The 72,089-nt window shown below is 34.9% G+C and overlaps 2 protein-coding genes across 4 annotated transcripts; both read left to right on the top strand.

Moving 5' to 3' along the window:
• Positions 1 to 18,885: 18,885 nt before the first annotated feature.
• LOC124371686 (zinc finger protein 431-like) lies at positions 18,886 to 47,925 on the top strand. Of its 3 annotated transcripts, none has more exons than XM_046830023.1 (3): positions 18,886 to 18,949; positions 24,022 to 24,149; positions 44,944 to 47,925. In XM_046830023.1, the coding sequence occupies exon 3, from the start codon at positions 45,756 to 45,758 to the stop codon at positions 46,791 to 46,793; it is 1,038 nt and encodes a 345-aa protein (XP_046685979.1). In that variant the 5' UTR covers positions 18,886 to 18,949; positions 24,022 to 24,149; positions 44,944 to 45,755; the 3' UTR covers positions 46,794 to 47,925. The 3 variants fall into 3 exon arrangements, with proteins under 3 accessions (XP_046685979.1, XP_046685980.1, XP_046685978.1); XM_046830022.1 differs by lacking the exon at positions 18,886 to 18,949 and adding an exon at positions 18,965 to 19,113; XM_046830024.1 differs by lacking the exon at positions 24,022 to 24,149 and having other exon boundaries at positions 18,901 to 18,949.
• LOC124371685 (zinc finger protein 501-like) lies at positions 24,780 to 25,401 on the top strand. The gene has a single exon (XM_046830021.1). The coding sequence runs from the start codon at positions 24,868 to 24,870 to the stop codon at positions 25,399 to 25,401; it is 534 nt and encodes a 177-aa protein (XP_046685977.1). The 5' UTR covers positions 24,780 to 24,867.
• Positions 47,926 to 72,089: the final 24,164 nt, after the last annotated feature.

Below are 72,089 nucleotides of genomic sequence, written 5' to 3'. Positions count from 1 at the left end.
CTCAAAAAAAAAAACCCAGAAGAAACCATGTCCAAAATGCAGTAAGGAAATAACGGTTTCCAACATGGCTCGGCACCAAAAATCTCAGAAATGTGCCAGCAACCAGCGTGGTATGACATATAACGAACGTCTGAAAAAGATGGAAATCAAACCAGCTCCTAAAAGTAAAATGTGTTGGATTTGTGAAACACCAATAGAGTCATCCAACTGGAACCGTCACAAACAATCGAAACGCCATATCCGTTTGTCAGCACTTCATGAAGGTCCTCGATACAGGAGTGAAATATTACCCATTACGAGACTGTCACCAAGACTGCCGGCACCCACTCCAGACATCAACATGCTGGTAAAGAAATACCCAAAAACGACCAAGGGAAGTCAAACAAGTACCGAAGGTCAATACAAACGACATAGCTCTTGAAGCGATGATCCGAAAAACCGACTAGACCACAAAAGATTCCTACAGGTGTGAAAAAAGATTATTAGTGAGACACCGACTAGTACAATTAATAGTGAGAATTCGATTAGTCCTGCCATGGAAGAGAGACAGCTTCTGTCTGAAACAGAATCACCTTCAACACCTCATCTGGTTCCGGTACGTACTCCAGAGGAGTCACAGACAATACTTGATGAAATATCAGAAGTCCAGTCGGCATTCACGGGAAGATTGAAAACGCATGTGATTATGAACAAACGTGGGATCAAAGATCCAAAAATGTTTCTTGAGATATGCAAACCACTCGTTGTTGAAAAACTTCAGGAAACTGTAAAAGAAAAAAATCTTAAGGTAAACATGGTTTTATCATGCTGAATTCAAGAAAATAATAAACGATGTGGAGGTGACTCGTCATGAACTTTAAAACAAAAAATGAAATTCTTTACTCGACAACGTCTCTGTCTGACTATTATAACTCAGCAAAACTTAAGATGTTGGTTGAGATGGAGGAGTTTTGAGGCAAACGGTTCTCAATGGTCACTAAAAAGTGTGAAAGACTTGGAGATCAGAGTCAACCGATACGTTCCTTTTCACGGATCCAGCTATGTGGTTCTACCAAAACAGATTCAATCCAAAAGGCTGTTATTAATGTAAAAATCGAAGATCAGAAATGTTTTATGTGGTCTATTCTGGCAGCTTTACATCCAGTTAAGGTTCATCCAGAAAGAATCAGCAATTACGAACCTTTCAAACGAGAGCTGCTTCATGCACTAGCAACTTGCGAATGCCCCATGAAACTTGATGATATAGCAAAGTTTGAAAGACGTAGTGGAATTTCTGTTAATGTCTATGCTTATGATGACAAGTTTCGATATATTCCCGCTGAGAATAACTGATAACGAGATGGAAAACCATGTTAATCTACTTTTTATCAGAGAAAAAACAAACACTCACTACTGCTGGATCAAAGATATGTCCCGTTTGGTTAGTTCACAGATCTCACGAAATGGACATAAGATGTGGATATGCAATAGGTGTTTGCAACACTTTACGAGAGAGGATTTACTCATCAAGCATAGAGAAGACTGTAACACACACGATGCTGTGAAATTGGAACTACCAGAGCCAGGAACTGTAATTAGATTTAAAGATTTCAATTGCTCAATGAGAGTGCCCTTTGTGTATTACGCAGACTTTGAATGCTGTCTAGCACCTATTTCAACATGTCAACCGTGTAATGTGGATTGTAATGGTAATCACCAGTCGTTCACTATTAAATATCAGAAACATAATACAGAAACATCCTTCTGTATGTATGGAATGTCAGAGGACGGCTTTTCCAAACCACCGATTAAATACTTTGGAGACGATGCTGCACATGTATTTGTAAAATCATTGATTGAGGAGTCGATAAGGATTAATGAACTTTACAAGAGTGAAGCAATAGTCCCCATGCAGTTGATGACAAAAGAGCAACAGGAAATGTTTGAATCTACTACTACGTGTCATATCTGTGGAAATTTTCTTGGTGATGATCATGTTAGAGACCATAACCATTTGACGGGGTTGTTTAGAGGAAGCAGCTCACAACAAGTGTAACATCAATTTCAAAAAACCTAGGTTCATTCCTGTTTTCATTCATAATTTAGCAGGTTACGACACTCGCCTATTCATTAAAGAGTTTGGTAAGTTCAAAAATCGCATATCATTGATACCCAACAACGAGGAGCGGTACATTTCCTTTACGGTCAGTGTGGAAGGTGGAATTGAACTACGATTCATCGATTCATTCAAATTCATGTCACAAAGTCTCGATAGGTTGGCAAAGAATCTGACTAGATCTCAATTCAAACACATCTCAACATATTACAGTGGTAAGGACCTCAATTTATTGCTACGAAAAGGAGTGTACCCTTACGACTACATGGACAGTATAGAAAAATATAGTGAAACATCACTACCTAGTCAAGAAGAATTTTAACAATAGACTGAATAAACCAACACATAACAAATGAAGATTACAAACATGCGTGCGATGTATGGACCGCCTTTAACATTCAGAACATGAAAGAATATACAATGCTATATAACGAAACCGATGTCTTGCTGCTTGCAGATGTTATGGAAAACTTTAGGGATATATGTCTCAATACATACAAATTAGATCCTGCATGGTATTTCACAGCACCTGGGTTGGCTTGGAACGCAATGCTAAAAATTACAAAAGTCGAACTGTCCCTATTGACTGACATCGATATGGTACTCATGGTTGAAAAGGGTATTCGTGGTAGTATTTCACATTGTTCTCATCGATATGCGAAGGCAAACAATCCCTACATGAAAGACTACGACAAATCGAAACCAAACAATTACCTCATGTACTTGGATGCAAACAATCTGTATGGGTGGGCAATGTCTGTAAAAACTACCATATGCAAACTTTCAGTGGAGCAGTACAGACATCGATGTAATGAAAGTTAGTGACGATTCACCCACAGGCTACATATTAGAAGTTGATTTGGAATATCCTGAAGAACTACACGACGTACACTCTGATCTACCTCTCGCTCCAGAACGTAGAGTCCCACCAGGATCGAAAATGGCAAAGCTTCTGACAACTCTCTACAGCATGTAACGGGTATAGGCCTAGCCTGTAACCTAAATCAACTTTTACAATTAATAATAAATTCGAGAATAATATAATACAATAAATAATATTTTTCTATTAATAATAAATCTAAATGAATAGGAATCCAAACCGACAATTTAATTGCTTAGTTAAAGTTATCATTCTCATATTTGAGAATAATCAAATTTCAATTTATTATGAAGGTTAGTTGTGCATGGTGACATAGTCCGTCACTGACAGTTTTGTAACCTCAAACATAAATCTCGAATAGTAAAGCGGTCATATTTAATAAAACTCGATAGTTCCTCATCAACATCAAAGAACAAAGCTAAACACGGCAAAACGCGTGCCACGATTGGCTAACGTAAACGATTACTCTCATTGGAGGGTAGCGGACCCCGCGGGAACGCAAACTCGTTCTCTGCGCACCGAGAATTCGAGTGGGTTGTTAGCCAGAAGTAAAAGCGGATCATTTTTCGACCAGAAAAAACGGAAAATTTCCGTTTTGAAGGGTATCACTTTTCCCTCTCTGCGCTACTGACGCGGAGTTTGGGAAAGAGAGAGTCTTCTTCCTCGACCTCTTGATGATGTAGTACGTTGTGAAATAGTTTTCAAAATTTTTCAATTATTAATCAGTCTTTTTTCAATGTGATCCAAATTTAAATTTTTCAATTATCTGTGAGGACCGCCGTGTCGCCATCATGGGATTTGGTGAATATGTTTAAGAGTATTTAAACCTTTTTGATCAACATTTTTAACTAATCAGACTCTAAATTTTAACTGCTAGGGAGTAGGGGTATTTTCTAATTAATTATTTCAACCTAATTGGATTTTGTGTTGTAGGATGTTATTTTAAGCATAGCCATAATTTCATTTCATCAAAATTATGTTTCATTAGTATTAGTTTTTATTAAATAAATTTAAAGTTTGTTTCTATCAAAATTTTATTTTCATTTTACCACACATAGCTGCCCTACGCCGCACCCATTGTAAAACGACCCTGTAAAGACAAAGAGTCTAAAGCTAATATATTTTTCACAAAACCTATCTTTTTACTATTTATTATAATGTAACGTATCGGTTACAAATGGCACCCAGCAACGTGGGGCAGCTAAAAGTGGTGTAGCTTAATAATTGTGTAGGGGTTTTCTAATTTGAAATAGACTAAATCAAAATTTAAAAATGATGGATCAGAACTTGGAGAATATTGACAATTCGGACAGTAGTAGTGAGATGACACTCGCGGAGCTAGCTAATAGGCCTAGATCAGACAGCTCTTTGGCTAATGCGAATAATGTTGAAACGGTGGTAGGCCTAGATAGAACTGATGCATATCAGCAATTGTTGTTTTTGATGACACAACTCAATGACAAATTTGATGGGTTAAATAACAAGATGGATGAGGTAAAAACCGATATTTATAACAAGATGGATGACCTAAAAACCGATATTTATAGCAAAATGGATGACGTTCAAACGGGCATGACACAAATTGAACAAAAATTAAAACACAAAAATTGAGAACATTCAAAAGTGAATTGAAGGGAGAGATTAAAGTTGTGGGGGAAGAAGTTGAAACTAAAATTGCTAAAGTCAATCAAAAATTCGATCAAGAGGTTTCACAGATTAGTTCTCGGGTTGATGAGATAGTAAATAAAATCGATACACATGCAACGGAGATACTGAGCATAAAAGATTATGTAGGGATGAGTGAAAATACTAAGGTAGGGCTAAACGGGGAAGAATCTAAATTAAATTTAAAAGAGGAATCAGACCTACTAGTTGAGTCAAACAAAGTTCAGACCACTGTGAAAAGCGTAAAAATGGAGGGTAGCGGTCTTAATCAACAACCGGCTTGTAATATTATGGCGGAACTCTATTTTGACCGAGTTTGATAAGGGTAATGATAGGACTCACCCTATGAATTTTTTGAAATTGGCTGAAAAATTTACTAATAGTAATCAAGAACACTGGGAAACAAAACTTTTGTATATTGTAAAATACTTGAAGGGGGAAGCATCTGAGTGAGCTCGGAGAAACATTGACAAATGGGAGAGTTTTGAACAATTTAAAAATGATTTCAAAAAGAGATTCTGGGGCATTACTAAACAAAAAGATTTTGAAAACAAATTGATGGGTAATGGGAATTTTTGTGAAGGTAAAACCGATTTGACAAACTATGTGCTTGGGTATTTTGACATAGCAAAGAAATTGGACAACCGGATGGATAACCTTACGTTTGTTGGCTTTATTTGTCGACATTTGCCGCCACACATAAGTGCCAGTCTGGCAATTCTACAATCCCTTGCTGGTAGGGAAGAACTAGAAGTAGTATTAAATCAGCTCAGTTATGTAAAGCCTTTCAAAAAAGAAAGTTTCAGGGATACATACAACACTAATCATGAAAATGGAAATAGACAAAAAACATACACAGGAAGGCCAACACAAAACTTTCATGACAGTACCCAAGGACAGCAGTATAGGCCAAATCATGAGAACAGGGCAGTAAATACCACACAATTTTCTCATACCAACAATGGTAGGGCCAATCACACTAATGGGAATCATTTTGAAAGGAATCGGGAAAATAATAGGGGATACAACAGACCCGAGGGTTTCAGAACATTTCGAGGTAGGGGAAATTACAGGGGTGGACCAAATTACCGGGGGGGACACAACTATAGGAACAATTCAGAAAACTTTGATGGGCCTAGGGAAATTGAAAATGGTCAAGATTGACAACCAACAATTCCAGGGGAAATAACTCGGAACTTAAATTTTGACGAAAGACCAAAAATAAACAACTTTGAATTGATAGGCGATAGTCAGTTTTGTAGACTATCAAACAAAATTTTGCAAATGGATACAGTCAAAAACCCCTGGTGGTGGTAGAACATCAATAGGACTTTGTGTGGGGGGTCAAACGATTAAACAATTATATGAGCAGGTAAAAATACATTCATCAAGTTTATCTGAAAACCTAATGATTTTTATTGGTACAAATGACATTCTAAAAAATAATTCACTTGAGCAAATTAAAACTGACATGAAAGATTTAGTTGAATACCTAATAAATTGTAATAAGAAATTAATCATTTTGACTCTACCTCCAATTCCGAAAGTTGCCAAAGACATTGGTATCAGAGGAGGAAAGGTTAAAGATTTTAACAGGTTCATACGGGCATTAGACAATGGGGATACAATCAAGATTAATCATGTCACACCACACTTTGTTGATCACAATGAGTTAGGGTGTAATTTAAAATATTTTGAACAAAACATCAACTTTGGGGGAAGAACATTTGCTGATTTGGTTCATCTGAATATTGATGGGTTGAAACTTTTAAAAGAAAGCATTGATGAGTTTTTCAATCAAACTAATGAAAAGTTGAAAGGGGTTGTGCAAAGTAACCAGAATCAAATCATAATGGATCAAAATATAGCGGATGATTTTTTAGATGAAAGCAACTACAATGATGGAGTAATGCGTGATAGGGTTCAGTCTTTACCAGAAATTGATATTGGTATTGGAGGGGTAAAATACAAGTGTTTAGTAGATTCAGGTAGTCAAGCATGTATAATGTCAGATGAATTCTATAAGAAAATAAAAAAATCAAGTGGGGTACAACATTCCAGAGCTACCTGTTAGTAATCTGTCAATTGTAGGTGTTACAGGAGTCAGGTCCAAAAGAATAAATGTTCAAATAAGACTGGAGGTAAATATTGGTGAACAAGTTGTCCCAATAACATTTTTAATTGTTCAAGGACTAAAAATTGAGTTGATACTTGGTTGTGACTTTTTCAATAATCATAAGGCTGTACTAAACTTTGATACCAATACTTTATGCTGTAGACATGACGGGAAAATATCTAGAGACTAAATTAGTGTATAGAAATGGTGAAGAATTTGTGGGGGGGGGTTAAGAATAATACATATTAACAGAATTAACTTGTATAAAGATGAAAATGAAATAGACAATACTTTAGCGAATTTAAATCCATTTTTTGAACACAGATCAAATCAAGTAGGCCTAGAACAAAAAATTACTAAGATCAAACATGAATCTGAATCAGAAGCAATTGAACAAAGGTTAGTAGACAGAATAAGTGAATTAGAGGCAGATAATTTGAGTATTAAGGATGAGGAACTAGAATTATTAAGAGTAGTACTTTTTGAAAATAAAGAAGTTTTTTTTTCGGATCAAACCAGGGTGTGTCAAAGGATACACAGCAAAGCTGAATGTTAAAAGTGAAGTCCCATATATTGGCAAGTCTTATCCGGTTCCGTTCAGTAAAAGAAAATCTGTAGAGGAAGAATTAGAAAGACTGAAACAACAAGATATTATAGAAGAGTCAAATAGTCCTTTTTCTAATCCCTTAGTCTGTGTAGTAAAGAAAGATTTGAGTATAAGATTGTGCTTAGACAGTAGGAAATTAAATTCGTATCTTGTTCCGGATAGACAAAGTACAGAAACAACTGATGATATATTTCAAAAATTTATGGGAGTTAAATATTTTACAACATTAGATTTAACACAAGGGTTTTTCCAGATCAAACTCGATAAAGAATCTAGAAAATTTGTAGCTTTCACATTCAACGGAAAGAATTTGCAATTTAAGCGATTTACCATTTGGTTTGAATGTAAAGCACGGCTCATTTTACTAAAGTGATGAATAAAATTTTGGGCCATGAGTTTAGCAATTTCGTAACTTGTTACGTTGATGACATTCTAATTACGTCCAGAACTTTTTTGGAACATTTAGATCATATCGATAGAGTACTGAAAAGACTGCATGAGTGTGGAGTGACTGTTAAACTTAAAAAATCAGATTTTTTGAAACAGGAAGTAAAGTTTTTAGGTTTTGTTCTTAGTAAAGATGGGATAAAGATGGATGAGGATAAAGTTGAAAAGATAAAAAAATTTTCCAACCCCAAAGAACTTAAAAGAACTGCAATCGTTTTTAGGTTTATGTAATTATTACAGAAAATTTCAGAAGAACTATTCAGATTTGACGGGTCAGTTTGGTGACATTTTGAGTTCTAAAAGTAAATGGTTTTGGGATAAGACAAAACAAAATCTGTTTGAGAAAATAAAAGAAACATTTTTAGACTCAGTTATGTTACATCATCCAAATTGGAGTAGGGCATTCTATTTAAGTACAGATGCATCAGACATCAGTGTGTCAGCCATTCTTTATCAAGTAAATGATCAGGGGGAACATGAAGTGATAAGTTTTGCAAGTAGGACTCTTTTAGCAACAGAGAAAAATTATAGCATAACAGAAAAAGAATTATTGGCTGTGGTCTTTGCTTGTAAAAAATTCCGATCTTATATTATTGGACATTTTCAAGTAATTGTTCGTTCAGACCACAAGGCATTATCTTTCCTTACAACCTGTAGACTATCTCATGGTAGAATTTTGAGGTGGAGTTTGGCATTACAAGAATACAATCTCACTATTGAGTACATCAGCGGAAGGCAAAATATTCCCGCTGACATTCTTTCAAGAGTAACGGACGAAAATTATAAAAATCCAGTTGAAAGGAATTCGGTAATGGTTTTACAAAATAAAATTGAAATTGAAGTTAGCGATAGGAAGATTAAACCAATGTTCAGAAATATAGAAGAAAAACAAAGGAGTGATGATAAATTTGGGCCTATTTTTACTAAATTGGAGGGTAATGATCAACAAATAAAAGATCAATTTGTTATTCATAATGGAATACTTTTTAAGAAAGATTTAAATGATTGTGATAGTTTTTAAAGTCTGTATACCAAAAGCAATTCAATCAGAATTAATTCAATTTACACATTTGAAATATGGTCATTTGGGGGGACATAAAATCTATTTAATACTAAGGGAAATATTGTGTTTTTCCTAAGATGGAACTTTCAGTAAAGAATCAGTTAAAATGTTGTCAATTGTGTCAATGTGCCAAACACACCACTGTTAAATCAATAGGATTTTTACAACCAATAATTCCTAAAAAATTGAAAGATATAATCTCAGTTGACTTGATAGGAGAATTGCCTGTAGGAAGAGGAGGTGTAAAATACATATTTGTTGTGTTGGATTTGTTTTCTAAATTTGTGAAGTTGTATCCGGTCAAAAGAGCTACTAGCCGAGTATTACTAAATAAATTGATCAATGAATACATACCTGAGGTAGGTGAGATAGGTAGTGTTTTGTCCGATCATGGCTCGCAGTTCACTAGTAATTTATGGTATAATACCCTTAGAGACTTAAACATTAAAACTATTCATAGTTCTGTTTGGCATCCAGCCTCAAATCCAGTTGAAAGGGCTAATAAGGAAATTACTAAAATATGCAGGATATACTGCCATGAGAAACATACTAAATGGCCATTAGTACTAAATTTCATTGAAAAGTGTTTAAATCATTCCGTGCATGAGACCACGGAAGAAATCCCGTTTGAACTAATGTTTGGTAGGAAAGATAGGAATTTTTTACAGGATATGGTTCAATTTCCCAAAGAGAAAAGAATGTTAGCTGATTATCCAGGTAAAATAAGATTAGTCAAAGATAGACTAGTTTCAAAAGGGGAAAAAAGGAAAAGAAAATTTGATAATAAGGTCAAACCAATTAGATTTAGTATAGGGGATGAAGTTCTAGTAAAAACACATTATCTGTCTGACAAACTTGACAAGAAAATTAAGAAGTTCTTTCTGCTTTATGAGGGCCCGTATAGGGTGTCAGAAATAAAATTGGAAAATGCATATGTTGTGGTCAACGAAGATGGTGGTGTGATAGGAACATTTAATGTAACACAATTAAAAAAAGTTTTATCGAAATTTGGTTTAGTTCAAACAAAGATGGGGGGTTAAAACAATATGGGTTTCGTGATTTTTATTATTCCTTTGTAGCTTTTTCCCTTCGAAAGATAAAAAAGTCTTACAAAACAGAATAAAATGGCATGGCTGGATTTTGTACGATTTGACGGCCATGGGACAAATAAATGTCAAAAACCACATATCACACACAGTTAGGTTTCTGGGTGGTTAACACAAAAAACATACTTGAAATATGATTTCAAGACAACAGTACAAGGTACACGATCACACACAGTTTATTGTTTCTGGGTGGTTAACACAAAAAACATACTCATCTAAGACGATTGAAGTCAACTTACAGTACAAGGTACATAATCACACACAGTTTATTGTTTCTGGGTTTGTAAATAGTTAAAAGTGTAAGATTCATAACAAATTATTAAATATGGTTGGATTGAATAGGAGAATGACATTCAAGTAAGGAAACACAGTTTATTTAAATTGAAACTACAGTAAATTCTAAAGAAAAGAAAGAAGAAGAGAAAAGTAAAAGCACAAAAAGACTAATTAAAATATTCATTATTGAAATAATGTATTGTTTTTCTGATGAGTTAGTTTATTTTGTTGTACGGATAAAATAATAATAATAATGAAGTAACATGGGGGATACTGAGATGATAATAATAATAAAGCAAACTGGGGGGTATACTGGTATAAAAGTAATTATTCTTAAAGTAAAATGTTAGAGGTAGGTCAAGTAGGCCTGTTTAATAGTTAATATGATAATGATAGATAGAGGGGTAGTGTAAAATACACTGAACAAAGGCTAAAGGTGAAGGATATATTGTGAATGGAGTGGATAAATAATAGTAGAGAATAGGAGTGGAAATTGAGAGGTTGGGAACAATTTAAAAGTGGAATGGAAAGTAGGAGTTGCAGGATAACGTATGAAATAGAATTGAGCCAATAAAATAAATTCAAAAGTCAGTACTAAGTTAATTAATTCAGAGGGGGGATGAATAAAAAGGAAATATATTAGGCTAGTAAATATTTGGTTTAATAATCATTTAATCAACTTATAATAATGAAGTGCAATGACTCTTAAAAGGGATTTTACTGTGCGAAATGGGTATTTTATGGTATGAGGAAGTTAGGAGAATATTGTATTAAAATGAATACAAATAAATGAGTAAGAAGAAAAGAATTCAGCTAATATAAAAAAAAAACTCAAAACAAAGGGACAAAATTGTATTATTATGACTTGGGGGAATTGCAAAGGAATTTCATTAGTTAAAAAATTGGTAATTAATTAATAAAAGGTGATAACTATTAGATAGTGTGTTGAAGTAAAATAGTACAACAAATAGGTAACAAGGAGGGTAAATAAAAAATAAACTACAAAATAGACAGGTTATAATTATTATAACCTCGATTAAAATAAACAAAACAAAAATATTTAAATTGTGCAAGATTACTACAAAGGATAAATAATTAAATAAGTTTTTACCATTTATTGTGTTATAATTTCCAAAAAAAAAAAAATTTTATAAACTGTGTGGAGAGATTGTTAGTTAATTATGAATGAATTTGTAAGATGAAAAATGCTGAGAATGAATTCTTTTTTTAGTAATAATATAGTAGTAATAATTTATTTGAAAAAATAATGGTTCATATTTATGTTATGTTGATTGTTTTTGACTTAGTTGTAAGAATGTTTAATAAATAATGTAAGTACTATTTGTGAAAAACTTTAATTTTAAATATTAGGAAATGTTTAGTGTAAGATGTGAAAGTGAGTGCGCGAATATCACAGGCAAATCACAACAAATTAAATCACCAAAGCAACTGGACTAGGACACTTAAAGTCATGGTGTGTTTTTTATGAATCTACCACAAGTATGGACACTTTGAAGTCATGGTGTGCTTTTCTTTATGTCTGAAAATAAGTCTAAGGACACATAAGTTTGAAGAAGTTTTTGTCAGTGAAGATGAGAATAGTGTTTAAAATGGAACATTTTAAAAGCATTGGATGTGAGAAAAGTCAAAAACGTTTGGATCAATTCACTGCAATAATACAATTCACTTTGGTAACAAGTGATGAAATAAAAACTGTTCTCCCAGAAGGAAATAGAAATGTGGAAAGGCAAGAACTTTTAATCAAATTCAACTTCCAAAGGTGATGTTAAATGAAGTAAATATGGAAAGGCAAGAACTTTTAATCAAATTCAACTTCCAAAGGTGATGTTAAATGAAGTCAGACAGATAAAGTGCTGGGCCAATAAATATGGAAGCTGTGATAACACACCATGACTGTAAGTCTATGAATTAAGAAAGTAAACTGTGATAACTTAGCCTGTAGACAATAGCAAAACTTGAACTTCACAAAATTTTAACTTTAAGTAAAAAATTTGTTCGTCAAGAAGCATGAAGAAAAATTTGTAATATTAGATTTAATTAACAGTTGTTTGTTCTTTGTTCTTCAATTTATTTGTTTTGTTGTTCGGATTGTTTAATATGTATATCTTTGTTATTTTAAATCATTCACTGTAAAAGTTTTAATGAGTAAAATTTTGTAATGAAAATTTTCAATTTTACCACAAAATTTGGGGGGTATCTGTAACGGGTATAGGCCTAGCCTGTAACCTAAATCAACTTTTACAATTAATAATAAATTCGAGAATAATATAATACAATAAATAATATTTTTCTATTAATAATAAATCTAAATGAATAGGAATCCAAACCGACAATTTAATTGCTTAGTTAAAGTTATCATTCTCATATTTGAGAATAATCAAATTTCAATTTATTATGAAGGTTAGTTGTGCATGGTGACATAGTCCGTCACTGACAGTTTTGTAACCTCAAACATAAATCTCGAATAGTAAAGCGGTCATATTTAATAAAACTCGATAGTTCCTCATCAACATCAAAGAACAAAGCTAAACACGGCAAAACGCGTGCCACGATTGGCTAACGTAACGATTACTCTCATTGGAGGGTAGCGACCCCGCGGGAACGCAAACTCGTTCTCTGCGCACCGAATTCGAGTGGGTTGTTAGCCAGAAGTAAAAGCGGATCATTTTTCGACCAGAAAACGGAAAATTTCCGTTTTGAAGGGTATCACTTTTCCTCTCTCTGCGCTACTGACGCGGAGTTTGGGAAAGAGAGAGTCTTCTTCCTCGACCTCTTGATGATGTAGTACGTTGTGAAATAGTTTTCAAAATTTTTCAATTATTAATCAGTCTTTTTTCAATGTGATCCAAATTTAAATTTTTCAATTATCTGTGAGGACCGCCGTGTCGCCATCATGGGATTTGGTGAATATGTTTAAGAGTATTTAAACCTTTTTGATCAACATTTTTAACTAATCAGACTCTAAATTTTAACTGCTAGGGGAGTAGGGGTATTTTCTAATTAATTATTTCAACCTAATTGGATTTTGTGTTGTAGGATGTTATTTTAAGCATAGCCATAATTTCATTTCATCAAAATTATGTTTCATTAGTATTAGTTTTTATTAAATAAATTTAAAGTTTGTTTCTATCAAAATTTTATTTTCATTTACCACACATAGCTGCCCTACGCCGCACCCATTGTAAAACGACCCTGTAAAGACAAAGAGTCTAAAGCTAATATATTTTTCACAAAACCTATCTTTTTACTATTTATTATAATGTAACGTATCGGTTACAAGCAAAGAAAAGTATGTCGTACACTACAAAAATTTAAAGCTTTATTTGAGTCTGGGTATGAAACTAAAACATGTTCATAGAGTTCTTAGTTTCAGTCAAAGCAATTGGTTGCAAGCGTACATTAATCTGAATACCATGGAGCGTACAAAGGCGAAAAATGATTTTGAGAAAGACTTTTTCAAACTTATGAACAACTCAGTTTTTGGAAAAACTATGGAAAATATGAGAAATCGTGTGGACATTCGTTTGGGTACTAAATCCAAATTAGTGGAAAGATGGGTTAGCAAACCGAACTTTAAGAGTCGAACCATCTTTACAGAAGTGTACGATAAGCGGACCGGTTTTTTATATCGAAGAATGTCATCATCAATACCTATAATATTCGCATATCAAATCCTAGACTATCAATCAATATAAAGTATCTATAGTCCTCAATAACAAACATATGTTTTAAATTAAAATATGAATCTAATATTTACAGTGATCAAACAAATTATTATAACCAAAATTAGGAAAACTGAAGACGACCATATTTGCTCCTCTCACAGTTACAGTTTGTTTCTTTCCCACAAATTTCACATAATAGGGTTTTCGGTACGAGTACAACATGTTTGAAGTCACGAAAATATGTCTTATCATCCTTCAGAGTACTGTCGTGAAGTTTTATAACATTGACTGCCATTTTTAATAATCAAGTTACTTATATAAAATTGAAATATTACATCACGAGTATTATTTGAAATATTTTACAGCTGTTGATATAGATTATTTAAGTTAATTGTTCAAAATAATTAATCAGTATCGATTGATGATATCGATTGTTATGATTAAGTAATATCGTTTGCCAATTTCTATATAAAAAACCGGGTCCGCTTATCGTACCCTACCCGAGAAATATCCTAAAGAATATGAGTGTGAAGTGTTTTTGAATTTAACATTGTCCTTACCTGTAGAAAATGTCACAGCAAATCACACACTTATTTTTAGGCTGTTTCAAGTTATTAATTGCCCAGATCACAGACAAAATAATAAACAAAATTCAAGTTATCTCACCTTTGACCAGATGATTTGTTGATTGTCTGCTATGGACAGATCTGTAATAATTTTATTTTTAATTATTCATTAATAAATCTTACGACCTAACGTTTATAAGCACACGTAATTCATCTCGAATCACTTATTTTTTAATTGAATATTATCTCTACTTTCCAATATTATTGATAAATATTTCAACTACAAAAAACTAATTTGATACAACCAGCCATTTTTTAACAGCCAATTGTTTACACCACCGTGAAGTTAGCGTTACTTTGTCGTCCAGATCGTGGCTTTTTGTATTATGCGTAAATGTTCCTGTTCTCAACATGAAGGCACTTGAAAAATTAAAAAATGAGAATAATCAGCATAAAACTAAATATTAAGAAAAATCGCTCTTTCAACAAATATACGCCTTCTGTCCTATTTCAATTATGTACAATTATTCCCTGTTAGTTCTATAATAAAACAAAACCATTGACTGTCTGAAGATCTATTGTAAAAATTAATAAATTAATTACTCGTTAGACGCACGTAATGGTCAAAAATCAATCTTGATGCAATTCTACACATTTAGCCTGAATTGAATTTTGCACACAGATGCTCTGTAAGCTATATTATAACATACAGTCACCAAGCAAGAGGTGTCGACCGTCCGAGGTTGTATCGTCTAAATAAAATTGCCACCAGACTCGCGTATACTGTTAAGAGTCACTCCTGACGCTATACTGAACTATGCCCTTCAATGAAATTTTGTACACATATGCTCTCTAAGCTATACTATGAAATGAAATGAAATATTTCTTTATTTGAGGCGAAATTAGGGCCTCATGGCCTTTTCTTACATTTAACCTCATATAAAAACTAGAACAAAAATATTTTTATTTTTAAATAATAATAAAACTAAATATTTTATTGTAAACATTTTCAATATGAACAAAAAGTACAACTTTATTAAAAAAAAAAAATATGGTTGCCTGTAAAGTCGGTTTTACGGGCGAAGATTTTACGTGACAACGTCTTTTTCTCGGTAGAATATTTATTGATATTAATATTATTACATTGCACAATAGGAACAAGGAATTGAATGAAAATAAGAATTGCACAAATTTTAACTATAGAAATATATTTTGTTTACTAAAACATTGTACAAAATTTGAAATTAATTAAAATTTGTTATTGTAAATGGTAAAGTTGAATAAAACATTTACTAAAATTGGAACTTGAAATTCTTGCTAAACACAGTTAAATTCTAACTCCGCGCGTGGTGATTGGTCGGTTTAGTTCGTTTGTTTGGTCGCACTGTTATGACAGGTTAGAGGTTATAATTTGTTATTTTAAATGTTTGACTAGCAATACGCGCTGTTTCTTCTCAATCGACTGAATTACGATTGATTGCAGAGTGATTTAAACTAATAATTTACTTAACACTATCAACATTTGTCAATAGTATGACATAACCTATAAACTCAGTTTCTCAACTTTTGTGTCAATCTAACAATTAATCAATCAATCATAGTTTACGATAATGAAATATCAGTGTACAATTATTTACCTTTATTGTTGTAGTTGTTGTAAATGACGAATCTAAGCACTCCACATTTTCACGAATAAACATAGTTATCTGCTTTATCCCGTGCGGCGGACCCACAGTTATCTGCTTTATCCCGTGCGGATCCCGTGCGGCGGACCCACTGGACGGGCATCGTAACGTTACCGGGCGTTACACTTTTTCATGAGTGACTCCGAGCCGCAACCTAATTTAAGACGTTGTCACGTCAAAAATGTATAACGATGAAAAGGTATATAAACATATTTATACTACATATTTATATACATACTCACACGCAAAATAATAACATGTACTTGTATATAATGAATATAAAAAACACAACTCACACATCTCACACTCTCTACTCATGCCAGTGAAACCGCAGCGAAGAGACCTATGCCGATCCCGCCCCAACCATCCGCCCCAGATAGTGCTCTCTCAGCGACGCCACGAACCGAGGACGACTCTCCAAGGATGTTATACTACGAGGAAGGGAATTCCACAGACGACATGCCGTTACTACAAAAGACTTGTCATATACAGCAGTTCTGTGCAACGGCATGCGGAGCACAGACGAACCAGAGCGAGTTCTATCCATACCACTTTGAGAGACAAATTGGAAATCGTTTAAGAAATAATTTGGAAAGCCAGAATTTAAAATTGAATGGACCAATGTTAAGATTTTTATTGATCTGAGGTCATTCAACTTCAAAATCTTTGAATTAATACAATAGGGTGTTATATGCTCATCTCTCCTGAGTTCAAATGCATATCTCATACAATAATTTTGGGTTCTCTGGAGTTTTTCATCCAAAGCCACAGACATGTCGTTCATCACACTGTTACAGTAAGAAAAATGAGGCAGTATGAGTACTTTAACCAACAACAGTTTTATGTGAAGTGGCAAAAACCTCTGCAGTTTTTTTCAGTGAATGCATTGATGCAAAAACTTTCTTACACGTCTCTGTCACTGCATCAGTCCAGCTAAGAGTACAGTTTATTATCAGCCCTAAGTTCCTAACTTTATCGTAATAAGGTAGTACAATTCCATTCTCAGTAACGTTACGTATAGATGTAAAATCGATCAAAGATCGAGAGCGGTAATGAGATATCACAATCGGTTTAATTTTGTCGTGGTTTAGTTTAAGTCCATGTTTACTAGTCCAGTCCATTACATTTTTTATGTCAGAGTTGATCATGGTAATGCCGTCATCGATTTGGTGTATGTTAACATGGAGATATATCTGGAGGTCATCAGCATACATGTGGGACTTGCAGTGTACCAGTACCGTGCTCAAGTCATTAACGTACAACACAAACGAGAGAGGACCAAGTATGGAACCCTGAGGGACACCACACTCAACACAGCCAGTCGGATGTTATGTCACTTACTTGTACACACTGCCTTCTGCCAGACAGATAAGACCTCAGCCATTTCAGGACATTTTCTGTCATTTTACTATTACATACAAATACCAAACATAACTTTCGTCCGAAGATCTAGTGTCTAAATTAATTCAAATTCAAACTTTCTTTATTCACAAACATACAAATGAATGGTGTCAAAGGTAATAAATTAAAGCCATAGCTTAAAACGTATTTTTTTGCAATTAGCTTAAGTCAAAAATTACAATTTATATTATTATTATTTATTACATCTTAACTCTTCTATACAGACTTGAGAAAGTATTTGAGCTTCTTCTTCAAAATCTATGCCAACCGTAACTGTGATACAAGAATTAGAGGAGAAAATGCATTAGATCCTCACAGTATGGAATTTTATTCCAAGAAAACAAATTACATAGGTTACAAATTTTATAATAAACCTCCACTGGAAACCAGATCAATATTCTATGTTAGTTATGAAAAGAGAATCAAGTTGAAGTTTAATTTTTTAAATTGATCTTTTGTTTTTTTTTTAAGTAAAGTTTCTCTGATGAGAAAGGAGAAAATTGACTTCAGCCTCATTAAAAATGTCTATAAATAAGTTGTTGGTCATAAGTTTCCACTTTTAATGAATTTACTTAAGTAAAATTGTGGATCAGTGTTTTTAGAATGAGTATTTTTAATTGCATAGATTTTATACCATTTAGTACAAACTTCAGATAGACTATCCTCTTCTAAGATAATCTTATTTTTTTGAAAGTGTATCCACTAGAAGTTATGATTTTCCCTGTTTAAAACTATTGTTTTTTATCTACTTAGTTGAATGATGTACCCACAACACTTACGTGCCTTGTGTACTCTTAAGCTCAATCATTTAATCATTTAAACATTTTTTACCAAAAGATACAAGAGTCTTTCCAATGTATTTTTGTTGTTGTGTTATTTATTATTGTCATCATTAAGATACCAATCAGTGTATGACAATTGGGGTATGGTTTTCATTTAAGTGACAAGTGAACTGATTTTTCTTTCTGTATTTTTTGAGTTTTTGATTCGATTAATGCAGTCTGTTTACATAAAAATCCTGATTGAAAAATCAATAAACACTTTTTTCACTGCTTGTGAAATAGATTTTCTGTTAGTAATTCAGAAATAATTTTTTTGTTCTGGTAATCGTTTTACAAAACTTATTTACAATTTACAGTAACCCATTTGTCAAAATTGTCTAATTGTCTATCAGAATTTAATTATTGGAAGCGCCTTCAAACTGAGAACTGCAACATTTATGCTTAGGATTCAGAGAGCTTATAACTTCAAGGTCTGCACGACAAAACGACGCTAACTTCACATTAGTAAAACAACAGCAAATGACTTAACATTCACTTGATTGTATCATTGTAGAGAGCAGGTTGCGTGAGTTAAGTAAGTAGTAATAATTTTATTGTAGTTGCCTTTATCTTGTTGGTGCACGATAATTTGTGTTACAAATTTATGTAATAGAATTTGATATGTAGCAAACTATTTTAACATAGTTTTGTTAGTTGTAAACACTTCTTCACATCAGTAATAAGGTATTTCTATAGATTGTAAGTACCAATAACATAGTAGAACTCGACACAAAATAGTAGGTCTTTAGGCTGGACAGGAAATAAGTGGCACAGGTGATTCCACGCCTGTAACCAATATAGGCCTAGGGCTACATGACAAAAATATAAAACCGATAATTTCCAGATATTATAAAGCCCAGTCAAATGGACCTTTTGAGGTAGTGATTCAAAATAGGGATAAGAAAAAAATTAACCCATTTATGGTAGGAAAAATAATAAAACACCACTGTGAGAATGTAGACCATATGACTAGGGTTGGCAGGAACTTAAAGGTAGTTTGCAAAACATACTACGCAACTAATTCTTTTGTAGATTCTCAATACTTAAAATCATACCTAGTGTTCATACCCGCAAATAAAGTTTAGTGTATCGGAGTAGTGTATGTGGAACCTGAAGTCACGGAGGAAGAAGTACTACAAGATGGGTACAGCATATACCCAATAATAAGTGCTCAAAGGATTAAAAAATGGACTGATCTGTTTTTTGCGTTAGTATGTCGATCTGATATTGTGTAGTTTTGAGTTCGACATAGAATTTTACAAACCAGTTACCTCTTGTTTCAAACCAGTTTAATATGGCTAAGTGTGTTTTAACATTAAGTGAACATTAGTGATCAGCCTTTTGGAATCCTATATTTTATTAATCTGTATATCTCGAGGGATGTTATTCGTTCGTCGCCATCAATGTGGGGCAGCATCAATGGTCGGAGACATTACTGTTAGTCCATTTAACTACTAGTGCCTTTTACGAGATTATGAATCTTTCAGGTTTAATTGCTATCTGTTGTTTCAATTGAATTTTTAAGCATTTTTCTTTTTTTTTAAATTAGCAAATATTGTGAAGTGGCTAAATTAAACAATTACCCACAAGCAATTTTATATAAACCCTCTGGTTAAGAAATATGTTAGAGTATGATAAGCATGAAAAATTAGGTAAACGATACAACGGCTTTTTACGGGCCCCGCTTTTATACTGATATTAGCAAACAATGTTGCTTAGTTACAACCTTTGGTATAATCAACCAAACAATATAGTTACAAATTATTATAATCACTATTAACGGTACCAGTAAGATTAAACGCCGGGGCGGCAAATCACGAATTTGACGTTACCAACGTATTCTGCTCACCCTCCTGAACAAAAAATATATATAGTACTATGGGGTGCAAATGACAAATAACATGATTTTAGGGGGTATATTGATAAGTGGTAAAGTTCCTAATGTTTTAATGTTCAGTTTGTGTGCTGTGTCTGGATAATCTGTTTACTTGAATAGAATATTATCTGCGGCCGGGACTGATAGCAGCCTGATAGCGTACCTGTTATCTGAGTTGTCCGGGGCATGGGTCAGTTCTACACAAGATATCGTGTTCAGTAGGTCGGATTGAGTGAGCGCGTTTACAATGATGAATCAACCATCCACTAGTTGAACCAACCCTAGTGAATTGTCTGTGTCGAAGTGTTTCGTAGGGCACGTAAAGAGCTTACGTTTTAACCGAAACGAAATTATCTCTTTTTTAATAGAACAGGGCATTTTTAAAAATGAGTGTATTTGTTCGTCGTGCGGTCGAGTGGTGTTTTTAAACCGGGAGACTGTGTCGTTTCGTTGTTATAGACCACTTTTTTGTTGCTGCTGTTTAGCTATATCCGCCAACACACTAATGGTAAGTGTTCTCTGTTAATATCCATCTATATATTTGAGTTTTTAATGATTTATTTAGTTTTTAAACTTTACATAATTGCCTTTGCATTACATTTCAATTTATATTTTTGATCAGCCCCTCTAGAATTTTATATTTTACTGATAGGTACTATCTCGAGGGATGTTTTTCTTTTATTGACATCAGCGCGGGGCAGCACCGAAGGTGCTGCCGAAGCCCGCGCTGATGGCCGAAGGCACTCGTAATTAATTTTTTTCTCGAAATTAAGAAAAACATTATTAATTTTGATCAAAATTCTGCTCATTTCTGTAATTTTTCATTTACGTTTGCAAAGATGGCGGCGCAACCGATGACGTCATCACGAGGTTCAATCATTGGACACAAAAGGTCACGTGACGCTAGACGTGGATGTAGAACATGGAGATATTACTGAAAAGTTATTTAATTTTTCATTTTCTAGAACTTCGTTATTTCTCATTTCCACCCCATCAAACCTTATACTTTTTTGTTATATATGACGATTCCAATAAGTTTATAACGCAAAACTCGTATTTTTCCGCCCCGGCCGTTAATATGATAATTACCTTAAAAAATTAGCAAATATTGTGAAGTGGCTAAAGTAAACAATTACCCACAAGCAATTTTATATAAACCCTCTGGTTAAGAAATATGTTAGAGTATGATAAGCATGAAAAATTAGGTAAACGATACGACGGCTTTTTACGGGCCCCGCTTTTATACTGATATTAGCAAACAATGTTGCTTGGTTACAACCTTTGGTATAATCAACCAAACAATATAGTTACAAATTATTATAATCACTATTAACATAGTTGTTATTCTTGTTACAAAATTGCTGTATTACTACTGCATATATATATATATATATATATATATATATATATATATATATATATATATATTTTTTTTTGCACACTTGTAACTGTTGTTATTGACAACAGATTACATTGGTATTAAAAATATTGTTATTGTTATTTTGTTGCCAGTTACAATTTTTCTAATTACCTTCTTAGTTGGATTAATACAATGCATATGTGAAATTGTTTATTGCTGTATACATCAACCTGTTAATCCATTTTTAGTATGTAAATATATTATTTTGTTTTAAGTCACTTCATCTAAATAAAAATTCAAGTTTGCTTAAGAAAACTAAATATCAATGAAGAAAATTAACTATCTTTTTCTTAGTTTTACAGTGTTTTTTGTTATGTTTTCTGTTTTGTTTAAATATTTGTCATGTAAACTGACCTAATTGTCTGATAGGTGGTCAAGGTTCCTTTATTTTATTTTTACTTATATCCCCATGGTAATACAATTTTGTTAACATACTAACAACAAAGATGCCCAGAGCCAATAGCAATTACAAGAACAAATAATGGGCTAATTTAGTACAAATATAACTGCAACAACAATTAAATTGAATATCTAAAACAAACCAATATAATGAAGTTGAAATTCTTGCTAGGTTAAAGATGAGAGGGTGGGTGAGAGAGGGAGGGAGAGGTCTCTCTTAACCAAGTAAAATGCTTTCTTGAGTTTGAGGAGAACAAGGATAGAGTGATGATTATTAGTACTATTTAGGACGGGTTTTACATGAATAATGCATGAAACTTCTAGTTTTTAAATATTGTAATGAATAATTTTTCAAGAGCAGCGATCACTAATATTTGTATAAGTGCAAAGTAACAAAAAGTGTTGAAACCGTAAGTTATGTAATATCAAAAAGGGCCATACTGAAAGCTTTAAAAAAATTAAAATCTACTTATAAACTGAGTCTTTATGTTAACATTAATATCACATACAACAATTAATATATTTATATTTATTTAATTAATATATTATTTACTTTTATAAATTAAATTTATAAATATACTATAAATTTATATTTATATAATTAAAATTATGTATTTAACACATTGGAGTCTGGCTCGCTATTTGCTGTTTTTATAGCCTGGTCTGCATAAATTAATGGGTTTTCAGATTTTTTTTTTTAGAAAACTGTTAAATATTATGTATATGATATTATATTTTCTTGAAAGTTCTATCTTTCCTCTTTAAATTGATATGTAAAACTTTATTCTTATAAAATCTAATTAATTTTTTTTTTAAAATTTCAAAACTTACATTTTTTGAAGAAAAATAAAAAACTCCTGCATGTTTTGTGTTACTTGAAAACTAACTTTTGAATAAATAAAACAAGTAATTACAATTTTTTTAAATGCATTTACTATATACATATTTACAAATAATTTTAATTGCCAAAAAATTTCAAATTCTAAAAAAATCACACAAAATCCTTTTTAGTGTGATACTCTTTAAAACAGTCAGGTACGCAGAGTGCCACATTACAGTCCTTGCAGTAAGTAGAACCTGCTGAAATCCGGATCATCATCGGTGTCATCAACAATATTAGAGTCCGTATCTAACTCTAATTCAGCTAATATACTGCAATCTTCCATTGTTTTTTGAAATGCGTGCCTCTCCATGACTGTTGTCGTAGACAGACTGACGACGCACAAGGCCACGTCAGTCGATAAACAAAAGCCTCAAGCGGGAATGACGTAGTAGCGCCTAGCGGAATTTTTCTGAACTAACCAACAAAGCTGGCTTTTTAATGCAGCAGACGGCACTCGAATATCACTCGGGCAACTCCGTATATCAATCGGCAAAGCTGTGCTCGAGTCACGCTCGAGCGCCGGCCCAGTGATTAAACAACGGCGCTTGAGTCTGGCTCGAGCGTAGACTCGAATGTGTAATATATTTATTATATCCTGCTGTATCTCTTATAGCATCCAAGATCCCTTTCAGTGTGTAAATAAATTTAGAAAAACACTATAATCTTCTATAAATGTGATTTGTATACGAGTCCTTTCTTAAAGAGCAAGCTGGTGTAATTTAATTTATACGTCATGTATGCAGAAATGCAATGTGAATATTGTATATATACTACAAGTACATAAAAATGTAAAATATTTACTTCTGAGCATAGCAAAATATTTTTAATGTAAAAATATACTTTTTATCAAACGAAAAATATTAAATATATTCATGAAGTTGTTATAATGCTTGGCTGTTGAGAGCTGTAGGTGTGTTGTAACATTAAATGTATTTGCAAATTACTTTGTCAAACAATTGACAACCCATCAACCTTGTCTGTATCTTATTATATTATTACTCATATGTCCCTAATGTTTTCTTTTTTCAGATAGTTTCATGAGTCAGCTAACCACACAGTCTACAAAAAACAAAGTGCCAGTTATATATCTAAAACCATTACCTTAAACAAGATCTAAAACAGAACAACTACAAGTATTTGGAAGTGTACTACTATAAGTGAGTAATTTAGTTCTTGTGCTACTACGTACATGCAAGAAAAGAAAATTAAGTCAAATTTTAAAAATCAATTGTATTTGATACATTTACTTTAGCTAGTACTACAGTAAACTCAAAGAATATTGCACAGGTGAAGCCTGCATTAAATGTTTTCTGTGCAACTATACAACTACGAATAATGAGAGATCATGTCAAAACATACAAGTAAAAAACCTTTTAAGTGTTGCTTGTGTAGCTATGCGAGTAACAAAGTGGAAGTTTAGCAAAACTTATATTATCACATACGGGTGAATAACCTTACAAATGTCCCTTTAGCTGCTCTGCCTATTAGTTGAGATTAAAAAAAGCACGTGTTCCGTAATTGGGAACTTATAGAAAAATATATAGCAATACATACTGTCAAGAAATATTACAGGTGTCCCCATTGCAGTTATTTGGCTATTACAAGTGAGAAATTTAAGAGATATGTTAAGCAATACAGGTGATAAACCTTACAAGTGTTTTCTCTGTAGTTATTCATGTACTTATAAATGGGGTTTGAAAAATCATATGTTGACGCATACAGGTGAAAAACCATATAAGTGTTCTCAGTGCAGCTATTCGTGTATTGTCAGTGGCAGTTTAAAACAGCATATGTTGAAGCATACAGGTGAAAAACCATATAAGTGCTCTCAGTGCGGCTATTCGTGTATTGATAGTATTAGTTTTAAAACGGCATATGTTGAGGCATACAGGTGAAAAACCATATAAGTGCTCTCAGTGCAGCTATTCATGTATTGTCAGTAGCAGTTTAAAACAGCATATGTTAATGCATACGGGTGAGAAGCCTTATACGTGTTCCCTTTGCAGCTTTGCAAGTGCTGTAAGCAGTAGTTTAAAAAGACACATGTTAAGGCATACAGATGAAAAAGCTTTTAAGTGTTCCTTATGTAACTATTCTACTTGCAGAAGTGTAAGTTTACAAAAACACATATTGACGCATACAAGTAAAAATACTTACAGGTGTTCCGACTGCGACTATGCAACTGTTCGTATTGGGCATTTAAAAGAGCATATGTCAATACATATGGGTGAAAAACCTTATAAGTGCTCCCAGTGCAGCTATGCATGTACTAAAAAAGAGAGTTTGAAAAAACATATATCAAGACATATGAGTAAAAATCCTTATAAGTGTTCTCTTTGCAACTATGAAAGTGCTGATAGTAGACAATTTGAAATGCATATGCAAAAGCATAAAGTAGAAAACCCATAAATAGAAAACATATGTTAACTGCACGTAAAAAACCTTGTTTGTACTATGAGTTTGAAAGTTTCCTTTGCAGCTATGCAAGTGCTGACAGTGACATTTAAAAAGCATATGCAAAGGGAAACTATTCACATGTTTTGCTTAATAACATTCAAATTAACTAGCACACAAAAATGAAGTGAAATATTTGGGAATCTACATTAATAAGGTGATAAACATGGTGAATCCACCTTTGGAAATTTGTCATTTCCTCAAGTTATTAAGGGGAGCAATCCACTTGTACATGTTAACTTAGGTACATGTTTATAATGAACCACTTGACAGAGAGTTGAAATTTGGCACACTAATAGAATGCACCTTTTTACATTTATGTGGACATGTACAATTTGTAATATTTTAACAAAATTAAAAAAAAGTAATGTTTTTGTTTTAATATAAAAAACTTCAAATTGTTAGAGGAAAAAGTTGTACAAAATAAAAATGAAAAAAGTAGAAAACTTTCCACATGTCCACTTGTGTAAAACAGTGAGATCTATAGGTGTACCAATTTTCAGCTCTCTAAGTCAAGTGGTTTTGGAAAAAAATTGTACCTTAAAATGAAAAAATGCAACTTACGGAAAATGACAGAAACAAATTTAATAGTGTCCTGGGTTTTCAGGATCTTCATTTTCCTCAAACTCATCTTCTAACCTCCATCTTTTAAGGTAGTTTGCTGCCTACACTTCTTTTGGAGTTCTTGTATTGACTTTTCTGCTTTTTTTACTCTTCGGACATCAAACATTTTCATCGCGGAAACACAGTTTTCACCAGCGAATACACCCATTTGCTTGAACATATGGCACTTTGTAATGTTTCCCTTGTTGTACCCTGCTATTGCCTCATACACACCTAGTTCAAGGGTTCCTAGTCTTACAAATACTTTTTTTGGTAGTCTGCTCCATATAATATTGTTGAGCGACTCGCTGATATTTTGCGTTCCACCGTGTGAACATTTGGCAAGTAGGACAGGATTGGCCAAGTCCCTAAAAATAGGTTTTATTTCTTCAAGAACTGCAGAGGGGAGGTGAGTATGCTCTGAATGTTTGTATTCAGTACCATCTAGTTTTGATTTTTGGAACTTGCATTAAGTATTGTCATCTTTCGGGCATAATCCGTGTTCAGGGGTTTCGTCGGTGGAGCCAAGATGGAAATATTCAGCCCATATTCCAGTTTTCATAGCTTCAACACCTTTCGTGGCATTCCGCCTGATAGCTAGGCCATAAAATATTTGTATGGTGTCTATAGCATGCCCTGTTAGACGGCCTTGTCCACCAATCTTCTTCCCATCTGATAGAACTTTTTAAAATTTATATGTTCTCAAGCGTTTGCCCGTACGCTTTTGCTCGTACTCTAATAGATTGCCCAATTTCACCTTGGATGCACTGTCTTTGGGGCAGGGAATGTCATCAATATTTGCTTTTCCAGGCTGGTCTAGGTTAGGCTCAGAATTGATAGGTTTATCACGATTTTGCCAACCAATAGTTTTTCGTTTTTTAAAAAGTTTTGTTTGTCTTGGCATTATTAGACCTATAGAAGTAGATGAGAAATAAATAAAGTACTATGAAAACACAACACTAATAACACAATGCACTTGTAATCACAACTACACAATCATTCAGCATTAGTAAACTAAACATAACCTAAAAGTTGCTATTTACAGACTAGTCACTTTCATTGAGTCAACATGCTTAGAACAGCTGATTGCAAAGATACTCAAATAAAACAGTTCAACATATTTAGCACAATATGGTACATTATGTGAATTTTGCTTTTTGCGCGGTGTTTTCGATAGAATAAATTTGTTGCAAGCCCTTACAAATATATTTTTTTGCAAATAAGCCAATTTCAAACCATATCATGTTACATATCATTTTAAAGAGGAAACTTGAATCTTTCCAGTAGTATCAAGAACAGAAAACCCATAAAAATTAAATTTTAAAGTGGTCTGCTCCCCGTAAGGTCTTTGGATGCTAACCAACCATTGTTTTTTTTCTAATATTGTTTATATTTTATTCAATAGATTGTAAGTACTAAATATAATCTATTACATATGTATAGTAATAAAAAACTGCCAAAATTGTCACTTTCACACCACTGCCTTACAAATATTAAAAAAAACTCAATTTGTGGATTATTTTAATAGCATATTGTGCATTCATACTGTAGTTATCGGTAATGTATTTAAATGTCAGTTTACTTGAAATTAACAATATACGAGAATCCACACCTGTTGTTAATTATATAGGTTATTTCTCGTACTTATAATGGTATGTTTAACAATGGTTATTTCTCGTACAGTACTTTGTTAAACTTTATGACCATTAAGAAAAAACCTAATCAACTATAAATAATTGTGTAGGATACTAAATGTATGTCCTTCAATCGCATAGAATAACGGAAGAATTTTGTTTTAGTTTCAGGTAACACCCAAATTGTTGTAATCTTAAGTCTGCCATTTACTGAATAAACACATTTATTATTAATCACATGTATTATTGGACTTCAATAGGCCTGTAAATTTTCATAGAAGGCATTTCGGTACAGTTTACAGTACGTCCAGTCTATATCGCTACCTACATTTTTCAGTGTTTCTCAGCAAAATACTGTCAGTCTACTAACGTCTGAGTGAATCAAACACGTGAAGTAACAGCCCGACTGGTACTTGTAGTGTAATACATCTGTGTGTAATTCTTATTCAATATCATACCACATATGAATGTCATAGCAATAGTGATCAAGGTTGACGTCCTACTTGTAAGAATTTGGAACTACTACCACGGAAAGAAGCGTGATTATGTTCAGTAAAGTGAGACTGCTTAAAATTTAAAATTAGTTTAGAGAGGAACGAGTCTAGGAAAAGTTATAACAATTGCATATTATCTATTAACGAAACAACTGTCTGTCATATGTCTAATAAACCCAATATGGAAGATACATTCAGCCAGTTATTTTTACTACCATACTCCCTCCCATTTTCCTATAATGTACAATAAACCTGCAGGCTGCAAGTGCATGATGTTCTACAAGTTCCAAATTCTTATTCAACTTCAATGGTCGACCTGGAAATTTCTAAAATCGACACAACGTATGGGGTTTGACTTACCTATATTAGGAGGAACAAACTAAAATAAAACTGTAGAACGCATTATCTTCTTTATGAGATTATTAAAAATGGAATTCACTATAGAACTGACTATAAACTTTCAACATAATAAGTAAAAACAATTAAATGTAGCTGTAAAAATGAGATTTTACAATGTACTTGTACGTTACCAGTATGATATAATACTAGATAAAATGTGGCAAACAGCTCTTTTAAGCATCAAAAATAAATAGATCAGTTATTAAGTTTTTTTTAGTTTTAACAGAATTCAAGATCACATTAGTATCACATATAAATGTTACTTTTTTGACATAGGCTACCTACTGTATATGGCTTATATTGATTCCCTAAACATAAATTTAAATGAAAAGTACGTAGATAGTAAGGTTTACTCATTTTTATGTTGTTGGCTGCCAAACTTTATATCTTCTGAACTGGTTTGATTTATAATATATTTTAATAAAAGTAACTGTTTAAGAGAAACTGTGCTGTTTTGGTTCAGGAGAGAGAGTAAAAAGAGCACTTAAAATCAAATTCATGTTATTAAGCTCTCTGTACCAGACTTTCAACAAAACCTTAACAAATTTATTATTCATTTACAACTTTGACATATATTGTCCAGTAAAAGTAAAATAGCGATTCTAGAGGATTATGAAAAAAATTAACATTTCTAACTGTCAGTAATCCACATTTAACTTTTACTGTTCCTTTTTAACTCTTTGGAAAATTCAATACCTTTGTATGGTTGTGGAACCTCATCTTCATGTTTGACGCAACAAATAATGTATTACGTTAATCCAATAATTGATTACAAAATCAATGACATTAAATTTATTATATTCCATTTTGGCATGAACTATTTATGACCTACAATAAAAAATGAAAAAAACCTAAAACGTCACCCTTTCTCAAATAAATTGTACAAAGTCATGCAATAGTTCATTAAGATACGCTCTTTCCCAACTTAAATCACGTAAGTATCCTAGTTTGCAACTAATAAGAACAGTTATATGCCATATTTGGTTGAAATAAGTGGAGCTGTAGGCAGTGGTGGTCCGGGATGCATGTATCTATGCTAGCGACTGGTACTGTACAGTCATGCGTAAAAACATCGGTTTGTGTTTAATCACTAGCCCTAGCCAGCGAGTAAGGTAAGCGGTGGCAGTGCATAGTCTATCTTTTACAAAGAGCAAAACAGTTGTCCCCCCCCCGTGCCATGTCTCACTGTTTCCTGGAAACGGTGCTTATTCCGTGGCTCTCTTTCGGGATAGGAATGCCTCAAGGGCCCTAGACGAGAAGCAACCTCGCACCTTCACAATATCCTGTGGCCATCTATACATTGATTTCCTAATTTCCTTCTTTAGCGTAAACAACAAATACTATAAAACATAGAGAGATTTATAAACATGTATGTTCATTCCACTAACACTTTTCATAATACAATTTAAACTTTTACCAACTATTCAAATTATTTGTTTGTATTTTAATACTAAAGTGACAACCACAGCAAAACCTTTGTACTACAAGGCAGCAAGGGTTTCCCCAACGTGTGTTAGCCATTTGTGCTAACTTTGAGAAAAAAATAATTCGGATAATATTCAGTTAAACAAATCAGTGATTCCAGAACAATTACATGTACTAATAAACATGGGATCGTAAGATTTATTAATGAACAATTAAAATATTCTGAAATTACGTACAGATATATCCACAGTGGACAAAGAATCAGCAAATCATCTGGACAAAGGTAAGATAACTCAGATTATGTTATTTTGTTTGTGATTTAGGCAATTAATAACCTAAAACAGCCAAGTAATGAGTGTATGATTTGCTGTAATATTTCCTTCAGGCTAAGAACAATGTTAAACTTCAAAACACATTACACCTTTATTTTTTAGGACATTTCTCATTTTCTTTGGATTTATCTACATTATAAAAAACAATGTAAAATAACCTGTTAACATTTCCTTTGACTGTACAACAAGTTGTCTTTTGTAAATAAACATACAAATAAATATATATTTTGTAAATATACCTGTTAAGATATTTGTAAGTACTACTCTGCTCAAACTTAGTAAAAAAGTTGTATTATTTTCTATAATATAAAATGCGTTAAGTTCTTTGACATATATGAACACTTTACACTATTATATGTGTTTAGTATTTCTATTTTAAGAAAAACAATTATCTTGTACATAACCTTATATAATATCCTTCTGAAAAGTTCTTATGCTTCTTGGTCCAGTATTCTTAGTTGTGGGTATAATTCTACACAATAGAATATAATTTGTTCGTTACATAAAAATGAGACAATAAGTATATTTTATAGGAATGCGTGAATTAAGGAAATAAAAATATGCCGGTTGGACATTTTTATTTTGTCTACATTAATATTATTTATTTTAAAAACATAATTTGTAAAATATTATGTATATTCATACAATACTCGAGGCTACGACCCTCAGAAATATGCCACCAGCAGGTAGTGAGTGGGCCGAATACCAGAAGTAGTCAGTAAATTGCATTGTTTCTTTCTCGTACACATTGCCTTATCTTGTAGGCAAGTAAACTTGTTCTACCTATCAAATGTCATTATCTGCACAAATAATTACCATAAATGTAGTATTATTACTAATTATTATTGAGTACTATTCATCTTACTATGCACTAATATAAATTCAGCTATAGTACACTAAATAGGTAGCCAAACGTTAGCCCATTAAACTATAACTGTATTTCCTTTTCAAGTAAATATGTTGTACATGGAAAAATAAAAAAATCTAATGTTTAAAACATTATACATAATGGTTTTTACTAAAACAAGATAGGTGTTACGCATAGACAATATATAGTTCAAAATATTATGCTAACAATAAAATTGTGCATATACGAGTAATAGAATTAAAGCGATCAAAATTCAATATACAACATGCAAAATAATTGAAAAAGCAGATGTGTTACAGTAAATACATAAATAAAATTTGGTAGTAATTAATACTTGATCTACTATTATTTAAATAACAATGCCAATGTATTTTAAACTTTGTAATTTGTATGCTGAAATTGATTTATACCAACGTGATTATTTGCTTGATAAACACAAAAGTTGTAAAATAGTGAATCAAATAGATAGAAACAATTTTGCCTGGCTATCACAAACATTATAACTTTAGTACTATAATAAAAATTCGATTATAAAGTTATTGATTAATAAAATCAATTTTAAACTCATATTCTACTAGTAATATAAGTATTGATTATTTAGGGACACTTTTTACTTAAGTCTGCCTGGATATTCAAACATTAAAGTACCTATAAAATGTTTTTAAACTATTATATAGGTGTACCTTAAAACTTATAGGGTGTTCCATGGATCAAGATGAGCTAAAAACTAAATGCAATCAATGGTTTATCTTTTTGGTTTACCATATGTCTGTCTGTGTTTCTTAGTTATTATTTTAAATTGAACAAAACCAGTAAATATACAAAAATTAATTTGGGACAATTATTTTTCTATCAGTCTAAAATCACGAGAAAAATTAATTATATATTATCATACTACATTTTAAAATGGCGGGCAGTTGAGGGTCTTGAAGGTTAATCCCGTAAAAATTACAAACATTATGAAAAATTTAAAAAAAAACATGTAAACAATGAAAACTTTGCCATTCATTACACAACAGTTAAAATATTATATCTACATTGCTTAAAATATGCCTGTAACTGTTTTAGGGCATTGCTCTTTGTCTGTAGGAAAGATTACAAATACAAATATACAAATATTCTTTATTTTCAAATACATTAAGTATTGAAATGGCGTCAAATAAAATCATCACAAACAGTTGTTACAATTTCAAAAATAAGCTTTTCAAATGGCAATGTTCATTGTCTTCTTTCAATAAACTCGTTAAGTGAGTAAAAAGGGATTGTTAATTAGCCAGTCAGTAAGAGTAGTCTTCAGTCTTCTCCCGGTGAGGCATCTCAATTCTTCAGGTAGAAGGTTGTGCAGCTTCATGCCCATGTAGGAGGGTTTCTTTTCATTATAGGGAGAGATGGTGAACTGGTAGTTGGTAACGAGTACCGTGTCTAGTATTGTAGTTCATGTAGGTGTCTATTCTGCGTCAGGGGTTGTCCAACAGCATACAAGATGACTTCTTTTATGTAGAGGTTTACTATTGGCATAATCTTCAGGGTTTTGAAGGCTTCTCTACAACTTTCTCTGTAGCCTAGCTCAGCTAAGGTTCTTACGGCCCTCTTTTGTAGAATCAAAACTTTCTGAAGATTACTTGCAGAAGTTCCTCCCCATATAAAGAATAAAGAATTTTATATTCTTAAATTTCAACAGTTAACAAAAATGTACACTTTTATCTCAACATTTAATAATTCTCTTGTCAGGCTGACCATTATTTTATTACTTAAACTTAGTAGTTTTGCATTGAAAACAGCCTTAACTATTACAATATACAGTATGTACATATTACAGTAGGTAATATTGACACAAGAAGGAAATTTAAGAAAATCTAGGGCCTCTAAGGCAAGCCTGTTCAGAGGTTCCTTTACAGTACTTACAAAAAAACAATAGCACTCAGAAAAAATTATTTTTTAAGAAAATTGACAAAGATGGTCTCAAAAAAAACAAAACATGTTGTGCCTCTTAGCAAAAAATTTATCCACAGTTAACAAAATAAACAAATGCAAACTTACAACAAGAGAAAATAACAACACCTGACTTCCCGTACCACCATCCACAAGGAAGCAGAACATAGACTACAGATACGGTACATAATAAAAACAAAAATATTGACTTCACAACTATATTAACAATAAATAAATATTTACATACAAATATTAACCATACATTACTGATAAACACTGATCATCTGAATAAGTAAGCTATTGTATAATATTAAACAAAAAACTCAATATCTTCCAAATGAAAGAGCCATGATTTTTAGTCTATTCAAAAAAAATATTTTTGTTGTATGAATTTTTAATATAATCAGGTATTTGGTTAAAAATCTTTGGTGCGATAAAATTATATGTTCTAGTGTAAAAAGATATTGTTGGCTTAGGTATTGTAAATTTATTTGCATTTCTTAATCTCAATTTATAGGTATTTACATTGGCTGGAATATTTCCACTTCTACAGTAAAAAAAGTTTTAATACTTTGAATACATATAAATATCTCAGAGGAAAAATTTTTAGTTCTAAGAACAATGGACGAGAAGGTTCATTATTTAGTTTTATTCGAGATTATTCTTACCAAAATGCTTCTGCCGTAGATATATTGAGTTCAAGTAAGAAAATATATGTATTGCCCCAAAAATACTATTCCATACTCTATTCTGCTCTGCACCATTGAAAAATAAACTGTACGCAAAAACTCTCTCACTACACATACTTTTTAAAAAATAGAAAAACCTTAGGATTTTATTTATTTTTACTATTTAATTTACTTATATGTATCTTCCAATTCATTTCACTATCAACATATACACCTAAATACTTTATTTCACTGGTTTTACCCCAAAACAGAACCATTTACTTTTTTTTACAATGGAATTTGTTGACTAATACAATCTGCACACCTATATAAAATCGGTACTGAAAAAATTTTACTTCTTTTTTTAAAGAAAAATTTATGTATTTTGTTTTTTTCAATGCTCAGTTGCATATGATTCACAGTGAAACACACCACTGTATCGCATCAAGGTCACGACTCATTGCTACTCGTACTGAGTCCCAAATCCTTGCTGGCATAGCACAAGGCAGTATCATCCGCAAAAGATGTTAAAGTACCATGAAAGCGAGCATTACAAAAATCATTTATATATATTATGAATATAAAATAGCTCCAAGAAACTGATCCTTGTGGTACACCATTTTTAATTACACCCATGTCACTACATACAGCATTAATTTTGACACATTGTTTTCTCTTCAGCAAGTAACTCTGAAACCAATCATATACAACTCCCCGAATGCCACACCGATTTAAAGCTTTTTCCAAAAGAATATTATGGTCAACTGTATCAAAGGCTTTTTTGATATCTAAAAATAGGCCACTAACATTTTTTCCGTCATTAATTCCATTCATAAACATTGGTCATTATCATTAGGCCATACCTGATGTGGAGTTTCAAACAAGGAATGGTAGGCAATTTTCGCAGTAGATATGTCGCTTATAGATTTTGTACGTTTGATCATATAAAGGGAGGAATTTAATTTGGAGAGAAGATTGTCTACATGCTGTGACCAGGTAAGTCCCTCATCAACAATGACTCCTAAATATTTAGCTTGGATGTTTCTTTCCACGTCGGGTATTGTTGGTACTTCATCACATCTTCTCCCAAATGCGACTTGACTAGTTTTGTCTGGATTTTACCACCAAGTCATTTGAGTGGCAGTACTGATAAGCCTATGTTCAAGGCTGTGAATGATCTGATATCTAGATTGTCTTTTTTGTCCACTCAAGAGCAAGGTGGTATCATCAGCGTACATTGAAACTGTACAAAATTTGTCCAGGTGTTCGGGTATGTCATTTGTAAACAGTATAAAATAATACTGGTCCCAAAACAGACCCCTGGGGCACTCCTCGATTTATAGGTAAAGGTCTTGATCTAGTTTATTGCTGTGATTCCACTTGTTGCTTGTTTTTATTTCTACTTTTTGTTTTCGGTCTTTAAGATAGCTTTTAAAACCAACATCTTGGCTGTGCTCTTAATTCCTAATTTGTCTAATTTGTGTAATATGAGATCATGGCTCAAGCAGTCAAAATGCTTTACTCAGGTCTAGGAAGAAACTAGTAACATGTTTTCCTTCCTCAAGGTTGTCAATTATGTAGTCAGCGAAATCGGTCAGGGCGGTCATGGTTGATTTTCCCTTGATGAAACCATGTTGTCTCTCAGTTAATAAAATTAAACTTCTCACAGTGGTCCAAAAGCCTTCTCAGGACAACTTTTTCTAAGATTTTAGAGAAAGTTGGCAATTATTGATATTGGCCTGTAATTGCCAACTTCGGTTTTACTCCCCTTTTATGTTTTGGGTAAACTTTTGCAAGTTTTAGGGCTGATGGTGGCTTGCGTGTTGGTAGTTATGTAAGTCATGGCCGGTGTCGAGGTTGTGTGTGGGTCTATGGATGGTTTAGGATTGTTTTTCAGCGTTCTCCTCAGCGATGCTGGTAAAGAAGTGATTCATATGCTTTGCAATTTTATAGGGGTTATCTTCTACATGTCCATCAATTTCAAAGCTTGAGTGTTTGTTGTATTACATTTTTTGTCTGTCTTTCATCGTTTATTATCTTCCACAAGGCTTTAGATTTATTTTCTGCTCTATTTATGAAACTGGCTGTTGCCTCTTGTCTTAATTTTTCTCAGCCTCAAGTCATATTCTTTCTTAGCCTTTGCTAGATTGCGTTTATCTTCTTCATTATTTGTTTTCTCATATACTAGAAGTTTCTGAAGGAAGTTTTCTTTTAGCAAGTTTACCTGATGGTCTACAAAATGTTTATTTGTCACCTTCTTTTTCCTTCTAATTTTCTTTAATGGACATGCTTGATTGAGAGCCATGGTAACTATTGACATAAAATTTAGTATATGCTTCTTCTGCAGTGTAAGCATTGTGCACTTCATCCCAATTTTCTTGTAGCAGTAAAGCATTTAACATACTAAGGTTATTCTGGGAATAGTTTCGGCTCATTCCACTGTAATAGGTGTTTTCCTGATAAGTCCTTATTTGTGATGTACAAAGTTGTGCAGTATGGTCAGATAGGCCGCTGTGAAATACCTTACTTTCTACGGTCTTCAAGTGGTAGATTTGTACAAACACAGTCAATTGAAGACCTTGTATTCGATGTAATCCTAGTAGGAGGTAGATTCAATCTATAAATGTTGTGACTGGCCAAAACATTATTAAGATTACAACAAATCTTACACTTCTTACTTGGTTATATTAGGTTATTAATTACCTAGATAACCGTTAAAATAATAAACAAAATTCAAATAATCTCACCTTTGACCAGATGATTTGCTGATTCTTTGTACACCATTTATACATAAGTACGAAATTTTATATTTTCATTTCATTTTAAGTTCATTAATAAATCTTATGTTCTCATGTTTATGAGCGCGCATAATTGTCTTGAATAATTTATTCTTAGCTTAATAATATTGTCTGTATTTGCTTTATTATTGATAAACGTTTTCAACTCATCAAAAGAACTACTTACTACAACCCATTTTTAATAATAACAGACAGCTACTTACTACTGTGACGTCATAGTTGTTGCACCTAAATGGGAGCCAGTTGCGACGGCTCCTCCCATTCTATTTATATGGAGAAACATAACGACACATAGGTACCGTATAACTAAAAAGTATTAAAGATACAGACTTGAAATTTTTGGTGTGTGATTGTTATTACTTAAGGCATATTTTCATGCAATTTGAGTGTTATTTAATAAATGTTTCAAATTATAAAACAAAACTAATCATTGCTTAAAAATGAATAACCGGTGAAAAAGTTATATATTTTTTATTATAACATATGTTGGTTAAAATCTAACAACAATGCATGACATTACTCACCATAGTATGGAGGAGGTATATACAAAATTTGAAGATGATACGTTGAATAGTTTTTAAAATAATGGTTCCTAAGTTTAAAAAACACAGGTTTCGGGAAATTGAGTTTAAAGTCAAAAAATCTAAACACTACTTCTAAAATCCACCAGGACAGTAATCAGCACTTTCACTCTCTTCTCGTTTCTTCTTCAAAAGCCTCCTTCTTACTCTCTTCTTCTTGTTTCCCTCTCTTATTTCTATGCTGGCTCTTTTTATCCTTTCACTATCAATGTTTCGTAGGCCTTCGACCATAAAACTTTCTGGGTTGAAACCCCAGGAGCTTGAAGAAATTAGTTTTGGCTATGGATCCCTCATTGAAGCACATGACAGCATCAGTTGCACCTAATTTAATTACATTTAGTCCTACAAAAACAGTTTTTGGCAATCTGTGCCAAATAACACCATTCAGACTCTCGTTCAGGTTCTGAGTTTTCCCGTGTAAGCACCGTTTCAAAAGATTTGGATTTGACAAATCTCTAAAAACAGGTTTGATCAAATCCATGACAGCATCTGGCAAAGAGTGTTTGTGGCTGTAGGCTTTTCCTTTTTGTTTCTGCTTATTGAATTGACACCATGTTTCGCTATCATTAGGACACAGCTGGTGCTGAGGCTTCTCGTCAGAAGACAATTTATGGTAAAAGGTGACCATATATATCGCTTTCTGTATTTTTCCTAATAGATAGGCCATAGTACCTTTGCAACTGGTCTATCTCTTCATCTTTTAGTCTTCCTTTTCCTGCCAATAACTTACCATCGCTCAATTTCACGCCTTTATTTTCTTTCTTCAACTTCCGCAATCTGGTGCCTACACGTTTCTGTACGTGTCCAACACATTCTAACTTACATATACTAACATTATCACCATATGGCTTAATCTCCAGAACCGCTGCAAAACCTTTGAGTCGCCATCACCCAAGTATTGGATGTAGCGTAGGCCTAGCTTTGCCTCAGGTCGTGCACAAAGGATTTTAGCTCCGACCACCTCCATCCCACCACTGGATCCTGAATAAGTTTGGGTGCATAGGCCAGAGTTCTTATGTGCCTCTTTTCTTTCCGGCATTGATGACAAACTTCCTTGAGCACAAAAATTGCAATATTTAGAAATGCACTCAAAGTCCAAGACTTTCCTGAGTCAAACGAAGTTACAGTAACAATGCCGTTCATCGATGTGTGTCCTCGCTTTTGCCAGGTTCCATCGAACGCAGCAGGCACATCTCGGTTTCCCTCATTATCCTCTATAGCTTCAGTTGCAGCATTTCTGAGTGATGCATCACATACGTCAGTGGCCGCACTTAAAATTAACTTTTTGTGCAAGTTAGGTTTGTTGGTCGGTGCAGCCATGTTCATTACAGCGGAAAATGTTCTTCCAGTCTGAGTTCCTTTTCCTATCGACCTAAGTGCATATATGTACCTCAAGTTCAACTCGTAAGCTCTGTTTACAACCTTGGAATTTATTTTGGTCTGAAAATGTTGGCAATTAGTACACGTTAAAACCATGCGATGAACAATACCTGACTTGAATGTGTCATCAAGGCTAATCTCAAGACAATCTGTACAGTCACAAAACTTGCATTTCGAATCAATGCGGACACTTCCTCCAGGTTGACAATGAAATGTACATATTTGTATTGTTATACTCACTAACAACAGGCAGTTTAGAACTGTTCAGTTTTCTTATAACTAGATGACTTCTTTGGCCTGTTAGAGCTTGTAGATGGCGTAGGATCATTGTTCGAAGAGTTAGCGTTAGGCCTAGTGCGTGTAAACTGATTACCTCTAAACTTACTGTTATGGTTAAACTTTTTAATTCTAGGCATAGTTAACAAGCAAATTAGTTTATGTAACAATATAAGATAAGACACTCTGACAAATAAAAGGAATCTTTCACTAAAACACAAATTCAAACTATAACACTTGATCGCTAAAGTAAACAAACAGTCTGGTAGATGACACATGACAATGTTGTCAAATGATTATTTACAATGCAGAATATAAACAAACCAATGTAGCCAACCTAAGCCGAAAAATAAATTCCAAAGTGAAACACTATACTATAACAAATCACTCCTAACGCAGGCCAGTCTTAGAGCGAGCTTCAAAATTGAGTAAGGGTTTACTAACAATATTTTTATATCAATAACTAAATATAATAACTATAAAGTGTCATATATATTCTTAATCTGGAAGAAACATAGAATTAAAAAATATTATTTTTAATATATCCATTTTTTATATATTTTCGCGACTGGCTCCCCGAGAACGGTCATCGTTAACATACACACAATATAACATAATTTTTCTAAACAGCAGGCACTGCTAAGTATTATAGCAGTGAATTTGGAATTTTATTACAGCATATCCTTTAGTCAGTTTGTAATAAATGTAGTATTATTTAGTAATAATAAATACTACATATTGATTTTTCATTTTAGTTTGGACTAGAAAAGTTTACTATTGTTTATAATACCACCTTATATCTATATATTTTAATACAATTAATATTTAAAAACTCACCATCTTGAAAGTTGTTATTTACTACAAATAATTATATTCTAGGTGTACCTCCTTCCTTAAAAAAATATTAGGGGAAAATGTATATCCTTAGTAAAATTAGTTATTGTCAAATAATTGTATGCAAAACTAAATAAGATTTGTTCATACAGTGATGTTTTTATCCTTTTAAATTTTAAACTTTTGTGGGAACAATATATTACATATATTGGATTATAATAAAAAAATGTATTATTAAACACTTAAAACAGAGCAAAAATTCAAAAATTGTATGCTACTTCAGTCCATGGTTTCATGTTATGAATATAGATTATAGTGTATTCAATACAACAAATTACAAAACGCTGTAAATAAACGAATATGAAAATTTAAATGTAATTATTTATTAAATTTTGTTTTTATACTGAAACAACATGTGAACTGTAACTTAAATATATATAATGATGCACATATTGATGATTCCAACGCCTAATGTTCAAATGGAAGAAGTAAAAAGTAAGTAAAAACGACACACACAGCTTATAAGAATAGGTAAACAGTTCATAAATTTTATGTATTATTATGATGATGTACATTTTAGTACTTGTCATTGAGAATTGAATTACCACCAAAGACATTTTACTTGCAGATGGTAAAAGCATGTTAACCATATTTAGTTAAAATTACCTAACAGATATGAAATGTCTATACTACTCCTCCTGTTATGGGTTACCATGTGTGTTTTCAAACTTTCACTTCTAGTATACCCACAGCTGCATAAGGAACACCTATACGGTTTTTCGCCTGTGTGGCTTAAAGTATGTCTTTTTAAACGTCCACTTGTAACACACGCAAAGCTACATTAAGAACAACTAAAAGGTTTTTCATCTGTGTGAATTAACATAAATGTAACTTTAAACTTACTTTCCTTGTACACTCGTAGTTGCATAGAAAACATTAACGTATGTGGTTTCTCAACAGTGTGAGTTAACATATGTATTTTTAGATCTCTACTTTGATTAGATGCAAAGTTGCAAACGTAACACCTATGGGGTTTTCTCATCTGTATGGGTCAACATATGTCTCTTTAAACCCCCATTTAAACTACACACATAACACACTGTTATTCGATATATAAGTATCGATTATTGTAAAAAGCAATATAAAGACCGGGTCCGCTTATCCTACTCCGATCTAATTTTCTCGATCGGGGCACAAAGCAAACTGTACAATGGTACTTGAAATATCTTAGACTGAAAGTGAATTTAAACTTATGGAATTTGTGTCTTTTTAACCAAATTAGTTTATCGAGACTCATTTATATAGAATAAGTGTCCTGAATTACTTATCAACACCTAGTAAAATCCTTGAGAGATGGAGTTATGAAATTTGGTACATACCTTCATACTGCATCCTAGAGGTTTACGAAGGAATGACATTTCTCTATGACATCAGGGCTGGTGATAGAGTTGTAAAAACTTCCTTAAGAAATGCATCGCGGTAAAGACATTTTATTTATTAAAAGAACCTATCAAATATTAATACAATTTTCTATGTAAACATTATACTATTACAACACAATATTACAATAGGTTAATAACACCGAATCTTGTTTACAGTGTGGGAAAACAATAATGCATACAAATTGAATTAGATATAACAAAGTAATAAATATGGAAATTATAAGATTAAAGGTCGACCTGGCAAATCACGAATTTGATGTTATCAACGTATTCTGCTCATCCTCCTGAACAAAAATATATATGGTTTTAGGGGGTGCAAATGACAAATAACATGATTTTAGAGGGTATATACATAAATAGTTAAGTTTTAATGTTCTGTTTGTGTGCTGTGTCTATACATCTGTAAATATTATCTGCGTGTGGGACTGATAGCGTATCTGTTATCTGAGCGCTCTAGGGCAGAAGTCAGAGATAACTCTTGTAGCGTAGGTTGGATCGAGTGAGTGCGTGACAATCATGGATCAACCATCCACTAGTTCGAATAATCGTAGTGAACTGGTGTGTCGTAAATATTATCTGCGGCTGGAACTGATAGCGTATCTGTTATCTGAACGCTCCGGGGCAGAAGTCAGTGCTTCACTAGATACCGTGTACTGTAGTTTGGATCGAGTGAGTGCGTGACGATCATGGGTCAACCATCCACTAGTTCAACAAATCGTAGTGAATTGGTGGTGTGTCGGGCATTTTAAGAGTTGTACCGTATATTGTTTTACCGTATATTGTTTTGTTCTGTAGGACGATTTCAATAATTTATAACGCGAAACTCGTATTTTGCCGCTTCGGCCGTTAATGTGACAATTACCATAAATATTGTAAGAAACAAACTTAAGTTTAATAAATATTCTAAAATAATCGTCACCTAGTTTCTCGCATGTCGCTAGTGATAGATTGCTAGAGCACCACATCTTTGTGGCATTTCTTATAAATACAGCTAGTGACGATAAACCGTCACTGTTCAACTCGGCGTAAGGGTTAAATTAATATAGTATTACAATTGTTGTCTAATTGATTTTAAATTAGACTAGGGAATCGAAAATTTTCGACCGGGAAAAAGCGGGAATTTGAAAAGATGTTTTAAGTGGTCACCCTAGTAAGCTTGTATTGTATAACTTCTTGTGATTTACCTACAGACCTGATTTACCTGTGTTGTTGTTGCTCTATCAAGATTATTGATTGTGTTATAATGATGCTCTTATATTGTGTAGTTTTGAGTTCACATATAATTCTACATTCTTTTTCTATGTCAACAAATGTGGTGGTGATTGTCCTCTAACTAAGCAATGCAATGCATTGCTATTTCATTGTTTTAGATGAGTTTAACATGGTTTAGGCAAATTAGTAATATTTAGTGAACATTAGTGATTAGTCTTTTAGAGTTTTATATTTTACTGATCGGTGCAAATCTCGAGGGATGTTTTTTATTCGTATCCTATTTGCACATCTTATTATTAAATTATTTTTCCCGTCTAGTGATTGGTTGGATTTTGCATCATTGTGCATTTCAAATAAAGATTACTTCGTGCTTTGTTGTCGCCATTAGCCATTTTTTATTTGACTTGCATTGTGTTCGTGTGATAGTAAGCTTGTAGAACTAATAGTAATCCAGCAGAAACCGATATGTAGGCCAACCCCTCCGGAAAGAATAAAAAGAAAAGTAAGTAAGTTATAAAAAAGTGTGTTTTACCTATGAAGTGGTTGCTTTAACAAGTGTTTTGTTGCGTTGGTATGTCAATCTGATATTGTGTACTTTTGAGTTCGACATAGAGTTTTACAATTCTTGGCCAATTTGTGGCTATTGTCCTCTAGCTGAGAAGACACTCTTGTTTCAGACAAGTTTAATATGACTAGGTGAGTTGTAACCCCTAGTGAACATTAGTGATTAGCCTTTTGTAATTCTATATTTTACTGATCGGTATATCTCGAGGGATGTTTATCGTTCGTTGTCATCAATGCGGGGCAGCACGGATGCTCTGAGGCATTACTATTAGCCCGTTCATCTATTAGTGCCTTTTACGAGATTAAGAATCTTTCTGAAATTTAATTGCTATTTGTAGTTTCAATTGGATTTTTAAGCATTTTTCTTAAAAAAAAAAAAATTGTGAAGTGGCTAAAGTAAACAATTGCCCACAGGATTTGTTATAGACTCTGGTTAAAAAATATGTAAGAGTATGATAAGCGTCAAAAATTGGGTAAACAATAAGACGGCTTTATACGGGCTTGGCCTTTATACCGATATTAGCAAAAAATGTTGCTTACTTACACCTTTTGGTATAATCAACCAATAATGATTAAATTAAATCAATACAGTTAGTTACAAATTATTATAATCACTATTTAAATTGTTGTTACTCTTGTTATTATTTTTGTTAACTTGTTACAAAATTGCTATACTAATAATATTACTTTGGTTATTTTTATTACTTCCTATACATTTTTGTACACTTGTGGATGTTGCTATTGTCAATTGATTACATTAGTATTAAATATATTGTCATTGTTATTTTGTTGCCATTTACAGTTTTTTTAATTACCTTCTTAGTTGGAGTAATTACAATGCATATGTGAATACCTTGTTTATTGCTGTAAAAGTAGTTCTGTATATACCAACCTGTTAACACAATTTTTAGTATGTAAATATATTATTTTGTTTTAAAAGTCACTACATCTTTATAAAATTCAAGTTTGCGAAGACTAAAACTAAATATCAATGAAGAAAATTAACTGTCTTTTTCTTGGTTTTACGATGTTGTTATATTTTCTGATTTATTTAAATACTTGTCATGTAAACTGACCTAATTGCCTGTTAGGTGGTCAAGGTTCCTTTATTTTATTTTTACTTATATCCCCATTGTAATACAATTTTGACAGTATTAACAGCCAAGATGGCCAAAGAGCCAATAACAATTATAAGAACAAATAATGGGCTAATTTAGTACAAATATAACTGCAACAACAATTAAATTGAATATCTAAAACAAACCAATACAATGAAATTGACATTCTTGCTAGGTTGAAGATGAGAGGGTGGTTGAGTGAGGGAGGGGTCTCTCTCAACCAAGTAAAATGCTTTCTTGAGTTTGAGAAAAACAAGGATAGAGTGACGCTCTCTTATTAGTACCATTTAGAACAGTTTTTACATGAATTCTGCATGAAACTTCTAGTTTTTAAATATTGTAATGAATAATTTTTCAAGACCAGTGATCACTAAAAATTGTATATGTGCAAAGCAACAAAGAGTGTTGAAATCGTTAAGTTGTGTAATATCAAAAATGGCCGTATTGAAAGCTTTAAAAAAATTAAAATTATATAAACTGAGTCGCTGTTTTAACATTAATATCATATACAAAAATTAAGTTTTTTTTATTATATTCTGATGTATCTCTTATAGCATCCAAGATCCCTTCAGAGTAAATAAATTAATTAAGGAAAACAATGTAATCTTCTATAAATGTGATTGGTATACAACTCCTTTCTTAAAGACCAACCTGGTTTAATTTAATTTATACATCATGTACACTGAAATGCATTGTGAATAATGTATATATCACAGGTACATGAAAAATGTAAAGTATTTACTTCCTAGTAGAAAAATATCAAATATATATTCGTGAACTTGTTATAATGCTTGGCTGTTGAGAGCTGTAGGAATGCTGTAATATTAAATAAATTTGCAAATTACTTTGTGAAACAATTGACAACCCATCAACCTTGTCTGTATCTTATTACAGCCTATTATTACTCATATGTCTCTAATGTTTTTTTTATTTTCAGATAGTTTCACCGTCATGAGTCAGCTAACCACATAGTCTACAGAAAACAAAGTGCTAGTTATATACTTAAAATTATTACCTTAAACAAGATCTAAAACAGAACAACTATAAGTATTTGGAAATTTACTACTATAAGTGAGTGATTTAGTTCTTGTGCTACTACGTACATGCAAGAAAAGAAAATTAAGTCAAATTTTAAAAATCAATTGTATTTGATACATTTACTTTAGCTAGTACTACAGTAAACTCAAAGAATATCGCATAGGTGAAGCCTTTATTAAATGTTTTCTGTGCAACTATACAACTACGAATAGCGAGAGATCGTGTCAAAGCATACTAGTGAAAAACCTTTTAAATGTTGCTTGTGTAGCTATGCAAGTAACAAAGTGGAAGTTTAGCAAAACATATATTAACACATACGGATGAATAACCTTACAAATGTCCCCTTCGGCTTTGCCTTTTTTATGGAGATTAAAAAAAGCATATGTTAAGACATACGAGTGTGAGACTTTTAAATTATCTCTTTGTAGCTATGCTAATACCGTAAGTGGGAACTTATAGAAAAATATACAGTGACACATACTTTCAAGAAACATTACAGGTGTTCCCATTGCAGTTATTTGGCTATTACTAGTGAGGAATTTCCAGAGATGTTAAGCAATACAGTTGATAAACCTTACAAGTGTTCTCTCTGTAGTTGTTCATGTACTTATAAATGGAGTTTAAAAGCTCATATGGTAATTCACACAGGTGAAAAACCTTATAAGTGTTCCATGCGCTATGCGTGTAGCCAAAGTGGAAATTTGAAAACATATGTTGACGCATACAGGTGAAAAACCTTATAAGTGCTCTCTGTGCAGCTACACGTGTACTGTCAGTGGCAGTTTAAAAAAGCATATGTTGATGCATACGGGTGAGAAGCCTTATACGTGTTCCCTTTGCAGCTTTGCGAGTGCTGTAAGCAGTAGTTTAAAAAGGCACATGTTAAGGCATACAGATGAAAAACCTTTCAAGTGTTCCTTTTGTAACTATTCTAGTTACACAAGTGGAAATTTACAAAAACACATAATGATGCATACGGGTGAAAATTCTTACAGGTGTTTCATTTGCGATTATGCGACTGTTCATAGTGGAGATTTAAAAAAGCATATGTTAAGACATACGGGTGAAAAACCTTATAAGTGCTCCCAGTGCAGCTATACATGTACTCAAAAAGAGAATTTGAAAAAACATATAGCAAGACATACAGGTGAAAAGCCTCACAAGTGTTCTCTTTGTAGTTATGCGACTGCTTACAATGAAGCCTTAAAAATTCATATGTTAAAACATACGAATGAAATTCCCTACATGTGTTCTCTTTGCAGATTTACTACTGCGTATAATGGAGGTTTAAAAAAACATATGTTAAGACATACAGGTGAAAAGCCCTATAAGTGCTCCCAGTGTAACTATGCATGTTCTGTAAGTGTGTCTTTGAAAAGACATATGTTAAGGCATACAGGCGAGAAACCTTACAAGTGTTCCCTTTGCAGCTTTCTGACTGCTTATAGTGGACATTTAAAAAGACATATGTTAATACATACGGGTGAAAAACCTTATAAGTGCTCCCAGTGCAGCTATACATGTACTCAAAAAGAGCATTTGAAAAAACATATATCAAGGCATACTGGTGAAAAACCCTACAAGTGTTCCTTTTGCATGTATGAGACTGCTTATAGTGGAGCCCTAAAAAGGCATATGTCAAGACATACTAGTGAAAATCCTTATAAGTGTTCTCTTTGCAGCTATGAAAGTGCTGATAGTAGACAATTTAAAATGCATATGCAAAAGCATAAAGTAGAAAACCCGTAAATAGAAAACATACATTAACTGCATGTAAAAAACCTAGTATGTACTGTGAGATTGCAAGTTTCCTTTGCAGGTATGCGAGTACTGACAGTGACACTTAAAAAGCATATGCAAAGGGAAACTGTTCACATGTTTTGTTTAACATAATTCAACTAACACACCGAAATGAAGTGAAATATTTAGGAATCCACATCAATAGGTGATAAACATGGTGAACCCACCTTTGGAAATTTTTCAGTTCCTCAAGTTAAGGTCTTTGGATGCTAATCAACCATTGTGTTTTTAATATTGTTCATATTGTAAGTAGTAATTATAAGTTACAAACACTGGCAAAATTGTAACTTTCGCACCACTGCCTTACAAACATTAAAAAAACTCAGTGGATTATTTTATTATTAGCATATTATAATCAGCGGTAACTTATTTAAATTTCAGTTTACTTGAAATTTACAATGTCCACACTCCATTATTCATTATATAGTTTATTTCTCGTACTTTATGGTAAGTTTAACTTTGACCATTACAAAAATTCTAATGAACTATAAATAATTAATTGTGTAGGATATTAAATTTATGTCTTTCAATCGCATAGAATAACGGAAGAATTTGTTTTAGTTCCAGGTAACACCCAAATTGTTGTAATCTTAAGTCTGCCATTTACTGAAACACACCTTTATTATTAATCACATGTATTATCGGACTTCAGTAGGCCTGTACAATTTCATAGAAGGCATTTCGGTACAGTTTACAGTATGTCCAGTCTATATCGCTACCTACATTTTTCAGTGTTTCTCAGCAAAATACTGATGTCTACTAACGTCTGAGTGAATCAAACAGGTGAAGTAACAGCCCGACTGGTACTTGTAGTGTAATACATCTGTGTGTAATTCTTATTCAATATCATACCACATATGAATGTCATAGCAATAGTGATCAAGGTTGACGTCCTACTTGTAAGAATTTGGAACTACTACCACGGAAAGAAGCGTGATTATGTTCAGTAAAGTGAGACTGCTTAAAATTTAAAATTAGTTTAGAGAGGATTACGAGTCTAGGAAAAGTTATAACAATTGCATATTATCTATTAACAAAACAACTGTCTGTCATATGTCTAATAAACCCAATATGGAAGATACATTCAGCCAGTTATTTTTACTACCATACTCCCTCCCATTTTCCTATAATGTACAATAAACCTGCAGGCTGCAAGTGCATGACGTTCTACAAGTTCCAAATTCTTATTCAACTTCAATGGTCGACCTGGAAATTTCTAAAATCGACACTACGTATGGGGTTTGACTTAGCTATATTAGGAGGAACAAACTAAAATAAAACTGTAGAATGCATTATCTTCTTTATGAGATTATTGAAAACGGAATTTACTATAAAACTGACTATAAACTTTCAACATAATGAGTAAAAACAATTAAATGTAGCTGTAAAAATGAGATTTTACAATGTACTTGTACGTTACCAGTACGATATAATACTAGATAAAATGTGGCAAACGGCTCTTTTAAGCATCAAAAATAAATAGATCAGTTATTAAGTTTTTTTAGTTTTAATAGAATTCAAGATCACATTAGTATCACATATAAATGTTACTTTTTGACATACCAACTGTATATGGCTTATATTGATTCCCTAAACATAAATTTAACTGAAAAGTACGTAGATAGTAAGGTTTACTCATTTTTATGTTGTTGGCTGCCAAACTTTATATCTTCTGAACTGGTTTGATTTATAATATATTTTAATAAAAGTAACTGTTTAAGAGAAACTGTGCTGTTTTGGTTCAGGAGAGAGAGTAAAAAGAGCACTTAAAATCAAATTCATGTTATTAAGCTCTCTGTACCAGACTTTCAACAAAACCTTAATAAATTTATTATTCATTTACAACTTTGACATATATTGTCCAGTAAAAGTAAAATAGCGATTCTAGAGGATTATGAAAAAAATTAACAGTTCTAACGGTCAGTAATCCACATTAAACTTTTACTGTTCCTTTTTAACTCTTTGGAAAATTCAATACCTTTGTATGGTTGAGGAACCTCAGTAGAACGGGCGCCACTTTGGCCGTAACATGGGCTCTTATGGAGTTATTCTGGACCAATGAGAAAGCAGCAATGGCGGCTAGGCCACGCCCCCTGCCCCCCTCCCCTCCCCCCTCCCACACCCCCCGCCCCCTCCTAGACCCCCTGCGACGACCCCCCAGCCAATGGGAGAGCAGCAAGCCCCCCACCTTACGAGAGCGATGGCGGACGAGCGATGGCGGACGAGCGATGGCGGACGGTGTCATGGCGGATGAACAAAAATTTGTGTCTCCGGCGGCCGGTATCCGAACCCGGGCCCCCTACGAATGCGAGACTGTCGCGCTGACCACTGGACCACGGAGACGAGTTGTGCGTGGCGGCGCGATATGGCTGTACGTGCGGCGCGGGGCGCCCGGCGTTATCGGCGATCAGCTGTAGTTTCTTAGCTTTGCGACTGCGGTGCTGCTATCTGGTAGAGACGGCTCACAACATACTGGTAGCGGCAAGTGAGGACGTAAAAAAAAAGTATGCCTACTGTAACACTATTGTTCTTAGCGTACGTGTGCGACTGCGGTGCTGCTATCTGGTAGAGACGGCTTACAACATAATGGTAACGGCAAGTGAGGCCGCAAAAAAAAAAAGTATGCCAAGCCATCCAGGATTTGAACCCTGGTCCCGCGGAACGTAAGACGAGCGCTTAGACCACTCGGTTGGCATACCTTAAGAGCTCTCTCGTGTAGGCGAGCATAACCTCGTTACAGCACATGGTGACAGAGCGGATACAGCTGTGCATTCCAATGACTACAACTACGCATGTGTGTACCAGACCATCTTACTCTGTAACATTGTGACAAAGCGAATGAAGCTACACAACACACATGTAGACACTTACGTAAATCCCACCCCGGACAGGGTTTGGGACTGTCCGGGTGCGTACACCCCCAGGTTAAGGCATCATATGGTGCACAAAGTCGGTCCAGAGATACTGGTTGTTACACTGCGTACCACATAATGCCTCCCTCCCTTTTTAGGTGGGATTCACTTACCTGTATTTAACGTCCATCGTCTGCTTGTATATGGCGAGCCACTGTAGACAGAAAGAACAAAAAACACATTGCCGACCGCGATGTAAAAATAGCCGGGAGGCGGGGGCGTTGCAGAAATAACACACGTGTTTACGTCCGTACTACGTTTATTAAAAGCGTTCTGATTACATACATTTCCAAATCTTAACATCTACCAAAAGTCCGTTAACACCCGTACATCTAACTTTATACCTTTTAGACGACGTCATTTCTTGTAGATCACTGTCATCTAAAGTCTTTTCAAATCTCACCGGTAGAAATGTGACGGCTGTTTTGGTGCTGTCCACTTCTACGAGTAACATCACTGCCTTCCGGTCAAATTTAGTGTCCACCTTCTTTGCCTCCAGGATCCTGTAGCCAGCTTTCCGTGTCAACTCTTTTATCGCCATCTTTGGTGTGGGTTCACCATGCTTCTCCAGGGACGAAAGCTTTGTAGAAAGTTCCATTTTTCAATCTGTAAAGGAAAACCGACAATCTGTATAGCGAATAATCTTAACAACGAGTTCATCGTAAAACTGTTAACTTGGCTAGCGGATTGAGAATAAACTATGCGTGAGCAACACACCGCAAATAGAGAGCGCAGTCGAATATCTTAAAGAAAACAGTTAAATGTGTAGTGTAGTCACTTACCTGTAATGAGAGCGTCGACACGTAGACGAAGAGTGACTGTGACGATCACCTTGCCACAGGTAGTATATACACCTTGGAATGAAAGTGGAGGTAGTCGCGGCTGTGGTCGTGGCAAACTGCCAAGCTGAATATAGACAGGAATGCAGCGTAGTTGACCCACGTTTCCATCACCACGGTAGGCTTTGAGCCAGGCCGTAGGGGTCTCGGCGCGTTTTTTATTATAGTGAGTTTCCCCAGGAGGCCTAATCTCACTTAACAAAGAACACTGAACACGTTCAAGTTCTCAACTCAATGCCGAACCTCTCCGTGTCACCTCTCTTTGCGAGTGGGCCCCCAACCATCGCCCACTCTGTCGTGATGGCCACTCCATAACAAATTTGCCACCTCCGAAAAAGTAAACTTTTTTTTTTTTTGGTGTCCTTGCGAGACCGTTTAGCGAGTCCGTTAAAGTTCTCAACTAAATGCCGAACCTTTCCGTCTCACTGTCAAGTACTCGCAAAAACTTTTATATTTTGCAAGTGTTTTTTCTGCCCCACGTGAGCTTTGAAGTTTTCAACTTAATGCCAAACTCCTTAGCTCTCGCAAAGACATTTTTTCCAGGAGTAGTTCTCAACTCAATGCCGAACTCCTCCTCCTCCTTCCGAGAAGGACATTTTTGTACTAATCTACATTATACTACTAGGCGGACGCGACAAGTCACTTTACTTGGTGAAGCCTTTCAATATGACTTGTCTCATCCAGGTGAAGCTGAAGCATCTCTCAGTCGGTTTCATACAAGCCACTTTACTTGGAGAAGCCTTTCAATGTGACTCGTTGTAACTTACAGAGGATGAGCGAGATCCGATTCTCAGCAAGATTCCTACAAGTCACTTTACTCAGAGAGGCCTTTCAATGTGACTCGTGAAACACAAGCAGAGAATCGGTTGTTGACCACTTTACTCGGTGAAGCCTTTCAATGTGGTCTATCGTAAAACTGGAGTTTTTCTACGGGACACATTACGCTTCATCACTATAATAATTACAATGGTCCTGAAGAAACTTTCCACTAAGGTTTTGGTACAATAGTATGTAATCCCAGTCCAGCTGTTCAGCAAAATCGTGTATAAACTGCTCCGATAGAACCTGGTGACGACTTATTACTATCCAACAGTAAGTGTCAAAGTTCGGCATCATTTCACGTAAAATGAATTCAGGAAGGCGAGCATTTTCCAAAATCGTGGTCCAAATTACTTTATGCTGAAATATTCTCAACATGTCAAACGAAAAAGTATAATTTGCCGATAAAAGCTTCCAATTCAGAAAGCGACTAAATTTCAAAATGAACGCATCAGTGAGCACACCGACAGGCACTTTGGGCTCTCGAGAAATGAGGTCCCATACAGCAGCGGTAGCAGCAGCAGCTGTACTCGCCATGCTGACACGATGTAATCTCAACAGTGACCGTGAACAGAATGACTACTAAGCGGACTGGTGAGTCTGTTTATTCAGGATTTCAAAACGACATCTAGCAGCGTGCATTGCACACCGTACATCTTCATCACGGCCGCTGTGTTGCGGTAGGGAGCAGGAAAACCGATGCGATCCTTTACAACTGCATAATGTACTACTGTCATAACATGCCAGGTTGTCTAGCTCACAAACGTTTAGAGTGAAACCGTCTTAAAAATTTCGCTTTCTCATGACCACGTGTATAAATTATGGTAAACGGCTTGCACAGGTTGCGAATGACACTTCCACTGTAAGGGAAATCGCCTTCTTCCCACAAGATCTTGTGATAGTTCTTCTCTAACCACAGAGCTGTTGTACGCATTTTCTTGTTTAATCTCTCCCTAGGAAACGGAGGTTTGAAAACAATTTGACATTGAAATGAATTAGCCACAATGGCAAACTCTTTGATTATAAACGGTTTTTTGTTACCTTGAAAAGCTTGAAATTTCACTACTGCCACATTCATCGCCGCTGGAATGTGGCCAACGTTTGTAGCACTGGACGTCATCAAAAAGTCTGTCGCAAAGGTGACGTGGTAAAGCCTCAGGCGGATCAACGTAACCCTCGTCCGGACTTCCGTTGTTAGGCAATGCTAACACATCACCGACGTAAGATCTCAATAGATCCTCCGTTAAAAACAACTCGTTGATTTGACGTGTTACGCAGGGCAGACAGTTGGTGAACTGAGTCCACTCGTCTACGGACAGAGTTAATGTATTCTTTCCGTCGTACAGTACAACGTACTGCTGACCAAATACTCTACGTACCACCATATTCTCTCCACTTTCGCTTTTAGAACTACTGAATCTATGCACGCCTGTCGATTCCAAGAGTCCGGGTGATTTGGTTCGCGCACCCTAATAGAATGTTGAACATTTCAGGTTTCCAAAACGCAAACGTTTCCCCTTTTACCTTTCATCAAGATACCGACACCGTTGTCGTGATCAACAAACAATCCTACAATCAAGTATTTGGAACAATCAGGATTCAAAAAGTAAAGAGACTTTAGAAACACACCGGTAACTAGATTCGGGAGATTTCGTTTTGAGCTTTTACGGACTGATTTAACCTTGTCTATTTCCATTGGTTGACTCACCAGCTGGTCCTCCTCCTCCTCCTCCTTGAACACAGCATCAGCGACAGTAGCCAGTATGTCTTCACTCTTTCGCTCCATGATCACGAATGACTCTGTACACCTTGAGCAAACCATTAAGTACCTGACGTATTAGTCACTGGCTTATACAATTACATACCTCCTCCTCCTCCTCCTCCTCCTCCCCTTCTTCCATAGAGGATAGCGTATAGTCACTATCATCTTCTATGACATCGTCGTCGTCGTTTTGCACAGTGTTATCGTAAATTTCATTTAACAGTCTGAATATTTCATCTTTCCGCCTGTCAATCATTACACATACACAAGTGTCTGGTACATCTTGACAATCCGGTGCGGTATACGCACATTCGCAATAATGCATGTAGCCATCACTCGTCCGTTTCATTGTTGTTAACTGGTGATTGCGGATTAATCTACGGATTTCACCGACCAAATCAAGGACAATATTTATCTTCCGTGAACCTTCCATCGTGGCGTCCAATTTGAAACTGAAAGATTCTGTCATTTGCATCGTGTTTTATTCACGTTACATCATCTTCTTTACCGTGCCCTTGAGCATTGTGTAAACGAAATACGAGTCATGAAGCAGTAGACAGTAGGCTGTGGTGTTGGCCTTGAACGCTTCCGTAGCCTCAAATTCTAGCCGCACATCGACAGGTCCAGACTTGACCGAATCATTTTGGCGTGAACAATCAATCACATACAGAGGTGTTTTATTTTTAAACGTGTCCAGACTGACGTCAGGCCACCGACGACCACCTAAATCGCCATAATAGGAGTTTTGAAATCTTACAAACATTTCGTAGAATATAGCGGTGTCTCCGTGAATGTTGTCATAAGGGAAATATTGTGTATTTAAATACAGGCGGATGTTCGATAACTTACAACTGTCAAAACATGACATGTCTTTCTTTAAGTTGTTTTTCCTTTCTGTCTGGAAAGCTACAATCACGTATCGTGGTTTCTCCAATTGAGAAGAAGTTTTTATAGTCCATGATTGACGTTCAGTTTGCGGCAAGTACAGGGTATTCGTGCAACTCCCACGATCTAAACGGTATATGTATTGGAGTATCTTTTTCAACTAGACGTAGGATTTTAGCACGAAACAAGTCGGATACAGAGATGTGAGGCACCCGCCAGTACAGATTGGTGATCTTCAACGTGTGGGTCGCTGCGTCATCGCTAATAATAGCGTTGGCATCTGTCGCCGACCGCAGCAGTATCAACTCTTGTTTTACATTCACAATTATTCGCTTGTAATCCTCTGCGAATCCCAACAACAACCTTAAAGGCACAGAAAATGAGAATTTGTTCATTTCTTTCTTTCCACCGGGGCCGAACCAGCATGCATTTTCCAGATTATTTTCGTCTTCCGCACGAGCTGATAATATATTTTTTAACGAACTGGCTATACCTACATTCTTTGTGCGATCAATTTCCACACCGCCAATCTCGTATCGGATATCATCAAAGAGAAAAGCGATCGCGTTGTTAACCAGAGACACTTTAGCATCTGTTGTACCGTCAGCTTTCTTACCGCTTACTGTACCCACAACGTGTAGTGTGCTTTCAAAAGGAGCTGTTATTAAATCCTGATAACCGATTGGTATCCTTATTTCATCGTTATTATTAAACGTGGTTGAAGCATACGGATTATGTGTGTGATATTCCAGTCCGGTAATGATTTCATTGTACTCAGCGGGACTCTCTATATCGAGCATTTTCACGAATTGCGCCGGTGTTTAACTTTTAAAGCCAAGAGAGCGCAAGAAATTTGCGTTAGCAGAAGTTACCACTATCAGGCGCGACGGTCTAATGACCTGAATTATGTTTCACACCCTCCTTAAATACTAGACCCATGAGCACCCACTTTCTTTATATGCAACCTCAAAGATAACGTTTCACCTCTGAGATTCACAGGATTGTTGTCTTGATCTTTAAGCTCGACAGTTATGGTGTGCACCTTCTGAACGTTGAGCGGTAAATAAATCACTGTACCAGGTGTCTCGACTATTTTATACCCCCGGCTCTACTTGTGGAAAGAACTCGTGAATAACGTGACTCTCTACACCGTTATCAAACGAGCCGCGAACAAACGTTGCACTCAACTCTTATGCTGTTCACCTTGAGAATATTCACAGGCAGGTCTGAAGTGTGTACTTTATTAGCTTGCAGCACCTTTTTGCTGAAGCCCAATATCGATGCAATTGTGCCTTTCTTGCTGAAATCAATCTGCACGTTGCTTTTAATCTCGGTCTTTAAGAGTATTGTTATTTGCATTCAAGCGGACTGTGATCCCCTCCGGTAGTCTCCCCTGTATATAATTCGCAATATCTTCTACTTCGTAAGAACCTTCCTCAAACGTTATCACTTCATCATGGTTTCCGTAATAAAATTTATCGTTTACATTCTTTTCAATATTGGGAATAGAATTGAACGTGCTCAGATCTATCAATCCAATTACGTAATCGCCATCACTGGTGTCGTATGGAGGAAATACGTCACAAGTTATTCTTGAACCTTTCCCGCTCAGGCAAAACATTCTTTCCGCTGAGAAACTCTAAGCACAGATGTCCACATACAACTGAATCAAACCCCTGACGACTTTGATAATTATACTGTATGTCAGCGGTGGGTCCGAAATAGTATATGAGTTCCCAAGGAGGGCGAAGATTTCCGAAACTGTCAAAATAGCTTACATTATGCCGGCGTTTTCTGTAGCAAACCCAATGAGTACCGTCACCGTAACTTGAGTCCAGATTAACTATAGCTGACTCGTATTTTCTGGGCCCTGTTTGAGGTAACGTGTCACGCATAAACACCCCTCTAAAATTGGGAATGCTTAGTTGTTTAGCGTAGTGGATCAACTCGAAATTTGTCAAACGGTCTTATCGGGATCGAGATTTTTTTTTTACAACAACTCCTCTTCTTCTTTCTAACACCAGCTCCCCTCTTTGGATAAGGTTTTAGGTAAAGGCCCCTACCTTTCGTCTTTCCGCTCTTCTTCTTAACAACTTTCCTTCGTCTCTTCCCACCACCACCACCACCGAAAGCCGTTTTTAGCTTTCATCGCACCAGTTACCGCTAAAGCAGCTGCTCTTTCACCTAAAGTCGCGTCTGACGCTTTTACTCTATCCCAAGCCCGCTTTGCCAACTCTTTGTCTGCTTGATTGCGATGCTCCGAGTCACTGTATTTATCGTAAGCTATATCGTGAATACGGCAGGCTTCATCCAATAAATTCACCCCCTTCTCACCCCTAGCGATTCTTTTTTTCAAAAATGTGCCAGGTCCGCAGAAAGAATAGCCGGGGGATGTGTGCTTCAAAAGGTAGAAGGTCAATCGCCTTGTTAATAACACTAGAGATAATACCTCCTGCTCCTCCGATGGTTCGCTTTCGTCTGACGGACGACCCTTTGCGCTTTGCCATTTTATCCGCGCCGTGGCCAAAAACCAGACTGCAGTGTATGGCTTGCAATCACAGTTTATATAATTAGTCTTCCGATCTCATTATTTTCGTTTTGGCGTTTAAGAAAAACGGATCAACAACGTTTGAACGAATCCACTGGTCTTTAGCGACCGATCTAACACTATCACCAGGAGGAGCGAGACGTATATAGAAACTGTAAAACACTTCACTTAAGACACGAACGAGATAGTTCATTGTCACAGCATCCTGCATTTCGGTAGGGTCTGCAACTAACCCTAACTTTTTGTTTGCAAACTCCCAACCGTCTTGCTTCTTTGTAACTGTGTTTGCGTTGAAATAGTTGAGCGTCACAGCGTCACGAAGCTCGACAGGATCGGCCACTAGCTTTAGCCTTTTGTTTCCAAGCTCCCAACCATCCTGCCTTTTTTTGATAGTGTTATTTTTGAAGTAACCGAGTGTTAACGCGTCACATCGTTTTGTTTAGGCTCCCCAATTTGATGTAATCTAAAGCGCTGGAACTTGTAAGATTTATCCTTTAAATCTTTTGACGGTATGTGTTCGGCCAGTTGAGCGAGTGGTAGAGCATCGTATGGTCTTGTAGCTTTACTTATATTGCTCAATCTCTGTTTCCGACAGTCAATTCCATCTTTCCCGATTATCACCGATTTACTGGTCAGCGTTTGTAGATTTACGGCGTCGAGATCATCTTCTGGACTTTTTACATGTCTTAGACGCTTCCCGTTAATGTCGTAGTCACCTTCGGCCGTCAGCTTGAATCCATCTCCTTTCGGTCCCCTTAACCCGCCTTTTCCAAACTGCCTGGATCGCCGTCCAAACTTGTCAACACTCATTGTGCAAGTGATGGCGAGTCACGAACTTTACTCTTTATAAATATCTTATCCCAGTCGATATATGTATGTGCATCAACGTTAAAGTGTGCTTGAAACCTACCAACAGCTACGGTACTGTGTACTCTATTGATCCAATGGAACAATTGAAACCGCTAAAAGCTTCATAGAATTTTCTTGTGAATCTTTCAAGCTGTTTAACTTGTCGGTTAAAGTAATCATTTCGGTCTGCAGATCTCCTAACTTACTGATCAACGTCTGTAGATTAACAGCGTCTAGTTCATCTTCAGGGTTCCCTAGATTTCTCAGACGTTTTCTCTGCACGTCATAGTCACCTTCGGCAGTCACATTGAATCCCTCGCCTTTCGGACCTTGTTTAGCCTTTGTACGCTTGAAGCGTCGTCCAAAACTTGTCCACACTCATTTTACAAGTGATGAAGACTCCTCCTGTACATTGCTCTTTATAAATATCTTATCCCAGTCAATATATGAGTTTTCATCAGCATCTAAGACGGCGTGGAAGCGAGCTGGAGGTACGGTAGTGTGTATCTTGTTGATCCAGTGAAATAGTTGAACTGCTAGACGTCTTATAGCTTCTTCATTTGTATTTTGTAAGCTGTTTATTTGATCCTGCTGAATAAGCGCTTGATTCTGAAGGATTGCAATTTGAGAGTACAATCTTCTTACATCTTTCTTTAGCTTTTTGTTTACAGTATTCATAACTCTCTGGATGTCTTGCTTCTTCAGAGATTGTGGCCTCTGACCAAACTTATTGACGGTCATCTCATCAATGATCTGAATCTCGCGTTACCATCACCTGATATAGTCTTTGATTCTTTCAATTCTTCAATGATATTTATAATCTCGTTCTTGTGGTTCGTGTTTCCAGCTTCAGCGGATGCCACCAACAGCCTAAGACGGTTCGCACAACTCATTTGGATCGTTCCAGTAAACCGTATCGGGATCTGATAGTGATTTAGTCACACTATGAGCTTTCCTGTCAGCTCCAGAACCCTTAACTACTTTTGGAAATAAGTCTGAAATTACATACTTATACTTGAGCGACGTGTTGCGATTGATAACTCCATTTGGGTTATAGTTTCTTTTATGAGCGCTAGTTTTCTTCAGTATATCTTTGTAAGCGATTTTGTCTTCGTCATTGTAGATTTCATCATCCGGTATTCGCTTGAAAATCAACTCGTACAGACCCTCTTGTGGCTTATTACGCCACATCATCTATTCGAATACTACCGTCCTCATCAAACTGCAATTCCTTATTGCCAACCATTAAAGTATTTTTTTCGTAACGAGGACCGTAAAGATGGTCAATTTTAGATGAACGCCCACCCAAATCCTTCATAAGCTCTTGCATGTACTTTCTGGTCAACGGATGAGCAAAGCTGTCGGCGATATATTGGGACGCCGTCTGTAGACCCGTAGGTGTTGAGAGAGCATTTTTGTAATTTCGCTGTTTCCACCATCACCTTGGTCGTCTGTCTCAAACACTTCTTCTGCTCCAGAATCAAGTCTAGTGGAGACCGATGGTTTTAAATGGGGAAGATTCGGCGAAGAAAATACATTTGGTAGAAACTCTGAGTTTTCATCATCGTCATCATCTGCATCATCTTCCTCTTTCTTGATTTCCTTCTTGACATCGGTGTGTAAAGTGCGGGTCTCCTTGGTGTCACGCAATTCCTTGATCAACGGCTGGTATTGCTTTTCAAAACATCTCCTCGGACTCCAATTCACCCCGCTTAAACCGATTATACTTTTGTTTTATAGCTTTCTTTAATTTTGATATCTCCGTCATAAGCTGCTTCTTGTTTCGCGCCATGATTGACACTGAACCCACAGCCTGCTATCTGTTTATTTATATAGGATTTCCTCATCTGTTCGAAAAATGATGAAGTATCGAATAATCTGCACTCGTCATACCGCGGAACTAGCCTTACCTCCACTCTATCGTCAAACCTTACCCTCTTCATGGTAGTTCTACTTGTCTAAAAAACAATGCCCGCTTCTTGTGTTTTCTAATGTAACGAATCACTCTTCTTTAAGTGAAACACCAGAGGTCAATGGTAGGCCGTAGTAATATCTGTCTGTCTCAGGATTGAATCTGGGTATGCGTTCTCGTAGCGTCATATCTCTAAAAATAAATGTTCTTTTAATACCGTGCCGCCACTGAGGGATCTCAGCGACCGTATACTGATCGTTTGAACACTGTTCTGTCCATATATTCCTTCAAACGTTTGAATAGGTCGATCAACGTTAGTGTTGTGCAACAGATATGAGTTTAGAAGAAGAAACTCATCCGAGTTTGCGCCGGTAAATTCATGCCAGCTTCTAAACAGGTTTGGTTGCGTTATTTTATACTCACCGGTTTTCGTTACCAAAGAGATGCCGAATTTTTCGGCACTGCAGTGGTACTGTGGGTAATGCAATTTTCAAGAAATCTGCTGTGTACAGTCCTTGACATATGTTGTTCACTGCAGCAAACGGTTTACCCCGCCTTCCCATTACACTACTAGGCATTGGGCCGTAACTTACATTGTAACTTATGTTTAAGTAACACCGCGACCGCAGTGCACGTCTATAGAGTGTAACGGGGGATCTAACTGGTATACTGCGCTCAGTCAACACTATACACTTAGTGGCATAAGGTATATCACAAGCATACTTCAACATCCTTAAGTATATCTGAGTAAAGTTCAAAACTACCGTGACTGTTACTGAGTTTCAATATCGGCTTGCCAAAGAGGTCGGGGAACGGTCTAAACCGAGACAGTAGGTTCATGGGTTCACGCACCGTACCGTTTAGCATGTCCTCATGGTAAATTACCAATTCAATAGGTACATTCTTCTCCTGACACTCGGCTATAAACGCTATCCCACCTATCTCTGTTGTATATACGCTGGCTAGATGAAAATCATCAACAGCACTATTGGCGGTAAGCTCCTGCTGTAGCAACCTGGTCTTCTATGACGCCAACAAAGTCTATTAATACGCATGACCGTGTGCACCACGTCTACTGCAATAGTTACCGCAAAACCTTTTCTTATCTGCGTAATACCAAGTGCTTGCAAAGATTAGAGCTTACCTTTGTAAGTCTCTTGATACCACCGCAACCGGCATCTGCATACCTTCTAACGTCGTTTGTAGTAATAGATCCGCGTACTCATAGTGACTCAAGGAAAGTGTCAACCCCGACGCGGTATCTGCCCTTATAAAGGTCGCGATCCTTGTCTATGACAAGAAATCCATGCTTGTCATTCCACGCTAGAGTGCATAGTTTTTTTCAAAGAGTCATACGGCATGTCTGTATTGATGTGATCAGCGTACACGTGTTTAAGATTCATGTCATCCTGTTTAAAGAGTATTAAAAAATTTGCATTGTCTCGTATCAGTTGTTTGGGGATCCTGCTGTACGTTTGGCCAAGATAGAAAACATCGATATTGTTGTGACGGCCCATAGTGAAATAAGCGCGGATGTTGTCATGCTTTTCACACGCTATGTCGTCGAAAACCATAATGGAATGCGGTTTGGCTTCGCTAGGACTTATAACGGTGTTATTGTCATCTGAAGGAAAGTAACCAATCTCTTTAGGCAATACCTTTGCAAGAAATTGGTATTTGGAGGGTTGATAAAGTGATTTAGAAAAAACGTACACGTTCTCGTAAACAAGGCCGTTTGGATCAAACAAGAGGTTGAACAGCACGTTGGTTTTTACCGCAATTAGAAGGCCCTGCAATAATACAGCGTATAGAGTTTGGTAGGAGAAGACCGTGCTTGCTTTTTTCCAAATCTCCCCCTCCACCCACATACCGGTCAAAATTAGACACGGGTAGCTCCAGAGACTGCTTCACGACACGCATTCCAGCTGTTACTGACTGCGCATCGTAAATATCTATGTTTAAATATAGCTTGCACCAGCAGTCGCTCTCTCTCTCTCTCTCTCTCTTGGACGGAACATTAAGTCCTCAGATAATATGCTTCTTGTCTATCCACGTATCACTTGTTTTATCGAAACCTGTCCATCTAACAAGTACTTTATCTTTTTTTCTTTTTAATACTTTTTCAATTAGATAAACGTCACCAGTTTTTGCTTTGGCTAGTTCCTCTTTGTAAAAACCACCTTTTAAACACAGTCCCGCTAGAGTCCATCAGAATGTATGTCTTTGGATTGCTCGGTTTCACGGCGAACACTGTGAATATTTCATTCGTCCAGTTCGGCATGTAACCTTTTTTAAAAAACACGCTTGTACTTGCTAATTCTTACTTTATCGTTCACGTTGAACTTTGACTCGATCTGTTTTTTCCCTTTATTTCTTCTCGATTTTTCGATACGCGTCAGAATAAGCTTTACGTGTTTTTCCCTCACATCCTTCGGTTTCATACCGATGCTCCTGTGAACGGACGCGTTGTACTCCTTAACTATTCTCGGTAACATGGAGAGCCACTCGTAATTACCTCTAGCAGTAAACAGTTTCCACATTTTTTCTTTTAGCGTCCGATTGAGCCGTTCTACTATACTTGCTTTAAGCTCTGAGTAAGTGTTATAGTGATTTATTTTCGTACGCCGTCATCAGTTTGTTAACATGAATGTTGAACCATTCTTTACCCTGATCGGTCTGAAAGTTCTTCATCTTATGCTTCTTCAAAATTGGTTCTAACGCTCTCGCTACCTCTAATCCGGTTTTACTCTTTAGCGGTACAGCAAAAGCAAACTTTGTTAAGCAATTTATCATCGTAAGTATGTATTTCATACCTTTGTTTTTCACCAGCGTACGGTAGCATCTCTACAAGATCCGCTTGGTACAAATCGTCTTTACCTTTCAAGGTGACGCCACGCCTCTTGAAATTGCGACGAGCCGGTCTGTGTAGCTCGTTAGCTATTGCTTGACGCTTGTCCATTACGCAAAATGATGAATATCTAAGTAATCTTTTATATTTAACCCCCTAAATTCTACAGCCCCTCCACCGCTGTAGACCGTGGCATGCTCCAAAAGACGCTAGTTCATGCCTCCGTTATCCCCCTGGCATTACCGATGGTTGTCAACACTCTGATCGACTGTCAAACACGCCGACCGGGAATACCCATACAGCCCCAAACCAACGCTGTATGCTGTGATGGGACAACGAGTTCCCACCTCCCTTCCTTGTCCGTTGAACAAGGGTATTCTCTCGAGCAGCGATAAAGACCGAGAGTATGATACTATATTCCCTTTAGTAGTGGTAGTAGGAATTGTGGAAAGAGTTTATATAATCTAGAGTCTGCAGAGGCATAAAATCGGAATTAGTGGCTGAAATTAGCCTTATTGCATACTTCATATCATTATACACATGCTGGACGTAAACACGGGTTTCCGAGCGCTTTAACAGGGTGGTGGACGCTAGAGGTGCCCGTCCAGTGAAGGTTTCACCCATCTACATGCGTGAGTCCTCGCACCTTACATGGTCACACCTCGTAACGACCGAAGGAAAAGTTTGTTTCTACGGTGTTTAGACCAACCTCCTCGTCACCCCGGCTCTGGAACCGCGAATACAACAGCGCAGGAAGTGCGTCACAACATGTGTTGACCACATGTGCTAGTAGAGGCGCCGTTCTACCACGTATCCCGCTCTCAGTACTGAGTTCGGCTCCGTGCAGAGTGCTACCAATTATTCTTGGTGCGTATCACCTATACTCGTTTCTCGTTGATACGTTTTTAATAATACCACTATCACGATCATCCTCTGCGTCATCCGTGGTCTCCAGTGCTAGTGATTAGTAGTTTTTTTTTTGCGGAATTCGCAATCAGGATATTCGGGTGAGGAAGATGAAAGAACCAGAATATTTCCGGTGTCGTGGTGATGGTGGATGGAGTACGGACTAAAGGGAATACAGTACAGAGGTAAATTTATTCATTATTTTCTCATTTTCGCTCCCAAACTCAATTCGACTGTGACAATAGACTCATTACTTGTTAACATAATTCTGTATTGTCAGCATAAGGTACCATCTAACTGGTTTTTGACATTTTTACAATAACCATAAGGCAGGGGTTCCATACTCACCTTCGCGTCTGCGTTTTGGACCTGTAATTTTGAAAACCTTTGTCTCTTTGACAGTAACTATTTGCCTGGACTTTGTTCCTCCTAATTCTGTTTTCTTCAATATCGAGTGTTACCCAGGTTTCACTAAGAACCATTTCTTTAAGTTTTTCAAAATTTAGATTTTTTGAAGTTTTTAGGTTAAGAGTGAGACCCTTGATTTTGCAGACAGATACAAAATCGTTTTTGTTTGTGGAAAAAAACGCGATAAAGCATACGTCTTTGGACCACCGGAAACAAATTCTACAATATGAGATCCGGGACCGTAGTCTTTAGCCAGCTCGTCTGTCATCTGCCCTAGGTAGTCGCCGGTATTTACTCTGTACAAGCCATTTTTGTATACGTACACAACACTGTCTGTATCGTAGTACAATACTTGTTTACCCAGTGCCTCCAGATGATCATAAAGCTTTAAAACGGGCTTGACTTGTAGTGTAGGCAGCTAGGACAACGTTTACAGTGGCTAATGACTCGCCCCAACTTCTTCTAAATGTTGCCAGCTTACCAGGACAACGTCATCGTTGATTTCCTGTATTCTGTTTACGGCAACGCTAGAATCCATACACAGCTTAAACAGTTCCTCAGGGTCTCTGGTGATGAAGCGTTTTTTGTCTGGTTTTCTCTCTGCCCAAACTTACCCCAGAAACGAGTTAAGCATTAACTTTGCTAGAGAGCGGAGGCCTGTTGTGAGCCGTCTCTACCAGATAGCAGCACCGCAGTCGCAAAGCTAAGAAACTACAGCTGATCGCCGATAACGCCGGGCGCCCCGCGCCGCACGTACAGCCATATCGCGCCGCCACGCACAACTCGTCTCCGTGGTCCAGTGGTCAGCGCGACAGTCTCGCATTCGTAGGGGCCCGGGTTCGGATACCGGCCGCCGGAGACACAAATTTTTGTTCATCCGCCATGACACCGTCCGCCATCGCTCGTCCGCCATCGCTCGTCCGCCATCGCTCTCGTAAGGTGGGGGGCTTGCTGCTCTCCCATTGGCTGGGGGGTCGTCGCAGGGGGTCTAGGAGGGGGCGGGGGGTGTGGGAGGGGGGAGGGGGGAGGGGGCAGGGGGCGTGGCCTAGCCGCCATTGCTGCTTTCTCATTGGTCCAGAATAACTCCATAAGAGCCCATGTTACGGCCAAAGTGGCGCCCGTTCTACTAACCTCATCTTCATGTTTGACGCAACAAATAATGTATTACGTTAATCCAATAATTTGATTACAAAATCAATGACATTAAATTTATTATATTTCCATTTTGGCATGAACTATTTATGGCCTACAATAAAAAATGAAAAAAACCTAAAACGTCACCCTTTCTCAAATAAATTGTGCAAAGGCTTGTGCAATAATTCATTAAGATACATTCTTTCCCAACTTTAATCACGTAAGTATCTAAGTTGTAACTAATAAGAAATAGTAATGCCTAATTTCTCTTCAAAATTACCATACGACTTAATATTACATAATAATGCTCCGACTAACGAAGTAATATACTTTAAGATTCCTCCCTCTCGCACACATTGTCCTATTTTTGTAAATAATTGTCACTCATGACGTAGCGTTCTGAATTTTGTCTAAATTTCCCTAATTAACAGAATGAATTAAAATCATATCAACAATTTATTCTTCATCAGTTAATTTTTTCAATTAATATGTTCATAAAAATTAATCAACGCACTGATTAAGATAGTAAGAACATAAACTTACAATGTTCAAATTTGAGTCTACGCAGAGTTCATTAAAACCCATGTAGGCTTTTTTCTTTTAAATTTCTTAATAAACAGTAATTAGACAGCAAACCAAAACTAATGATAAATGCTGTTTTTATTTGTTTTAAATTTTAATTGGCTATCTTAATTTCGATGCATTATTCATCCTTTTGAGATATAAGTTTTTTATTATTTTGTATGGAAAAATTTGTATCATACATACTATAATATGTTTATTTTTCCTCTTCAATATATGATATATACTGTTGTACGTACAGTTATAGATGTTAGTGAAAATAAAAGCTGTTTTAATTTGATTTGGTTATTTTAGCTGGACAAAATACGTTTTTTGGAATATTAAGGAAGGTAAAATATTATGGTTTTTTAATGCACAGTTAGTCAAGTATATATTCTGTGTCAGTTTTATTGTACAGGAATTGCTTATTGGGTGTCCTCTCCGATAGAAACTCTACTGATAGTCTAATTAAGTGTATTCACTGAGCGTAACAGTGCAAGTTTAATGCAATCGAGAAAACTCAAAGGATCATGTTTCTCGATATAATTAAAACTACGCTATTTTATATGAAGCCATAATTAAATTACGTATTTAATTTAGTAGCTCAATGAAAATGGAGTGTTTTTTTCTAAGTTTAATTATCTATAATTAAAAATATGATATAATTTTGTTTACTTGCCGCTGTTTCCCGACAAACAATTTAGGCTCGTGATTTAGACAAAACAGTTTCATTGTTAGAGTAACATTAAATATGTATTTAAAACATAATAAATTGAGTAACGTTAAATATGTATTGAAATATAATAAATTTAATGTTTTTATATTTAATTTAATAATTACATTTCAAAATTCTATTTTATGGAATCAAACTAATAAAGCATTAATATGACAGTTTTTAATTGTCATTTATTACAAACATAAATACTCGTATTTCTAAGTACATTTGCCCTTAGATGCAAAACAATTGTAATTTATATTTCAGGCCTACCTACAGATAGGATAGTCATATATTTAATGTTTAATGAATTTTTTGTCTTAATATCTATTGTTCTGTGACATATTTGTTGATTAAAATTTAGACATGCGACAATCAGGTTGCATTTCTAATAAAACAGCTTATCTATGATGTTGTCATATATACAAGAATTATTGTATGAAATTACTGTACGATTGTGCTTGTTTTTTATTATCTAAAGTCTCTCTTTTATATAGTTTTGTAATATATATTGTGAATATTTTAAGCCTTATGGTAAATAAAGCAGTTTATTATTGTCAACTAAGAATTTTGTTTTTTGTCTGTAATTGTTTATAAAGGCGTTCATTGTTGGTACATAAACAAAGAATTTATTAGTTTTTAATGTTATTAGAGAAAAAAGTGACTTTGGCAACATATATTAATGTATTTCATGTAGGCCTAATTTAAATTAAGGAACTGGGATCTGAGAGCAATTGGCGTAAGATACTCTGGAGCTGCAGTTCATTCGATTTATTTTATTGTGAGCTACTCGCTGAGAACCTAAATGTCGACCGTGTTTTGTCACAATAATTCTGTGTGAATGTTATTTTGATCACACATAAATTTGGTCATTAGATTTTGTGATAGAATCCACTTAAAATTCAATTCTTGCAATACCTTAGTAAAATTGCAGTTAGGAGTTCTATTGTTTTATTCAGTAGGGGATGCTTATTCTTCACATCAACAAGGTATAGGCGTTCGCTGATTCAAGGGGGTGCTTATTCAGGGCATTGGACACGGCCACTGCGCTGATTTTGCACCCCCTTTTCTTGACGTCAAAATGACGTCAGTTGAGAGGGGGTGCTATGTCCAGGGGGTGCTAATTCAGGCGCACCGATAGGAGTGGCGAGCACAAGTTTATGACAGCGGTATAATCCATTTGACATAGCTTTACATTTAAATAACCACCTATTGATATAGTGTAGCTAGTTTGTTTCTTTAAAAGGAAGTGATAAAATAGAGACACCTGAACGGCCTGACTTTTTTAAGACTCAATATAACTTAGCCAGCGTTAATAATCTGTATGAAATTGCCTATTGACTACGGATGTATTGCTATATATTTACATTATGCTTACATAGAAGCGTGTCCATCATAACAGATGAATACGAATTCAAACTACCTAAGCAGTGTTGCCAACAGCAAGCCATTATATTACCCCCAACCTAACTCAAATTACCCCCCAAACCTTTTTCTATTCTCCCAAAATTATGCCAACGTTATTTTTTAGTTATATATAGTGTGTTTGTTTGAGTTATTTAGCAAGTTAATTACAAGGATTAAATGCGTTCGGTTACAAGTACAAATATGAAATAAATACATACAAATATTGACAATAATAAATACTTAAATACAATAAATACAATAAAATAATACTTATTCGTCGGATGTCAGAAATGTCATTAATGGCCATCACCAGGAAACATGACAGCTTTGAATTTTTTAAACTTATATGTAAATTTGGTTTCTCCCTAATTCCAGATATTGCACTTCAGCATTGATTTTGAAGGCTCAGAGGCATGAGACTGTTTTTAATGCCACTATTCCCACTATTGTGGTGGTTTTAAATTTTACAAGCCTGTATATTTTGATTGGCTGTATATAGACAGTTTAGGTAATTCTTATTAGGTAATTCACTGAAAACTCTTTCTACAGAAGTATTTAAAAGAACAATACCAACAAGAGTTTTTATAACTATTTCCCACATTTATAATAAGACAAAATCACAACTTGTTTTCCGTTTTAAAAAACGTGTATTATTAGTTTTGATCGTAAGTCTTTGCTGGTGATAAATAAGTGTTCGGTTAAGGGTGGCCAACAGACCACACCTCCATCAAGCTACCTTCCGAATTTAAAAATCATTATTTGTCCCACCTATTACTACAACATAATAATTTGATTTTAGATAAGGAATTTCTCTTTTCGTATTTTGCACTACTTCACGTAGAGATGCTCCTGGCTTGATGATACCTAGTTTTATCAAGCCTGGCTTGGAACTAAACTTTCCAAAAGACGCGATATGTCCGCCCATGACTTATCACTGCATACAGTCACTGCGATAGGTCTATTGTACGCCTTTTTAATTCGCTTTTTCTTTTAAAAACAACCTCCCTGTTTAACGTTGACTGAAGATTCATTCGGAATCCTCGCCCAGCCAAATGGGAGTGAATCTGTTAGGAGGTCCTTAAGTCAGGAGAGAGATTCTATGTAGAGTGTTACGGACAACCAGAGACGACTCTTTCATCTAACTGAATTTCATCAATCTTTTGGTCATTTGTTCCACCTCAAGATGTAAACTGTTGATGTTGTCGTTTAAGGGGATAATGGTAACGTTGCCATCTTACAGTCCTTTAAATTAAATGTATTGGATCTATTTTATTTGTTAAAAACAATATTATAATTAATTTATTGGGAATTGGATTGTTGTTGTTGTGTTTTAGTTGGCTACAGCATAAAATAAATTGTATGTTATGATTGTATGTATCAGTTTTGTAAATAATAAAGATTCTTGGAGCAATTTGAACATAAGAATTCCATGCAACCAATAGTAATCACTCAATTTCTAATGTAAAATTGTATTTTGTTACCTAAAGATGAAATGTTTGACTTCCGAAAGGTCTCGTATACAATTTACATTGGAAAAAAAATTGTATAATTATTATTAATTGCATTGAATTTATAAATTTTTACTTTTTGTTGTCCTGTCATCGATTCTAACAAGTAGTCAACATAAAGAATTTAAAACATCTATTAATGTAAATACTATTTTATGAATACAATTGAATAAGCTTAGTTATTTCTACTCACAAGAAATAAAATTTGGAAGTAACTTTTCATAGATGAAATATCATAATAAAATATTATTTAATGAGCATGAGAAGTTTCCCCTAATAAATATATTCCATTAATATTCACTGTGACGAAAGAGGTAAGGATGTGGTTCAAACCGGTACGATTCCCGAGCACGTCTAAAAAATATTTTGAAATGGGTTAGGGACCGTTTTTTCCGTAAAAAAGGTTTAAAGTGCTCATTTAAAAATGTATTTGCACTACAGATAGAACCCTATCAATAAGTGACTGGGGTATCATTTAGCAGTAATTAGAATCTTCGATGTATCGTATTTTATGTTTTTATAACAGTTTTTACATCATAAACACTTTTATTACGGCTTTGGTCTTTTCATGTTTTATTTTAATTTTTTTTTTTAGATATTCAGCTCAGTTTGTGTGTGTACTGTGTATTTTATACTTACGAAGTCGAAGTTACTATTTGTAACTTATTATATATTAGGCTGGTTGAGTTTTAATTGGATTTGGAGTGGAGTTGACTCGTAGTTATTTATTATTAGTTTTGATTCGTAAGTTTTGCTGATGATAAATAATTGTTTGAGTTTTTTATAATTTGTGAGGCTTATTTTTATCAGTTTATTTGTGAATTTAATATTAACCTATTGCTTTTTTCTAGATAAAAGAAAAATTTATGTACTGTATTGTAACCTGAAAAATTGTATTAGAACGTTCTTAATCGTCCATAAAACCAATTAATAAATATTGTAAAACTCTGCTTTTATGAGTAAAACAAGTAGTGGTTTTACCATTGTAGTATGAACTTATTAGTTTTATTTTAATAAATATATCAGCTGTACAGTTTAGATAATTTAATATAGGCCCGCTTTAACTGACAGTTGTAAAAGGCCTAACTGAAGATGTCACATAGACAGTGGCAGATGGAAACTCTCTCATCAATAAAAGAAATGAAGCCTATCTAAATTATCAGAAAAAAGCAGAGCAGATGACAAAACAGCAGCAATTAATAGAGCAAAAGAAACTGGAAATTCAAAAGCGTATGGAAGAGAAAAAGAAAAAAGAAAGAAACTGAAGAAGCACTGAAAAAGCTTAATGATGATAAACTTAAATCTGAGGAGGCTTCTAAATCGAAACGTAGCAGCTATTACAGCTACTCAAAGAATAAACAATGGCCAAACGTAAGTAACCTAGGCCCTATAACAATATATATATAAACGGTACTTTGGGATGTTATACCGACCGCACCAGTTATGAGAAACACAAAAATATAAATTTATAGAAACAAACATGATTAAAACGAAAAAAACAACTCTTTAATTAAAAAATTACAAACGTTACAACGATTATGAATGGGGTCAGATTCCGTTATATGCCTCCAACGCTTAAACCTTTTTTCAATGAACTTAGAACGTTATAAAACGATGTAGTTGAGTACACAGAACTAACATTACCATCAATCAACAAGCATTCCCAGCATATTGTGATCGGTTATTTTGTCGCTGTTATCTTATTTTTTCTCGAGAATCCCGATTACGGCAGGCCGCGCGGCATCACATGATTATTTAAGTTTTTTGCACGGTAAATAATTGCATTACAATTCAATTTATATTTCTGATCAGCCCCTCTAGAATTTGATATTTTACTGATAGGTACTATCTCGAAGGATATTTTTCTTTCGTTGGACATTAGCGCGCTGATAGCCGGAGGCACTCGCATTTTGGGGTGGCGGAGTGTGATCAAGAATAAAAACAAGTTTTGTGTGTTTTTTTTCAATAAAGAGTTTAGTTTTTTGTTTGATAATGTTTGTTTTTGTAGAATTTTTGTGTTTGGAGAAATGTAGGGGTAAAACACGGAAGTACAACAAAGCGACGTACCAGCTGAACGGGCGGCGAAAACTCTGCAATCACGTTATCTACTAGACTGCTCGACTTTGACCTCTGTCTGAGGATGGGGAGGGGTTTGCGATAAGACAATTCTGTTTTATATTGACGAGAATATTGTTCTACGCTAATCTAGTAATCAGTAGAAGCAAAATGTCAAATAACGATTCATATCTGGGTGTGGTCGGTATAATCCCAAAGTACCTATATAAACTTATATATATATACAAATAATTAGAAATAGCTTATTAGAATAGAAGGGTAGAGTACGATAAACGGGACCGGTTTGTATATCGGCTTGTTGCAATCCATTGATAGCTTATATATCGAATAATAGATTTATCAGTCGATATCAGCTTTATCTGAAATTACTAAATGTTAAAAGTTATATGGTTTTTCAAATTAATATAAACTAGAGGCTAGTTTAAACAATTATGGTAATGTCATAAAATAATAAAAAAGAGCCCCAAACAGATTTTAAGAGATAGGTGATAGAAAAAAACCCATTGAAAATAATAAAGAAAACGTAACAAACAAAAGAAAAGTCTTGAAACTGAGTGAAAGACAGTAAATCAACTTGTAGTGTTATTTTGTATAGTTTATTTGTTTCTAAAGCCAACTATAGTTACTTATAGAACAAAGTGTGTTTAGAATATGGAAATGCGTGTACAGTTGGTGCAAGATGATTTTAAAATTCAAATGATTATTGTTCAAATGAATTACTATTGGGTTGAATTATATTGATGGGTAATAATTATTTAAATAATCGTTTGATATCGATGTTTAAAAAACGGTATATTCCGCTTATTTCTTACTCTACCCGAACTAGATAATGCTTTATTTCATGCTGTGTTTATGCATTAAAACAGCGCCAACATATATAACCCTAATACTGGTAAACCATTAATTTCCAAGTATTAATATGTTGATATGTTTCCAATGTGGTAATATTGAAAATTAATGTTTAAACTTACGCATTCTATTTGAAACCTTTTGTATAGTATAGAAATAATATTAAGTAACATGTTTTACAATATAATTTAAAAACCTATTTATTAAACAAACTTAATTATTTCTTGGGTAAGACTTTAATAAGCGGCCCAACATTCGTTATGGTGGTTGTTTTATTGAAAGGTTTTAAATTTTTTTTTTATCCGAA

Source organism: Homalodisca vitripennis, unplaced genomic scaffold (genome assembly GCF_021130785.1).
Source record: "Homalodisca vitripennis isolate AUS2020 unplaced genomic scaffold, UT_GWSS_2.1 ScUCBcl_1840;HRSCAF=5962, whole genome shotgun sequence".
NCBI classification, from domain to species: Eukaryota; Metazoa; Arthropoda; class Insecta; order Hemiptera; family Cicadellidae; genus Homalodisca; species Homalodisca vitripennis.
The sequence above is the reverse complement of the archived record's forward strand: the minus strand, read 5'-3'. Positions and strand labels throughout refer to the sequence as shown.

Coding starts and splice junctions, on each gene's coding strand:
- LOC124371685 (XM_046830021.1), top strand. CDS start 24,868: ATGTTGAGGCATACAGGTGAAAAACCATATAAGTGCTCTCAGTGCAGC.
- LOC124371686 (XM_046830023.1), top strand. CDS start 45,756: ATGTTGACGCATACAGGTGAAAAACCTTATAAGTGCTCTCTGTGCAGC.